Below are 72089 nucleotides of genomic sequence, written 5' to 3' on the forward strand. Positions count from 1 at the left end.
ACATCTGCCTCTATATCTGATTCATGAAACTGGAGAATTTTCTTCTGAATTTCATGGAATGCCTTCACGTGTTTTGATGAATTGTGGAGATGAGATGAAGAATCACAGTTGAAACATACAAACCTGGAGTGAAGAGAATTTTTGTTTTGTTTTGTTTTTTGAGTTGTTTTGAATCACTGAATGTAGGTTAGAGCATCAGTTCTACTCATATAGTTTTCTTATGCAGGAGCCCTGGCTTCCTCCTTTAGAAAAAAAATGTATCCACCAGTAGATTTAGTATTTTCTTCCTTGTTTGACAAACAATAAGGAATTAAACATGCAAATGTGAGTCTGTTGTAAACAGAGATCTCTGGAAGCTTTCAGAAATCAAGCATGCCCAGTAGAGGCAAGGTTCAAGACCGAAACATGCAGGCTAAAGATCTGCAGCCAAGATAGCTGGCAGTCCAAATTCTCGACTGAATGGAACACAGTGAGAGGAAATCTTGCCTACGGTAGGCAGCGGGAGAGTTGGCAGATAAACCAGAACACCACTATGTGACATGATGGGGAAAGTATGTTGGCTATGAGGACAGAAATTCTTTCTTTCCTTCTGTTTCAAAATTTCTTATAATATTGAGTGTTTTTATTCCCTATACATAAAGGGGACTAGGAATGGAGATTTATTTCTAAAATATCCACATTTTAACAATCTCCAAAATCTGAATATTTGTATACTTCTTATACTTTTTTTTTCAGTAATTGAGGTTTGCTTTATAGTCCTAGGAATGTATTAAGTTGCTTATGAAAAATACTTTTTTTTCCTTTTAAACTTTTACATAGTAACATCAATGCTTATACTTTTCTTCTGATTTTCTTCATTTCAAAAATTGTTATTTGGGCTCCTGGGAATAAGTTAGATTTTAATATGTTCACTTTTTCTACAACTTTATTTGTGTATAGCAAGCAAAGAAGCTATTTCTACAATGTGAGGAAAAGTTTCTCCTATGAGGTTTCTGACAGATGAACACCAGCAGAAAAGTTGTTGTTCCTGAAATGTCCTACAGAATAAAGGGATATATATCAGTATTTTATACATATCTTTTCTCATTGTTGAGAAACCTAGAAGGATGAGAAAAAAATTTGAAAAAATAAGTGTGAATCCAGATACACAGACATAATAGGTCAAAATAAAAGCCCAACTGAACAAACCAGCAAAGATTATACACGTAGTCTTTTCTACAAACGTCTATAGCAATATGTAAATATGTTTCTATCTGAATAGATATAGAGACTGATACTTTCCTATGTGAATATTTCTTGTTCTTTATGGGTAACCATACTCATTTTCAAGTTATACAATAAAAATTTAAATATGAATATGCAGTTTTTATATGACCTCTTGGTTAACTTTAGATCTCATCTAATGGTACCTTAGCTTACCTGGTGTGAACTACCTTAGTTCTTTCCTTTTCTTTTATATCCACATCTTCTGATATGACTCTCAGAAAGGACTTTCACTCTCCTGACCCTTTTCTTGCTTCAGTGACAACAGCTCAGAGAATGAAGTGAGAGATGCAGATCTTCATTTCAGTTCAACTGTTACTAATTTCATATCCCTAAAACTGGTAGTATTGTGCAAAGAAGATGCAGATTCAGTTAGAATGCCTGCAGCTCTGGGTCAGGTAGGGTTACTACATTAATATTAATACAGATTGGAGAAGTGGATATAAAGCTTGGAGCTGAATGTCAAAGAAAATCTATCTGAGCATAATTCTAATCATCACTTTTTACTCATTGCAAGGAGAACATGGTTTCTTTAGAATTACAGGCACAGTCAGTAATGGAATTCTGAATGTCACATATATCTCCATAATGCTAGCTTTGTGTAATCTCTGTAATAGATAGATGGATGGATGGAGAGAGGATAGGTACATAGATAGATAGGTATTAGTGATGGCTAGATAAACTAGAAGTCAGGCATTTTATGATACAAGCATAATTTTATGTATTCTTTGGCTTCCCTTGTGGTTCAGTGGTAAAAGAATCTGCCTGCAATGTAGGAGACACAGGAGATGTGGGTTTGATCCCTGGGTTGGGAAGATCCCCTAGAGGAGGGCCTGATAACCTACTCCAGTATTCTTGCCTGGAGAATCCCATGGAAAGAGGAGCCTGGTGGTTTTCAGTTCATGGGGATGCAAAGGGTTTGACACAACTTAGCGACTGAGCACACACACACACAGCTTTTATGGTTAGTTGGGTTACAAATTTTTCTTTATCCTATTCGACATATAATGATGATTTTATATTATCAGTTATCAGAAAAAGACCAATCTTAATTTCATTGCTCTCTTAATCAAGGGCTTCCCTAGTAGCTCAGACAGTAAAGAATCTGCCTGCAATAATGCAAGAGACCCGGGTTTGATCCCTGGGTGGGAAAGATCCTCCGGTGAAAGGAATGGCTACCCACTCCAGTATTCTTGCCTGGAGAATCTCATGGACAGAGAAACCTGATGGGCTAGAGTCAGAAAGGACTGAGTGACTAACACATTCACTTTTTTGTTTTTGTTTTTTTTTTTTTTTTCATCTTCTCTTAGTCAAATAACACGAGACTTTGAAGAAATACAGATTTATCTGTAGCTAAGTTCTCCAATCGTCAGAAAGCTTAAGATGGCTGGAATTCACACCCGATGAATTGATTGTTACAAGTAGAATGTTAGGGCATCATCCTCTCCTCCTCCTGAGGTGTGAGCATCTTTCATTTGTGTCTCTTTTATCTGGCCCACACCACTTCTGGAATGCCACAGGTACCCTGAGAGATAGGGAGCAGGTCTGACTTCTTAGGAATTCTCTTATATCAGCCAATGTGCCTTTGTCTGGAGAAGATTCCCTCACTTCTCCATGACACCTTGAATAATGCCATTATCAAGGGGGGAGCAAAGCTTGTAAAATTTCATTAATATAATGCTTACAGTTTTCTAGGAAAAAAAAAAGACAATTATTCTCCTACTTTTTTGTAGTCCAACCTAATAATTCAACCCTAACCATGTCTAAAATTTTGCCATTTTATCCTATGTGTTTAAGAGTGAATTCTGATAGACAAGAAAATGATATATATTTTCTTATATAATCATGGCATACCATTTATATTTGATGCAGTTTTCTAAAGTTCTTGGTTCTCAGTTTAAAGGTGTTTATAGCCTGGTTGTGAAAAATTGACTTTAATAAGAACATAGTAAATATCTTTTAAGCTTGTGTTTTCTTTCAAATTATATTCTGATCTAAAATTTTAAGATGCACTTCTGTTAGATTCTGAAATTTACTAGAATAGAAGATGATACTTCTTGAATTGTTTATGTAAGAACATTCTCTGAGTGGCTTGGGAGACATAAAACAAAGTCAGCTTGCTTAATAGGAAAAATCACTTTTGTATCTTCAATAAACTCATTTGTCAAGAAAACACTCAATGTTTGTGGCCCTACATGCCAGGAACATTACAGCAATGTCTAAGAATTTGAAATATCATATTTTCAGATTTAATTAGAAGCCAGTCTTTTCCCTTCTTTACCATATATATAAAGTGTTCTCAATTTTGGACTATTTTTAGTTCTCATATCACATGCGTAATCTTCCAATATGTCTTACAATTTTTGAAAATACTTTTAGCCCTAATATTTTTATTTCATTTTAGTTATTTGTCAATTAATCTTTTAAATATTTCTGGAATCATCACCCTTAAGGAAAGCATTGTCATCAATAAGCAACAAGTATGTTCTAATAGCCTGGGAATTCCATGTCACAAAAGTATATCAACCGGAAATTTTCATGAATGCTGGGAGAAATTGTGATTGGGAAAAATAGCACCATTAAGAAGATAAATATCAATCATCCAGCTTAACAAATAAATGTAATTAAATGTCTGTTTAATTCCACATTTGGTGAAGAAGAAACATACATTTAAATGTCACCAAGTACTTTTAGGCCCAGATCTTTTTAACAGAAAAATTTCCTTGGCTAATGTTTGTCATCTGAAGTCAAACAAATATTTCATTAGTCAATATCATTATTCACAATCAGAAGATGTATAAGCAGAAACTATATTTTACTGAAAGTGGATGATAATTTTATCTTTATAGGTCAACTCAACATTCAGAAAACTAAGATCATGGCATTTGGTCCCATCACTTCATGGCAAATAGTTGGGGAAACAATGGAAACAGTGACAGACTTTATTTTGTGGGGCTCCAAAATCACTGCAGATGGTGCCTGCAGCCATGAAATTAAAAGACACTTGCTCCGAGGAGGGAGGGAAAGATGGCGGAGGAATAGGACGGGAAGATCACTTTCTCCTTCACAAATTCCTCAAAAGAACATTTCAACGCTGAGCAAACTTCACAAAACAAATTATGTAGGCTGGCAGAGGACATCAGGCAACCAGAAAAGCAGACTTTTGTCTTCAAAAACAGGTAGGATAAAATATAAAAGACGAAAAAGGAGACAAAGGAGGTGGGGAGGGAGCTCCGTCCCGGGAAGGGAAGCCCGTCCTGGGAAGGGAATTTTAAGAAGAGAGGTTTCCAAACACCAGGAAACACTCTCCCTGCCGAGTCTGTGGCGAGCCTTGGAAACACAGAGGGCAACATAACAGGAAGGAAAAATAGATAAATAATTAAAACCAACAGATTACAAGCCCAACAGTAACTCCCCCAGCGGAAAAGCAGCACAGACGCCTGCATCCGCCATTGGGAAGTGGGGGCAGGGCAGGGACGCGCGGGAGGCGCGGGCTGCAGAGCTTTGTAAGAATCGGGCAGGAACGCCCCACGCGCAACCAGAATGACGTAACTTGGGCTAGCAAATCAGACTGTGGGATAGCTACCACGCGAAAAGCTCGAACATAAGACCCCGCCAGGACCGAGCACAGAACAAAGGACGGAACGGAAAAAGCCGGCTGCAGACCATCCCCCGCCGGGGACAGGCAGCCAGAGCCGTAAGGTCTGGAAAGGGGCAACTGCAGACCCGGAGAGACTTTGCTTACCTAACTGTAAGCAGGCTCCTTTGCTAAGACTTCTGGGGGAGCTGGACAGTCACAATCTGCCTCACGGGGTGCGCCAGTGGTCCGCCCAGAAAGCTGAGCAGCAGCGGCAGAAAAGGTGACAAGCCGCGGTGACCGCGCTCGCCAAACTCCTGAGCTACTCGGACCTGGGAAGGGCACAAAGCGCAGTTCCAGCCGAATCTGTGCCTCTGAGGGCTGCCTGAGCGCCGAACCTGAGCGGCTTGGACCGGGGAAGTGCACGCAGCCTAGGGCCGGCCCCAGACGGTTCCCAGCTGAGCATCGTAGAACCGGAGCGGTTTGTGCGCTGCGAGAAAGGACAGGTCAAGCGGAGCAGAGATACTGTGTGCACACGACAGTGCTATTTGTTTGCAGCATCCCCCCTCCCCACAGCGCCACTGAACTAGTGATCCTAAAAAACCAGCAAACAGAAGAAGTTAATCAGAGGGAACCACCTTGGAAGTGATCCCACACGGCCCATAATACCAGAAAGGGCAAGATATATATATATTTTTTAATATGTTTAAAAGCACTCCTTTTTTTTTTTTGCTTTTTTTCTAACTTTTTTTTAAATTGTTGTCTTCTATTTCTCCTCAAATTTTTATTTCTATAACCTATTATTACTAATTTTTTTTAAAGACCTTTTTTTTTTTTTTTAAGGCAAACACCATATATAGTCTTTGGATGGTTGTTGATGGTTTTTTTTTTTTTTTGATTGTCTGTTTGTTTGTTTTTTAATAATTCTTTTTTTTTTCTTTCTTCCTTTTTCCTTCTGCTTCTCTTTAATATTGTATCTTTGAAAATCCAAACTCTACTCTAGATTTTTAATCTTTGCTCCTAGGTGTTTATTGCCAATTTTGTACATTTAAAAACCCAAACTTCACTACCCCAGTTTACCTGAGAGCGAGATTACTGGCTTGACCACTCTCTCCTCCTCTGGACTCTCCTTTTTCTCCACCAGGTGGCCTCTGTCTCTTTTCCCCCCCATCTCTCCTCTATCCAACTCTGTGAATCTCTGTGTGTTCCAGACGGTGGGGAACACCTAAGGAACAGGTTACTGGCAGGATTTGTCTCTCTCCCACTCATTCCTCTCTCTGATCCTCCTGGTCACCTCTGTCCACTTCCTCCCTCTCCTCTTCCCCGTATAACTCTGTAAATACCCCTGAGCGGGCCAAACTATAGAGCGCACATAAGGAAGTGACTACTGGCTAGTTTGCTCTCTTCTCTTTTGATCTCACCACATCTCATTCCAGTTACCTCTAACTACCTCCTCCATCTTCTCTTCTCCTTATAACCCAGTGAACCTCTCTGAGTGTCCCTCAATGTGGAGAAACTTTTCATCTTTAACCTAGATGTTTTATCATCGGTGCTGTATAGATGGAGAAGTCTAGAGGCTACTGTAAAAATAAAACTGAAAGCCAGAAGCAGGAGGCTTAAATCCAAAGCCTGAAAACATTAGAGAACTCATGAATTCAGGGAATATTAAGTAATAGGAGCCCATCTAATGCCTTCATACCTACACCAAAACCAAGCTCCACCCAAGGGCCAACAAGTTCCAAAACAAGACATACCACGCAAATTCTCCAGCAACACAGGAACACTCCCCTGAGCTTCAATATACAGGCAGCTCAAAATTATCCCAAAACCTTAGATGTCTTGTAACCCATTACGGTTTACTCCACTGCACTCCAGAGAGAAGAAACCCAGCTCCACCCACCAAAACTCCAACACAAGCCTCCCTAACCAGGAAACCTTGACAAGCCACTGATAGAACCCCACCCAAAGTGAGGAAGCTCCATAATAAAGAGAACTCCACAAATTACCAGAATATAAAAAGGCCACCCCAAACGCAGCAATATAACCAAGATGAAGAGACAGAGGAATACTCAGCAGGTAAAGGAACAGGAGAGCTGCCCACCAAACCAAACAAAAGAGGAAGAAGTAGGGAATCTACCGGAGAAGGAATTCCGAATATTGATAGTGAAAATGATCCAAAATCTTGAAATCAAAATGGAATCACAGATAAATAGGCTAGAGACAAAGATTGAGAAGATGCAAGAAAGGTTTAACAAGGACCTAGAAGAAATAAAAAAGAGTCAAAATATAATGAATAACGCAATAAATGAGATCAGAAACACTCTGGAGGCAACAAATAGTAGAATAAATAGTAGAGGCAGAAGATAGGATTAGTGAAATAGAAGATAGAATGGTAGAAATAAATGAATCAGAGAGGAAACAAGAAAAACGAATTAAAAGAAATGAGGACAATCTCAGAGACCTCCAGGACAATATGAAACGCTCCAACATTCGAATTATAGGAGTCCCAGAAGAAGAAGACAGAAAGAAAGATCATGAGAAAATCCTTGAGGAGATAATAGTTGAAAACTTCCCTAAAATGGGGAAGGAAATAATCACTCAAGTCCAAGAAACACAGAGAGTTCCAAATAGGATTAACCCAAGGCGAAACACCCCAAGACACATATTAATCAAATTAACAAAGATCAAACACAAAGAACAAATATTAAAAGCAGCAAGGGAAAAACAACAAATAACACACAAGGGGATTCCCATAAGGATAACAGCTGATCTTTCAATAGAAACTCTTCAGGCCAGGAGAGAATGGCAAGACATACTTAAAGTGATGAAAGACAATAACCTACAGCCCAGATTACTGTACCCAGCAAGGATCTCATTCAAATACGAAGGAGAAATCAAAAGCTTTACAGACAAGCAAAAGCTGAGAGAATTCAGCACCACCAAACCAGCTCTCCAACAAATTCTAAAGGATATTCTCTAGAAAGGAAACAAAAAGGGTGTATAAACCCGAACCCAAAACAACAAAGTAAATGGTAACAGGATCATACTTATCAATAATCACCTTAAACGTAAATGGGTTGAACGTCCCAACCAAAAGACAAAGACTGACCGAATGGATACAAAAACAAGACCCCTCTATTTGCTGCTTACAAGAGACCCACCTCAAAACAAGGGACACATACAGACTGAAAGTGAAGGGCTGGAAAAAGATATACCACGCAAATAGAGACCAAAAGAAAGCAGGAGTGGCAATACTCATATCCGATAAAATAGACTTTAAAACAAAGGCTGTGAAAAGAGACAAAGAAGGCCACTACATAATAATCAAAGGAACAATCCAAGAAGAAGATATAACAATTATAAATATATATGCACCTAATATAGGAGCACCGCAATATGTAAGACAAATGCTAACAAGTATGAAAGGGGAAATCAACAATAACACAATAATAGTGGGAGACTTTAATACCCCACTCACACCTATGGACAGATCAACTAAACAGAAAATTAACAAAGAAACGCAAACTTTAAATGATACATTAGATCTAGATCAGTTAGATCTAATTGATATCTACAGGACATTTCACCCCAAAACAATGAATTTCACCTTTTTTTCAAGTGCTCATGGAACCTTCTCCAGGATAGATCACATCCTGGGCCATAAATCTAAACTTGATAAATTCAAAAAAATCGAAATCATTCCAAGCATCTTTTCTGACCATAATGCATTAAGGTTAGATCTCAATTACAGGAGAAAAACTATTAAAAATTCCAACATATGGAGGTTGAACAACACACTTCTGAATAACCAACAAATCACAGAAGAAATCAAAAAAGAAATCAAAATATGCATAGAAACGAATGAAGATGAAAACACAACAACCCAAAACCTGTGGGACACTATAAAAGCAGTGCTAAGAGGAAAGTTCATAGCAATACAGGCATACCTCAAGAAACAAGAAAAAAGTCAAATAAACAACCTAACTCTACAACTAAAGCAACTAGAAAAGGAAGAGTTGGAGAACCCCAGAGTGAGTAGAAGGAAAGAAATCTTAAAAATTAGGGCAGAAATAAATGCAAAAGAAACAAAAGAGACCATAGCAAAAATCAACAAAGCCAAAAGCTGGTTCTTTGAAAGGATAAATAAAATTGACAAACCATTAGCCAGACTCATCAAGAAGCAAAGAGAGAAAAATCAAATCAATAAAATTAGAAATGAAAATGGAGAGATCACAACAGACAACACAGAAATACAAAGGATCATAAGAGACTACTATCAGCAGTTGTATGCCAATAAAATGGACAACGTGGAAGAAATGGACCAATTCTTAGAAAAGTACAATTTTCCAAAACTGAACCAGGAAGAAATAGAAAACCTTAACAGACCCATCACAAGCACGGAAATTGAAACTGTAATCAGAAATCTTCCAGCAAACAAAAGCCCAGGTCCAGACGGCTTCACAGCTGAATTCTACCAAAAATTTCGAGAAGAGCTAACACCTATCCTCCTCAAACTCTTCCAGAAAATTTCAGAGGAAGGTAAACTTCCAAACTCATTCTATGAGGCCACCATCACCCTAATACCAAAACCTGACAAAGATGTCACAAAAAAAGAAAACTACAGGCCAATATCACTGATGAACATAGATGCAAAAATCCTCAACAAAATTCTAGCAATCAGAATCCAACAACACATTAAAAAGATCATACACCATGACCAAGTGGGCTTTATCCCAGGGATGCAAGGATTCTTCAATATCCGCAAATCAATCAATGTAATTCACCACATTAACAAATTGAAAAATAAAAACCATATGATTATCTCAATAGATGCAGAGAAGGCCTTTGACAAAATTCAACATCCATTTATGATAAAAACTCTCCAGAAAGCAGGAATAGAAGGAACATACCTCAACATAATAAAAGCTATATATGACAAACCCACAGCAACCATTATCCTCAATGGTGAAAAATTGAAAGCATTTCCCTTAAAGTCAGGAACAAGACAAGGGTGTCCACTTTCACCGCTACTATTCAACATAGTTCTGGAAGTTTTGGCCACAGCAATCAGAGCAGAAAAAGAAATAAAAGGAATCCAAATTGGAAAAGAAGAAGTAAAACTCTCACTGTTTGCAGATGACATGATCCTCTACATGGAAAACCCTAAAGACTCCACCAGAAAATTACTAGAGATCATCAATGAATATAGTAAAGTTGCAGGATATAAAATCAACACACAGAAATCCCTTGCATTCCTATACACGAATAATGAGAAAGTAGAAAAAGAAATTAAGGAAACAATTCCATTCACCATTGCAACGAAAAGAATAAAATACTTAGGAATATATCTACCTAAAGAAACTAAAGACCTATATATAGAAAACTATAAAACACTACTGAAAGTAATCAAAGAGGACACTAATAGATGGAGAAATATACCATGTTCATGGATCGGAAGAATCAATATAGTGAAAATGAGTATACTACCCAAAGCAATTTACAAATTCAATGCAATCCCTGTCAAGCTACCAGCCACATTTTTCACAGAACTAGAACAAATAATTTCAAGATTTGTATGGAAATACAAAAAGCCTCGAATAGCCAAAGCAATCTTGAGAAAGAAGAATGGAACGGGAGGAATCAACGTGCCTGACTTCAGGCTCTACTACAAAGCCACAGTCATCAAGACAGTATGGTACTGGCACAAAGACAGACATATAGATCAATGGAACAAAATAGAAAGCCCAGAGATAAATCCACACACATATGGACACCTTATCTTTGACAAAGGAGGCAAGAATATACAATGGAGTAAAGACAATCTCTTTAACAAGTGGTGCTGGGAAAACTGGTCAACCACTTGTAAAAGAATGAAACTAGATCACTTTCTAACACCGTACACAAAAATAAACTCAAAATGGATTAAAGATCTAAATGTAAGATCAGAAACTATAAAACTCCTAGAGGAGAATATAGGCAAAACACTCTCAGAAATAAATCACAGCAGGATCCTCTATGATCCACCTCCCAGAATTCTGGAAATAAAAGCAAAAATAAACAAATGGGATCTAATTAAAATTAAAAGCTTTTGCACAACAAAGGAAAATATAAGCAAGGTGAAAAGACAGCCTTCGGAATGGGAGAAAATAATAGCAAATGAAGCAACTGACAAACAACTAATCTCAAAAATATACAACCAACTTATGCAGCTCAACTCCAGAAAAATAAACGACCCAATCAAAAAATGGGCCAAAGAACTAAATAGACATTTCTCCAAAGAAGACATACGGATGGCTAACAAACACATGAAAAGATGCTCAACATCACTCATTATTAGAGAAATGCAAATCAAAACCACAATGAGGTACCACTTCACACCAGTCAGAATGGCTGCGATCCAAAAATCTGCAAGCAATAAATGCTGGAGAGGGTGTGGAGAAAAGGGAACCCTCCTACACTGTTGGTGGGAATGCAAACTAGTACAGCCACTATGGAGAACAGTGTGGAGATTCCTTAAAAAATTGCAAATAGAACTCCCTTATGACCCAGCAATCCCACTTCTGGGCATACACACCGAGGAAACCAGAATGGAAAGAGACACATGTACCCCAATGTTCATCGCAGCACTGTTTATAATAGCCAGGACATGGAAACAACCTAGATGTCCATCAGCAGATGAATGGATAAGAAAGCTGTGGTACATATACACAATGGAGTATTACTCAGCCGTAAAAAAGAATTCATTTGAATCAGTTCTGATGAGATGGATGAAACTGGAGCCAATTATACAGAGTGAAGTAAGCCAGAAAGAAAAACACCAATACAGTATACTAACACATATATATGGAATTTAGGAAGATGGCAATGACGACCCTGTATGCAAGTCAGGAAAAAAGACACAGATGTGTATAACGGACTTTTGGTCTCAGAGGGAGAGGGAGAGGGTGGGATGATTTGGGAGAATGGGAATTCTAACATGTATACTATCGTGTAAGAATTGAATCGCCAGTCCATGTCTGACGTAGGGTGCAGCATGCTTGGGGCTGGTACATGGGGATGACCCAGAGAGATGTTGTGGGGAGGGAGGTGGGAGGGGGGGGTCATGTTTGGGAACGCATGTAAGAATTAAAGATTTTAAAATTAAAAAAAAATTTTAAAAAATAAATTAATTAAAAAAAATTAAAAAAAAAAAAAAAAAGACACTTGCTCCTTGGAAGAAAAGCTATGACCAACCTAGACAGCATATTGAAACGCAGAGACGCTACTTTGCCAACAAAGGTCCATCTAGTCAAAGCTGTGGTTTTTCCAGTAGTCATGTATGGATGTGAGAGTTGGACTATAAAGAAAGCTGAGCACTGAAAAATTGATGCTTTTGAACTGTGGTGTTGGAAAAGACTCTTGAGAGTCCCTTGGACTGCAAGGAGATCCAACCAGTCCATCCTAAAGGAAATCGTTCTTCAATATTCATTGGAAGGACTGATGCTGAAGCTGAAACTCTGATACTTTGGCCACCTGATGCGAAGAACTGACTCATTGGAACAGACCCTGATGCTGGGAAAGACTGAAGGTGGGAAGAGAAGGGGATGACAGACAATGAGCTGGTTGGATGGCATCACTGACTTGATGGACATGACTTTGAGTAAGCTCCAGGAGTTGGTGATGGACAGGGAAGCCTGGCGTGCTGCAGTCCATGAGGTCATAGAGAGTCAGACATGACTGAACAACTGAACCGAAAGGTTATTATATTTATGTATCACTTTATGTGCCATAGTAGCATGTGTTGCAGGGCTAGAATTCCAAGCAAAAGGTTTATTTTAATGTGATTATTCCAGAGGATTTACTATATTATGCTTAAGAATTTTTATTATCTGACTTAATACTAAAGGGAATGCAATTGTCACCTGTGCTTTTCAAGCTTGCAGAAAAATTCAAGGTTTAGGTAATTATTTAATCACTGGGTATTTTAAAGAAATTCTCATCAGAAATAGCTGACCAATACTTGCTTACCTAGTTTTTATTTCTCTGAGGAGGCATCTTTGAACAGCAGTGTGTTCATTCTATCATGCACACTGAGATTTATAAATGTGAATACATCTCACCAGTATTGCTATTTCTCAACAAAATATATTTTAATGGCAAATCTATGCTGCAAAATGTCAATGGCCTCATCATATATTCTTTGATAACACTTAAAGTGAAGAAAAGGAGCCTTATTTGTTTTGTTTAAGGAAAAATGCATCAATTCATGTCATATATATTTATAGGACGTTCAGCATGCCAGGTGTCATGCTAGTTGCTGTGGTAATGATTTATTTCATCAAAAACCTTGAAATCAAGTAGAGGTCTTAAGATGTATATTCAAATAATTATAGAGTAATATGATTAAAATAATGTATTCATTATACTGAAATAACTTCATAAGCAGCTAAAAGAAAACAATCTATGAACCCTTCAGAGTGGGGAGGCACCCTGTCTGGACTTTGAAAAATGTGTGGGATTTATATTCAGAGTATTGTGTGGGGAGTGTAGTGTTGAAGAAGTTAAAGAAAAGGAAGAAAAGTAGTATGAAGAAAGACATGGAGGTTTTAAACAAAAAACAACACAAACCATGTTTGAGGTTGGCAAATAGCTTGTTTGGAATGAGAAACTGTCAGAAAAATAGGCTAAAAATTAGATCTGCCATGTTTGCCCTTGAATGTCAACTATAAGAGTTCTATTTTTCCTGAAAGTTACAGTGAGTCACAAAAGATTTTGAGGAGGAGAATAAGAAAATCAAAAGTATGCTTTAGAAAACCAAACAGCATGTAGTATTAATTGGATGGGATGAAGCCTTCAGTCAGAGAGGTCAGCCAGGGCCATACTGTAGTAGCCCAGATATTAAGCAATACCAGAGAAAGCTAAGCTGGAGTAAGGAAGAATAAAAAGAAATTAATCATAAAATGTTTGTGAGTGTAGAAGCTCAATTTCCATTCTGTTTTTGTGTTTTGTCTGAAAAAGAAGGGGTGGGAAAGGAGCATAAATGATTCATAATCTGGTTGTAGAATTAGATTAGAAAGCACTCTATACCTCATTGAGTTAAAATCTCTAATTTTCCCGTTCAAATCACTAAAAAGGAAGAAATTGAACTGCATTCCAGAATCACACAACTTATGCTAAAGGTAGATTTGAACACAGTCTTATTTTTTAACACAATCTTTTTTTTTTTTTTTAAGATTTACTTACTTATTTATTCAGCTTCTCTGCTTCCTCATTGCCGCACGCGGGCTATCTCTCGTGGCATTGTTGTTGTGTACGGGCTTCTTAGCGCAGTGGCTTCTTTTGTGGAGCACTGGCTCTAAGTGCCTGGGCCTCAGTAGTAGTGGCATGCAGGGTTAGTTTATCTGTGGCATGTGGGGTCTTCCTGGATCAGGGATGGAACACATGTACCCTGTATCGCAAGGTAGATTCTTAACCACGAGACCATCAGGGAAGCCCTCACACAATCTTTTGATTCTGTCTTAGAGTTAGTTTCATTACACTGAAATATTTCCCAAGGGCAAGAGTAGGTTAAAAGCCAAAAGATTTGAGTGGAACTATGCTGGAGAAGGAAATGGCAATCCACTCCAGTGTTCTTGCCTGGAGAATCCCAGGGATGGGAGAGCCTGGTAGGCTGCCATCTATGGGGTCGCACAGAGTCGGACACGACTGAAGCGACTTAGTAGTAGTAGTAGTAGTATGAAGGAGACAGGTGGAAATATTGAACCAGAACTTAGAAGACATCAGAGATGAGAATGAAAGTTTTGTGATGACTCAGAAGAGGTGAAATTGACAGTATAAAGGTTAATGTTAACTCAAAAAGAATGAGCATAGCAATACCATAATAATAGCTAGCTTTGTGTGCATGCTAAGTTGCTTCAGTCGTGTCTGACACTTTGCGACTCTATATACTCTAACCCGCCAGGCTCCTCTGTCCAAGAAATTCTCCAGGCAAGAATGGGAGTGGGTTGCCATTTCCTTCTCCAGGGGATCTTCCTGAGCCAGGGATCGAACCCACATCTCTTAGGTCTCCTGCATTGACAGGCAGGTTCTTTACCACTACCGCCAGCTGGGAAGCTCAGTTAGCATTTATGAAACAACTAATATGAGTCTGTTACTATCACAGACCATTTATGTACATTATTTCTCAGTTCAGAACAACACTGTAAATTATCAGCATATGCATTTTACAATAAGCAAATGTAGATTTTGAATTAGTAAAGAGTCTGGGTTCTGGAGTTGACTGGAAATTTAATTTGACATGTAAAAATATTTTACTTTATAAAGTAATATATAAATACATTTTAAATGATAAGTAATAAAAAAGCATATTGAGAAAAAAGTAAAAGTCCAATTTTACCCATTTTTCTTGCATCTGAAACACATGCTTTTCTTTCTCTCTGCCCTCTGATGAAGACAGGTAAGAGGCTTATGGAAGCTTCCTGATGGGAGAGACTGACTGAGGGGGAAACTGGGTCTTGTTCTGATGGGTGGGGTGGGGCCATGCTCAGTAAATCTTTAATCCAATATTCTGTTGATGGGTGGGGCTGTGTTCCCTGCTGTTATTTACCTGGGGCCAAACTGTGGTGGCAATGGCACCCCACTCCAGTACTCTTGCCTGGAAAATCCCATGGATGGAAGAGTCTGGTAGGCTACAGTCCATGGGGTCCCTAAGAGTTGGACACGACTGAATGACTTCACTTTCACTTTTCACTTTCATGCATTGGAGAAGGCAATGGAAACCCACTCTAGTATTCTTGCCTGGATAATCCCAGGGACAGGGGAGCCTGGTGGGCTGCTGTCTATGGGGTCGAACAGAGTCAGACATGACTGAAGCGACATAGCAGCAGCAAACTATGGTGGACTTCCCTTGTGGCTCAGCTGGTAAAGAATCTGCCTGCAATGTGGGAGACCTGGGTTCAATCCCTGGGTTGGGAAGATCCCCTGGAGAAAAGAAAGGCTACCCACTCCAGTGTTCTGGCCTGGAGAATCCCGTGGACTACAGTCCATGGGGTCACAAAGAGTCGGAAACAACTGAGCAAGTTTCAAACTATGGTGGAGGTAGAGAAGCTAATAGTAACCTTCAAAAGGTCCCATGCAGGCACTACTACATTCAGTGCAGCTGCCAACCCTGCAGCAGGCCACCACCCACGCCTCACCTGAGACTCCTGGGCACTCACAGGTAAGTCTGGATCAGTCTCTTGTGGGGTCACTGCTCCTTTCTCCTGGGTCCTGGTGCACACAAGGTTCAGTTTGCGCCCTCCCAGAGTCTATTTCCCCAGTCCTGTGTAAGTGATGGCAGCTCTATGGTGGGGTTAATGGTGACCTCTTCCAAGAGAGCTTATGCTATACCCAAGTCTGCTGCACCCAGAGCCTCTGCCCCTGAAGCAGTCGACTGCTGACCCATACCTACACAGGAGACACTCAAACACAGTTCTGTCTCAGTCTCTGTGGGGTCTCTGGGTCCTGGTGTGCACAAGCCTTGTTTGTGTACTCTGAGCATCTCTGGCTGGTATGGGTTTTGATTGTAAACATGATTTCGCCCCTCCTACCATCTTGCTGGTCTTCTCTGCCCCTAGTCTTGGATATGCGTAATCTCTTCACATTCCCTCCAGTGCCATGCACAGCTGCAAACACACTGGGCATAACAAGCACCCTATTACAACAACACAAGAGAAAAGTCCACACATGAACATCACCAGATGGTCAACACCAAAATCAGACTGTCTATATTCTTTGCAGCCAAAGATGGAGAAGCTTTATACAGTCAGCAAAAACAAGACAGGTGCTGACTGTGGCACAGATCATGAACTCCTTATTGCCAAATTCAGACTTAAATTGAAGAAAGTAGGGAAAACCACTAGACCATTCAGGTACGACCTAAAACAAATCCTTTAGGATTATACAGTGGAAGTGAGAAATAGATTCAAGGGACTAGATCTGATAGAGTGCATGAAGAACTATGGAGAGGTTTGTGACATTGTACAGGAGGCAGGGATCAAAACCATCACCAAGAAAAAATGCAAAAAAGCAAAATGGTTGTCTGAGGAGGCCTTACAAATAGCTGAGAAAAGAAGAGAAATGAAAGACAAAGGAGAAAAGGAAAGGTATACCCAAGTGAATCTAGAGATCCAAAGAATAGCAAGGCAAGATAAGAAAGGCTTCCTCAGTGATCAATGCAAAGAAATAGAAGAAAATAATAGAATGGGAAAGACTAGAGATTTCTTCAAGAAAATTAGAGATACCCTGGGAATATTTCATGCAAAGATGGGCACAATAAAGGACAGAAATGGTGTGAACCTACCAGAAACAGAAGATATTAAGAAGAGGTTGCAAGAATACACAGAAGAACTATACAAAAATGATCTCATGACCCAGATAATCATGATGGTATGATCACTCACCTAGGGCCAAACATCCTGGAATGTGAAGTCAAGTGGGCCTTTGGAAACATCACTATGAACAAAGCTAGTGGAGGTGATGGAATTCCAGTTGAGCTATTTCAAATCCCAAAAGATGATGCTGTGAAAGTGCTGCACGCAGTATGCCAGTAAATTTGGAAAACTCAGCAGTGGCCAAAAGACTGGAAAAGATCAGTTGTCATTACAGTTCCAAAGAAAGGCAATGCCAAAGAATGTTCAAACTACCACACAGTTGTACTCATCTAACATGGTAGCAAAGTAATGCTCAAAATTCTTCAAGCCAGGCTTCCACAGTATGTGAACCAGGAACTTCCAGAAGTTCAAGCTGGTTTTAGAAAAGGCAGAGGAACCAGAGATCAAATTGCTTAAGTGTCTGCCTCCAATGCAGGAGACCCAGGTTCCATCCCTGGGTCAGGAAGATCCTCTGGAGAAGGAAATGGTAACCCACTCCAATATTCTTACCTGGAGAATCCCATGGACAGAGGAGCCTGGCAGGCTACAGTCCACGGTGTCGCAAAGAGTCGGACACGACTGAGTGACTTCATTTCACTTCACTTCACTTCACTTTGGATCATCGAAAAAGCAAGAGAGTTCCAGGAAACATCTATTTCTGCTTTATTGACTATGCCAAAGCCTTTGACTGTGTAGATCACAACAAACTGTGGAAAAATTTGAAAGAGATGGGGATACCAGACCACCTGACATGCCTTTTAAGAAATCTGTATGCAGGTCAGGAAATAACACTTAGAACTGAACATGGAACAACAGATTAACTTCAAATCGGGAACAGAGTATGTCAAGGCTGTATATTGTCACTCTGCTCACTTAACTTATGTACAGAGTATATCACGAGAAACTCTGGGCTGGCAGAAGTGCATGCTGGAATCAAGATTGCCAGGAGAAATATCAATAATCTCAGATATGCAGATGATACCCCTCTTATGGCAGAAAGCAAAGAAGAACTAAAGAGCTTCTTGAAGAAAGGGAAAGAAGGGAGTGAAAAAGTTTGCTTAAAACTCTACATCCAGAAAACTAAGATCATGGCATCTGGTCCCATCACTTCATTGCAAATAGATGGGGAAACAGTGACAGACTTTATTTTGGGGGGCTCCAAAATCACTGCAGATGGTGACTGCAGCCATGAAATTAAAAGACACTTGATTGTTGGAAGAAAGTTATGACCAACCTAGACAGAAGATTGGAGAAGGCAATGGCACCCTACTTAGTACCCTTGCCTAGAAAATCCCGTGGATGGAAGAGCCTGGTAGGCTGTAGTCCATGGGGTCGTGAAGAGTCAAACACGACTGAGCGACTTCACTTTCACTTTTCACTTTCATGCACTGGAGAAGGAAATGGCAACTCACTCCAGTGTTCTTGCCTGGAGAATCCCAAGGACAGAGGAACCTGGTAGACTACTATCTATGGGGTCACACAGAGTTGGACACGACTGAAGTGACTTAGCAGCAGCAGCAGCAGACAGCAGATTAAAAAGCAGACAAATTACTTTACCAACACAGGTACATCTAGTCAAAGCTATGGTTTTTCCAATAGTCATGTGTGAATGTGAGAGTTGGACTATGAAGAAAGGTGAGGGCTGAAGCATTGATGCTTTCAAACTGTGTTGTTGGAGAAGACTCTTGAGAGTCCCTTGGACTGCAAGGAGATTCAACCAGTCCATCCTAAATGAAATCAGTCCTGAATATTCATTGGAAGGACTCATGTTGAAGCTGAAACTCCAGTACTTTGGCACCCTGATTTGAAGAACTGACTCATTTGTAAAAATCCTGATGCTGGGAAAGATTGAAGGCAGGAGGACAAGGGCATGACAGAAGATGAGATGGTTGGATGGCATCACCGATGTAATGGACATGAGTTTAAATAAACTCCAGGAATAGGTAATGGACAGGGAGGCCTGGTATGCTGCAGTCCATGGGGTCACAAAGAGTCGGACATGACTGAGTGAACAGAAAACACATGAAAATATATATACATACACACGTATATATAACCTTCCCTTCTCTTCCCATAAGTGCACATTCTAAAGGCAATAACATTGTTGCTTTGATATGTACTTTTTTCTGTGCTTTTACATGCATTTACATGATGGAAAGGGAGAAATCACAGATGATTCTTAGACTGCTGTGATATGAGCAAGATTGAGTGTGTGATGTGAATGCAGTAGTTCTATTTAAACATATTATGCTTGGAATGCCTTTTAGAAATCTGTGTTGAAATTGAAAGAAAGTATTTGGGTATAAACTTTTAGCTTTCAAGGTAGAGATGAGGAGCAGTGATATAAATATTTACATTATTAGCATTTGGATGCTATATAAAGCCCTGGTCTCAGATGCGTTTACTCTGAGAAGGAATGTAGATACAGACAAGAGTGAGATGCATGACAGAGCTCCAGTGAACTTCAGTATAAATAGATCAGGCAGTGAAGTAAAACCTACTAAAGGGGGCCTAAAGGGACTGGCCACTGGGAAAAGAGGGCAATCAGAAGTTGGGCATGTAACAGAAATCTGTGATATAAAGTTTCCAGAAGCAGATAGTGTTCAACTAGTTTTGCAAGCTCTTGAAATACTGACTGTAGAGGAGACTGAGAATTAGAGATTTGATTTGGCAATATAACAGTCACTAGTGACCTTAGACACATTATTAACCTCTCTGTGTCTCATTGACCCACTGTAGTATAGAAGCAATAATGTTCTGTTATTGACACAAAATATTGCGGACATCTAAGCACCTCATGGGTTTCACATGGGTTAATTCATGTAAAGCACGGAGAATAGTTCCTGGCACATAGCACTCACTAAACCTTAGCGAAGAGAAGGGTAGGGAGAGTCCAGGGATGTTGTGACATGCATATCCCTACCCACAAAAGGAATTATGAAGAAAGAAGATTAAGTGTTTGCAAATATTTCCAGCTTTGTATTGTCTTATCAACTTGAACTTCACCACTAAGTTGAGGACAATGACAACTGTGTGTCTTCATTCTGAAAGGAGAAATTCAACAAAGTGCAGGGGGAGCCATTTTCCCACTTCCACAAAGTGCTTCCCCAATGCCAACTATTTCTTGTTCAGTGATATTGAGGCTGTATAGATCTTGGCCTTAGGAGGCTCCGCTATGGGTCAAAAATATAGTGTTAATTAAATTACCCAAGGCTGAAAATCCATTCCCTATTATATGCCTCATCACAAATTGTACCCAGTCATGTTAACTGATAGAACCTCTCAGAGATACTAAAGTGAAATTAAATGACAACATTAATACAGTCCAAATGTATAAAGATTCTTCAATAATAAAGTGCTAACAAAGTAGATTGCTTCAAATTCAAATGTAATGTCCTCAAATTAATTCCAGAAAGAAAATAAAGTTCAGAAATTAAATTTTGAACATCCAAAAACCTTAAAATCAAAGGTATTAAAGTCTGAAATCATACACTGTTGTTCTTATGAGTTAAAGTTCAAAGAAATTAAAGTGCAAAATTCTTTTTCCCAATTTCTTATTCTATTTTTAAGCAAAGGTATTTGGGGTGTCTGGGTCAAGTTACCCGCCACAGATGCGTGCATGATTCTTTCAGGGTGCTTAGGTTGGCATTGATTCAATATCAAGTCACCAGTGAAGAAGGTATATCCAAGACCACAAGAAAAGAAAGTAAGTGGTTTGATGTCATGGCCTTTGAAAATTTGAAGGGTTTTTTGAGGAAGTGAAGTCGCTCAGTCATGTCTGACTCTTTGTGACCCCATGGACTATAGCCCACCAGGCTCCTCCCTCCATGGGATTCTGCAGGCAAGAATACTGGAGTGGGGTGCCATTTTCCTTCTCCAGGGGATCTTCCCAACTCAAGGATCGAACCCAGGTCTCCCGGATTCCAGGTGGATGCTTTAACCTCTAAGCCACTAGGGAAGCCTTTTGAGGAAAGTTGCTGGAAAAATGGTTTGAAAGAAGTAAAAGACAGTACTCTCCACTGCAGATTTTGAATTTCTCTGTTTGGGAAAGGAGGAGCAAACGAGCCTTACTCTGGGAGATTTCAAGGGAAATAATCTCACTGGGAAGCAGCCAGGTTTACGTCATGGCAACAATATGCAATAAACAGGGAAGGGTTTAAGTATTAACTGTGCGTTTCAAAGAGCACAGGACAATAGTTTTGGAGAATGAAGATGTGTGGAAGATGGGAAAAAAATTTCAGGGGCCAGTGATCGCAGGTGACTAGGAAAGCAGAATGGAGGTCATATTAGATAGAACGTGTCTTAGAGGAAGATCAATATTTACTTAAACCCTAAGCTTCATCAGCATTGATAAACATAGGTCTTATTTTCCCAGGGCAGTCTCATTTTGTGTTTATTGTTAAGGTTCCCTATCTTTTTTATCTTTGGTCTAGATTTTTCATGTTTTTAAATTTATTAATAGCTTTATGGAAGTGTATCATAATTGGTCTGGTATTTTATAATTTCAGTTTCTGATGTGGTCATTTTTATTAATATACGCAAACACGTGCAAAAATTGAATGCTTACTCTGACGCATGATTAAATCTGAAAGACAATTAGCATTAGCCAGTTTCTCTCCAGTACTTTCCAAATGTAGTATATCTAACTTTTCCCTTCAGTGACAGCACTGTAAAGTGTACGCTGATAAAATGAGTGGCCCTTGAACAGCAGTGGTTACGGAGAGTCAACTCTAATGCAGATGATGATGGGAGAAGCATTAGACATGCTGTCCCTGTCAGTCACTTGAAATACTGACCGATAATGCTATGACCCATGCCGTGCTGGAGAGATGCAAGAGGCTGCCAGGACGCTGAGTTGTAAAACAACCACTGGTTGAAGGCATGTGTGAAGTAGAAGCTGATCAGGCTTCTAGCAAGTTCATGTTGATATTGCTGAGCACAGCATATTCAGAATACAAAAATTTTATAAAAATAGAAGCAACCCTACCCTAAAAGTTAGTAGTTACTATAGTTGTTGTTGTTCAGTTGCTAAGTCATGTCTGATTCTTTGTGACCCCTGAACTGCATCATGCCAGGCTTTCCCGTCCTTCACTATCTCCCTGAGTTTGCTCAAATTCATGACCATTGAGTCAGTGATGACATCCAACTATCTCATCTGCTGTAGCCCCCTTCTCCTACTTCCCTTAATCTTTCCCAGCATCAGGGTATGTTCCTAATGATGCAACTTTTCACATCAGGTGGTCAAAGTATTAGAGCTTCAAATTTAGCATCAATCATTCCAATGAATATTCAGGGTTAATTTCCTATAGGATTGACTGGTTTGATATCTTTGCAGTCCAAGGGACTCAGGAGTCTTCTCTAGCTGCTGCTGCTGCGGCTAAGTCGCTTCAGTCGTGTCCGACTCTGTGCGACTCCATAGACAGCAGCCCACCAGGCTCTGCTGTCCCTGGGATTCTCCAGGCAAGAACACTGGAGTGGGTTGCCATTTCCTTCTCCAATGCATGAAAGTGAAAAGTGAAAGTGAAGTTGCTCAGTCGTGTCCGACTCTTAGCGACCCCGTGGACTGCAGCCTATCAGCCTCTTCCATCCATGGGATTTTCCAGGCAAGAATACTGGAGTGGGGTGCCAAGCACTACAGTTCAAAAGTATCATTCTTTGGTGCTCAGCCTTCTTTATGGTCCAACTCTCACATTCATACATGACTACCGGAAAACCATAGCTTTGACTATATATCATATAGACATATACAGACATCAAAGTGATGTCTCTGCTTTTTAATACACTGTCTAGGTTTGTCATAGCTTTTCTTCCAAGGGGTAAGCATCTGTTAATTTCATGGCTGCAGTCACCATCTGCAGTGAATTTGGAGCCCAAGAAAATGAAATCTGTCACTGTTTCCATTTTTTCTCATGTATTTTCCATGAAGTGATGGGACCAGATGCCAAGATCTTAGTTTTTTGAATGTTGAATTTTAAGCCAGTTGTTTTCATTGTCCTCTTTCACCCTCATCAAAAGGCTCTTTAGTTCTTTAGTTTCTTTTTGCTTTCTGCCATTAATGTGGTATCCTCTGTAGTTAATTTAGGATCAGGCTAAATCACGATCAAAAATATGCAGCTGCAGAAAATGTGGTGTATTTCACTCTATGAAGCATGACGTTTCATTTAGATCAAACTACTTCATCTGTATCAAATTACTCAGATATGCAGATGACACCACCCTTATGGCAGAAAATGAATAGGAACTAGAGAACCTCTTGATGAAGATGAAAGATGAGAGTGGAAAGCCTGGCTTAAAATTCAACATTCAGAAAACTAAGATCATGGAATCCAGTCCCATCACTTCATGGCAAATATAGGGGAAACAATGGAAACAGTGACAGACTTTATTTTCTCAGGCTCCAAAATCTCTGCAGATGGTGATTGCAGCCATGAAATTAAAAGATATTTGCTCCTTGGAAGGAAAGTTATGACAAACATATACAACATATTTAAAAGCAGAGACATCACTTTCATGATAAAGGTCCATATAGTCATAGCTATGGTTTTTCCAGTAGTCATGCACGGATGTTAGAGTTGGACCATAACAAAGGATGAGCACCAAAGAGTTGATGCTTTTGAACTGTGGTGTTGGAAAAGACTCTTGAGAGTCCCTTGGACTGCAAGGAGATCCAACCAGTCAATCCTAAAGAAAATCAACCCTGGATATTCATTGGAAGGACTGATGCTGAATTTGAAGCTCCAATGCTTTGGTCACCTGATGTGAAGAGCTGACTTATTAGGAAAAGATCATGATACTGGGAAGGATTGAGGGAAGGAAGAGAAGGAGACAAGAGAGAATGAGATGGTTGAATGGCATCACTGACTGAATGGACACTGCATTTGAGCAAACTCAGGGAGATGGTGAAGGACAGGAAAGCCTGGTGAGCTGCAGTCCATGGTGTCTCAAAGAGTCAGACACAACTGCGCAACTGAACAACTTCATCCAAATTAATTTTGTCCATTTTCAATTACTAAATTTTCTTATACCTTTATGAAACATGAGGCAGTAACTGTGAATATATTGTCTATCTCAGGAGCATAAAATATGTAGTTAAATACACCAGCAATTCTGTGGCATCAGATGCTCCAAATAGAGAAACCACTTATATTAATTATATTTAATTCAAATTAGAGTATCATAGCAAAGCTTTTTGAAATTATTCTGTTGAAAGTGAAAGTTGAAATATTTTTCCTAATATTTCTTTATATGGAATGATGCTCTGGATGAAATCAATTATTATATGTTTTTTAAAAATTTTATTTTATCATTTTCTTTCCTTCTTTATATGAAAACATATCTGTCTTACAACAAACTCTATGGTATTATGCAAATTAAAAAAAAGATTTTAATTTAAGAAATTTTTTGCCTTTCATTTGTTCCTAAAAAGAATAAAAAATAAACATACAGGAGTTGCTCAATTCCCTCATTTCATTTGTAATTTGAAGTTAAATACACAGATGTAGTTTAAATAGCTTGAGCAGTGTTGGGTTCTCCGTGAGAATTCTCTTCATGGTCAAGGATCTCCTTTCCTAATAATTGCTTTTTCCTTTTTCTCTTGTCGGAGGTTTCTTTGACTGTGGGAAATGTGAGACAGTATTGGAGGTATTTATCATGGGTACAGATAATGTGAACATTCCTGGAAGGAGAGATTTGAGAGGACTGCTCATCACAATGTTTGCTATACTACAATGTCCCATTTTATCTTCACTATTAAAATATTTGATTGGTCTCAAATTAAGACTATATCTCTAAAGAACAGATACTTTATTAAGACTGAATAAAATGTTATGTTATAAAGATATGTTATTTGTGCTTATCATAAATTGATGTGGAATATCATGCTATTGTTTTAGAACTAGCAGATATGTTACTTGCTTTTTTCAGTATCAAAAATTGAATTGCTTATCCCTGTGCAAGATAGATAAATTGGTCCAGGATCATAAGTCCATCAATTTTGGTTGAGTTACATTGATCTCCTTGACAGCTACATGAATAGACCCTGAAATACCAATTTCCTCTGCAGTGATATAGTTAAATATTATTCTTCCTCCCAATTCCTCACCATCGTGTTCAGCAAAACTCACGTTGCAAATACAATGGTAACCTAGTTGTAACTTAAAAGAGTTTGGTTCACATTGTTGTATGGCAGAAGCCAGCACAATATTGTAAAGCAATTATCTTCCAATTAAAAATTTTAAAAAATAGAGTTCTCAATAGTAAGCAGAATATATTTGTCCTATTGTCAATGGAAATAAATGTGCAAACAGTAGGATTTACAGATGTGCATAAACAACAAAATGAGTTTTAATATCATCCAGGGCAAGCCTTTTAAGTGCCCTAAATCTGAGGAGCATATTGAATATTTCGTTTCTACAAAAAAAATCAATTGTATTCAATACTTCACCTTAATTATTTTCATGCTGAAGTATTTAGAGTTCAGGGAAGTATTCCAAAACAAAGTATAGCAACAGATTTCAAACAATTATGTTACACTTATTGAGCAATCAGCAAGTGTGAGATATAAAAGAACATAACCAAATTAGACACAGACTGGAAAACACAAGGTAATACACTTGGGGAAAACTAATCTCAAGAAAGAGCTCAACTGGGGCTTGAATCTGGAGATACATGATAATATAGACGAAACAGTGAAAATAGTAGATACCAAATTTGATACAAACATGATACACGGTGACAATAAAGGCAATACAATTTGGAGCTACAAAAGCAGGCACATCCTACCAAGATTCAAAGATAATAGCTTTCTGTACACAGCATCTGAAGTGTTGACCTGAAGTAGGTCTCAGCCAGCAACCCTAGACAAATATGGAAAAAGTGTGTAGAATCCAAGAGGTAGAACAATAATTTAGGGCTTGATCTAGCAACGGGCAATGTGGCTGTGATGATGGGCCTTAATCACATGACACTCATTAAAGGTTCACTTTTTTCCCCTTTCAAATATCCTATTCTCTTCCACTAAGTATGTTTTACCTATTCATGGTGAAATTTGATCATAGCCCTCCCTGATAACTTTGAATTATTGTGAACATCCAGATATTCAATTCCCCTGTATGCCTAGGAGAGACTTGAATACTTTCTCAAGTAGTTAGTTTAGTATATATAGTTTAATAAATTATAAAATATAAAAATAATATGTATATTATATAAATATATTTATATAGTATAAAATATATTGTTTAGTAAATTAAATTTTGCTGCCTATTTTGTTTATATTTTTTGACCTAGGTTTCTCATGCTAAGGATTTTATAGTAAGGAATTAATTTAACAGTAGCAAAAAGCTTTATCTGGAATATGTTCACTGCAGTATTATCTGAAATTGCAAAAATAAATTGGAAACAATTTGAGAAACAAAAGATATAAAGAAAAGCTTAGTAAATTTATGTTACAACAATATGAAAACAGATTGAAAATTTGAAGGCATATGTTCATTTAAAGCAGAAAAAATAAGTGATGCTGAAGTGTTGTTGTAGATATTTGTGGATGCTTGCTTTGAACTTTTATTTTTGTATTGCTAGTTCGCTTTTTTGGAAATATACCTGATGTGTTCCATTATTAAATTAATGTATACTAACTTTAGAAACAGAAAATAAAAGAATACATGAAAAAATAATACATAAAATTAACTCCTTACTCAGAGAAAGAGGTGTTTACCTTCATATATAGTAAATGCATTCTTATATGAAGTATGATTTTAATCACTTTGTATACTGCTTTGTAACCAGTTTATCATTTAGTATTTTAAGGTTGTACTGGTCAGAAAATGCTGTATGAATATTTGAATTTAAATGGCTTTGAACCTGCCATCAAAATTCAAAATATCATGATATATGCATTTAATCCCTAAATAATTAGTTTGTTTCTAATGTCTAGATAAAGAAATATTGCTATGTGAAATACTCTTTCACATAAGGTTATTTTCATATCTCTGATTAGTTTTGTAGGAGAAAACCCTCGAAACTGCAATATTTGATAAAAAGATATCCTTTTTTATATGTGTGTGTTAGTCATTCAGTCACGTTCAACTCTTTGAGACGCAATGGACTATAACCCTCCAGGCTCCTCTATCCATGGGATGTTCCAGGCAAGAATACTTGATAGCTATTCCCTTCTTTGGAATTCCCTGTTGGCTCAGATGGTAAATGATCTGCCTGCAATGCAAGAGACCTGGGTTAGGTTTCTGGGTTGGGAAGATCCCCTGGAGGAGGGCATGGCAACCCACGCCAGTGTTCTTGCCTGGAGAATCTCCATGGAGAGAGGAGCCTGGTGGACTGCAGTCCATGGGGTCACAAAGAGTCAGACACGACTGAGCGACTAAGCACAGCACATTCCCTTCTCTAGAGGATCTTCTCAATCCAGGGGTCTAACCCAAATCTCCTGCATTGCAGGCATATTCTTTACCATCTGAGCCACCAGGGAAGATGCCCTGGAGAAGGGAATGGCTACCCACTCCAGTATTCTTGCCTATAGAATTCCATGAAAGAAGGAGTCTGACAGGCTACAGCCCATGGGGTCACAAAGAGTTGGATATGACTGAGTGACTTACATTTTCTTTCCTTTTTAAAGCTTTTTTATAGATATTATCCAATTGTTTCCAGAAAATTAGCATGAATTTCTGTTCCTTCAAGTGAAATTACAAAATATTTCTTTCCTCATTTCTAACTGCATATATTGTCCTAAAAAAAATTAAGTTGATAGCTAGAAAATTGTATTCCATTGAATGTTTTTCCTTTTTTAAATTTAAATGTTATATCATATGCTTATAACTCCATGGGTTTTATAAAGTGGATACACCTATGTAACCACTATCAATATCAAGAGTTAGAATATTGCTAGCATCCCGATGTCTCTTGCTGCCATTTCCTAGTTACTCCCCTGCAAGCTAATGGTTATTCTGACTTCTAACTCCTTTAGTTCCCACTGCTGTTGAATCAAAAGTCATATAAGATGAAATCATACAGTGTGTTTTCACTGATGTCTGGCTTCTTTCACCTAGCATTATAATTATGAAATTCATCCACATTGTTACATGTAGTCATAGAGAATTGCTTTGCATGAAAATACACAGTTTATCTGTTATTGGACATTTGTGTTGTTTCTAGATTCTGTCTATAAAGAATTGTGATTCTGTGAGTGCTCTCATATATGTCATTTGATGAACATATGTATACATTTCTGTTAGTATATATTTAGAGTAGGATTGCTGGGTGATGGTTTACATACATATTCAGATAAACTAAATAATGCCAAACAGTTTCCCAAAGAGCTGTAAGCAGTATGTGAGGATTCCACATGGTCTATATCTTTGTCATCAATTAATATTGTTATCGTGTTCAATATAAACATTCTGGCACACATGTGATGTGGCATCTCCTTGTGTTTTTTAATGCGGCTATCCTATAATTAATAAAAGTGAGCTACATTTCAATGTATTTATTGGACACTTGGATATTCTTTTGTATGAACCATCTGTTCAAACACATTTCTCTACTGGATTACCTATCTTTTAAAATCGATTTATAGGAACATATTAAATACTCTAGATACGAATCGGGTGAGTTATATTTTGCAAATATCTGTCACTTTTATGACTTGCTTTTTTTTTTGATCCCTTTTAAGAAACCTTAACCTATTTTGATACATTTGATAATGCATACAAATACATGCATTATGTTTTCTTCAAAAAATCATGATAGTTTTAAATGTAGTTTATATGTAATTTGTCAGATTTAATTTATATGTAACTTATGTTTTTGTACTGTGTGGAGTAGGTTAAGATTTATTTTTTTATATAAGGAAGGATATTGTGGGGATTAAAATGTTAAAGTTGGACTGGCATCATTTATAGAAAGTTCCGTTCGTTCCCTACTGCATCACAGCTGCACTCAATAAAAAAACAAAGAACAAAATAAAACTAAGGTGATTGTTTACATGGATCCTATTTTGTTTTATCTCTTTCATTAGCCTATTTTATCTCCTTGTACTAGTACTCTACTCTCCTAATTAATATATCCTGGAAATTATTCTGAATGCCTAGGGCATAGTTCTTCAAGTTTTGTTCTTTTTTCTTCACTATTGCCTTCGTAATTGTTGTCTCTATATATTTTAGGTGAGTTTTAGAATCAGCTTATTAACTTATGACTTTTATTGTTTATGTTGAGAAATCAGCTCTTACTGTTTTTGTTGCTACTTTCCAGTTAATATGCTGTCCCACCCCAGCCCCAATGCCTGAAGATCTTCATTTTCACTTTGGTTTTCAATTTTTTTTTCAAAAAAGATTTGCATTTATTTGATTACTAGAAAAGCAAGCATTTTATAATTTCTATGATCATTTGCATACCCTTTAAGTTTTTGTTATGTAGGAATATTTTATAATGATTAAAATTTATCATAAATATAGCAATATGTTGGAAATTTTCCATTTGTGTTTAATTTGTGCTTAAGTTTTGCCTAAGAAAAATATATATTTGTAAAATAATTTATGTTTTCATATAAAGCCACTCAGTTCTATAGGAAAATGTAAAGGAAAGAACAACAAAAACAACAAAAAATCCACAAACCCACCATCCAGAGATAATTATCATTAAGATTATGTGAATATTATTCCAAGCATCCCTTTGTATATAAAAACTTGGAGAGCAAAATATAGAAAGAGGTCCTGGGGCTGGATAGTGTTATCCATTAATTCCTACTGCGAGAGAAAACCAAAGACTCTACATACGTGACTGAGCATCTGTGCAGGGCTTTTGAATTTTCAAATTACTTTCAGAGCAGCCATTCCATTTAAATTTTACTATGACATGCAGAATATGTGGCAGCCTCAGTACTGTCATAAAAACAGAGATGATGAAACAGACATGAGAACTTGGTGGCCGGCCTATGGTCCTGCAGCAAGGCAAAGGGCTGATTTGGGATCAGACAGTATTCTGATAGATGGATCACGCTCCCACATGGAACGTGTCTTTAGAATATGAAGAGTAGCAGGCTATGCCACCCCACAATGTTTTAACTTATTAATTATTTGTAGCCACAGGCTCTTGAAAAACAATAAATAAGGGAAAAGGCCTTCTCTGAACTCTTTATTGTGCTGAAGACAGGTCCTCTGAAAAGAACTGGTTGTCTTTATTCCCCTCTTTGGGAGTTGTATCAACAGATTCTGATAAGGGAAGAGGAGATTGCAAGTTGATGCCACACCTAGACAAACTTCATTACAAACTGTCCTAACCTCTACCTTCTAAGGGCCCCTTCATCTTTCTTAAAAATCACTGATTTTCCTAAAAGGCATGCACTCACCCCAATATTTCCTCTTAAACTGGTACTTAATCCTGAATTCTTAAGTCCCTCAAAGATTTATTCATTTTTCTCTCCCATGTACAGATCAGGGTATTTGTTAATAAAGTTCTGTTTGTTTTCATCTTATTGAGGATGGGATGGTTGGATGGCATCACCGACTCAATGGACATGGGTTTGGGTAAACTCCGGGGGTTGGTGATGGACTGGGAGGCCTGGCGTGCTGTGTTTCCATGAAGGGATTGCAAAGAGTCGGACATGACTGAGCAACTAAACTGAATGTCCTTAATTACGGTGGTCTCAGCTAAGAACTCAGTGGAATTAAGGGAAATGTACAGGATTCTTCTTCCTATACCTTACCTGTTCCACCTGGGTCACTAACTGAGATGTCCACATTCACTCTCCTGGCAATTACTTTTACAAAATTAAAATAAAAACTAGACATCTGCATATTTAACCACTTTATTTGTATTTATATTTTGTTTGTTTCATTTATTAAGTTTAGAGGGGGAAAGCAAAGCCAATAGTTTTCTCTTCACTTCGAGCTTACAAACAAAAGGAAAACACACTCTGGACACATACCTGTGTACCTGTGTGTGTTTAGTCACTAGGTTGAGTCTGACACTTTTGCAACCCCATGGACTGTAGCCCATCAGGCTCTTCTGTCCATGGAATTTCCCAAGCAAGAATACTGGAGTGAGTTGTCATTTGTTTCTTCAGGGGATCTTCCCGACCCCGGGATTGAACCCATGTTTCCTGCATTGCAGGTGGATTCTTTACAACTAACGCTACCAAGGAAGCCCCCAACACATGCATATTTCCTTAATATCCATGTTAAAGAATGAAATGTAAATTGTAAAAAGAAAGGAGTGGTTTCTAGTTGCCAACAGTAACATAAATGAGTTTTCTTTGTTCCTGACTCACAATGCATCACTAAGCATCACTGATTTCAGAATTATTTTTGTTATTTCGTTTCAAATCTGGAGACGCCTAGTAGATATTTGACTCTTAAGTGTTCATAGGTATAATAGAAAATTAAGCTAAAACTTGAAAAGTTAAGGAACTGAAATCATTCTGATTCATGTCTATATTAAGAAGCACTGAGATTATTTTTCTTGAATTTTGGCCTTTCCCCCTTCACATTTATTTAAAAAAACACTTGGGAGTAAGGTATCTGTAAATATAAAATGGAATGCTCCAGTGTCATTTTTGTGACACACATTTTAAATTGGTGTACTACGCATTTAAACACAGGAAAATGTGGACTTTTCTTCCCTGAGGTAAGCAGATGGTGCCAGAAACACTAAGAGTACTTTGGAAATAAATAATTGTTGAAAGTATCAAATTTTATATTGTAAATCAACCATATTTATGCCATTTTGAATTTAAGCGATTGCAGTTTTAGTGCTTTCTATTTTTCTTCTTGTGTTAATTAAGATTTTTGTAAAATCCTTATGGTAAAAGGAAGCCTTTATAACAGACTACTTTCATAGTTAAGTTGGGAGTTTTATAGGTTAGAGCAGCCTGAAATTTAGAAGACTAAAAAGATAATCTTTTAAAATAATCTTCCTCCTTAGGGATTGCCCCAGAGCTTGTAGCAGAATCTGAGTGTTGGTAGAACAGAGATTATATTCATTGAAATTTACCCCCCCTTTTTTTTTCTTTTCTTTTTCTTTTTAAAAATTTTATTTTATTATTTATTTATTTATTTGTTTAATTTTAAAATCTTTAATTCTTACATGCGTTCCCAAACATGCCCCCCCCCCCCACCTCCCTCCCCACAACATCTCTCTGGGTCATCCCCATGCACCAGCCCCAAGCATGCTGCATCCTGCGTCAGACATGGACTGGCGATTCAATTCTTACATGATAGTATACATGTTAGAATTCCCATTCTCCCAAATCATCCCACCCTCTCCCTCTCCCTCTGAATCCAAAAGTCCGTTATACACATCTGTGTCTTTTTTCCTGTCTTGCATACAGGGTCGTCATTGCCATCTTCCTAAATTCCATATATATGTGTTAGTATACTGTATTGGTGTTTTTCTTTCTGGCTTACTTCACTCTGTATAATCGGCTCCAGTTTCATCCATCTCATCAGAACTGATTCAAATGAATTCTTTTTAACAGCTGAGTAATACTCCATTGTGTATATGTACCACAGCTTTCTTATCCATTCATCTGCTGATGGACATCTAGGTTGTTTCCATGTCCTGGCTATTATAAACAGTGCTGCGATGAACATTGGGGTACAAGTGTCTCTTTCAATTCTGGTTTCCTTGGTGTGTATGCCCAGCAGTGGGATTGCTGGGTCATAAGGTAGTTCTATTTGCAATTTTTTAAGGAATCTCCACACTGTTCTCCATAGTGGCTGAAATTTACCCCTAAAGGAAAGACCCAATTTTCAGCAGAAGTATGAGGAACACACTTGAGGCCCAATGGAACAGAGCAGTGGATACTGGAAAGTAAAACACACACACACACATAAAACCTAGTGCTTCCATCCCCTACCCCAAATGCAAAGCAAAATGTCGAAATATGAAGAGATGTCAGAATACAGAATGAACTTCATCCAATGAAGATATGGTTGAGGCAACTTCAACAAAAAAGCTGGCAGTAAGCATTAATAATATTTAGTTGAGAATCTAAGGCTAAAATAAACATGGGTATGGGGCTGGGAGAGTAATATGTTATTTGTTGTGTAAAGTGTTAGTCACTCAGTTGTGTCTGACTCTTTGTGACCCCATGGACTGTAGCCCACCAGGCTTCTCTGTCCGTGGAATTCTCCATGCAAGAATACTGGATTGAGTTGCCATTTCCTTCTTCAGGGTATCTTCCTGACCCAGGGACTGAACCCAGGTCTACCACAATGCAGGCAGACTCTTTACCTACTGAGCCACCAGGGAAGACCATTAGTTGTATAATCTAAGAAAAATATTATAACTAAAAAATAAAGGAAGAGGAGAGAGAAGAAATGGAAAGCAGAATTAGCTATATTGTCTCTGAGATAAAAGATGAAAATTAAAGGAAATAGTTTAAAGTTGAGCAAGAAGTAGAAGCCTAAGTAAAGAGGTCAACAAGCTCTATGTAATGACATTATGTAAAGGTAACATTAAAATCAAAATATTAACTTCCTTAAAATCAGAAGAAATGCAAAGAAAACTAAAGGCATTTATCAAAAAGAAAAAAAAAAAAAAAAAAAAAAAAAACAGAAAATAAGCCCATATTCAGAGAACCAAAGTAAATATTGTGTGAAAGAGCAAAATAAAACTTGAGGCCAAGCATATACATTATATAAACAAGTATATAACATAACTGACTTAACACACCTAATAAGTAAAGGATTTCAGATTGGGTCAAAAAGCAGAATGCAGCTGTATGATTTATACCATAAATACATCTAACAGTGATTTCTAAAGCCTAGAAATCAATCAATGAGTCGAAGTCAACTCACAATGAGGCAAAATGAAACCAAGGCTTGTGATCTTCACATCTGACATAGCAGAATGCAGCACCAAGAGCAATAAAAAAGATAAAGGATTATTTATCATGCGAAAAAAGCTTCATTTCAACATGAAGACGTAAGACTTATCCATGCAACAAATAACATAGATTTTTGGTGTCACATTAATAATAATGAAACCAAAGAAGAGAAAAGGAAAAATGGGAAAAACTAAGACAGAACTTTGAAATACTTCTCTCCATCTAAGATAAAAGTGAAAGTGAAAGTCACGCAGTAGTGTCTGACTCTTTCTGATTCCATAGACTAGTCCATGGAATTCTCTAGGCCAGAATACTGGAGTGGGTAGCCCACCCCTTCTCCAGGGTATCTTCCCAACCCAGGGATAGAACCCAGGTCTCCCACATTGCAGGCAGATTCTTCACCAGCTAATCCACCAGGGAAGCCCAATCTAAGGTAAAGCAAGTGTGTAAAAGTGATGGGACATATAGGAGACCTAGTAGCATAATGACCTAAATAACACAATGAGTGAGAAAGATTTTTATGAACATATATATACTACTACTATTGGAGAACACATCTTCTTTCAAGTTTTCATGAAATATTTGTGAAAATCAATCCTATTTAATGTTCTATATACCTACATCTATGTCATAACAAAAAAAATAGTTCAATAAGGTCTACAGTACAAAAGTCATACAAGCAACACTAATGGCAATTCAAACTAGAAATTGATAGCAATAAAATTTAAAAAAAGATATTTTCATCTGACAATTTAAAAAAACTAGTGTCTATTAAACATTGGTAGGTCAAGGAAGAATACAAGTCAAACTTCCAAAATTGCTAGGAAATAATTATCATACACTCATTTACATGTGCACTCCTTCATGGAACAGCTAGAGCAATGCTCACAGGAAAATGTATAGAATTTTTAGTAATTAATAAAGACATAAGACTGAAATAAACAGATTAAACATATAACTCAAAAAGATAGGAAAAAAGCCAAGTAAGTAGGAGTCAGGATTTAAAGTCTGAGATTAAACAGGTTGAAAACAGAAATGATGCAATAAATAAATTAAAAAGCTGAGTTTTTGAAAAACAAGCAAAATAAGAAAACCACTGATTAATTGATAAGAAATAAGAGAACAAATACACAAACAACAACAACAAAAAAAGAGAAATAAAGGGAGATAGTGACGGAGCAGGCAATGGCAACCCACTCCAGCACTCTTGCTTGGAGAATCCCACGGATGGAGGAGCCTGGTAGGCTGCAGTCCATGGGGTCGTGAAGAGTTGGACACAACTGAGCGACTTCACTTTCACTTTTCACTTTCATGCATTGGAGAAGGAAATGGCAACCCACTTCAGTGTTCTTGCCTGGAGAATCCCAGGGACGTGGGAGCCTGGTGGGGTCACATAGAGTCAGACATGACTGAAGCGACTTAGCAGCAGCTGCAGCGGCAGCAGTGACCTTTGAAACACAACAAGTAACAAAAATCACAAAATCAAATTTATAGTTTTAGGAAAATAAATTTTGACCCAATCAAAAAATGGGCCAAAGAACTAAATAGACATTTCTCCAAAGAAGACATACGGATGGCTAACAAACACATGAAAAGATGCTCAACATCACTCATTATTAGAGAAATGCAAATCAAAACCACAATGAGGTACCACTTCACACCAGTCAGAATGGCTGCGATCCAAAAATCTGCAAGCAATAAATGCTGGAGAGGGTGTGGAGAAAAGGGAACCCTCCTACAATGTTGGTGGGAATGTAAACTAGTACAGCCACTTTGGAGAACAGTGTGGAGATTCCTTTAAAAATTGCAAATAGAACTGCCTTATGACCCAGCAATCCCACTGCTGGGCATACACACCGAGGAAACCAGAATAGAAAGAGACACATGTACCCCAATGTTCATCGCAGCACTGTTTATAATAGCCAGGACATGGAAACAACCTAGATGTCCATCAGCAGATAAATGGATAAGCAAGCTGTGGTACATATACACAATGGAGTATTACTCAGCCGTTAAAAAGAATACATTTGAATCAGTTCTGATGAGATGGATGAAACTGGAGCTGATTATACAGAGTGAAGTAAGCCAGAAAGAAAAACACCAATACAGTATACTAACACATATATATAGAATTTGGAAAGATGGCAATGACAACCCTGTATGCAAGACAGCAAAAAAGACACAGATGTGTATAACGGATTTTTGGACTCAGAGGGAGAGGGAGAGGGTGGGATGATTTGGGAGAATGGCACTGTAACATGTATACTATCATGTAAGAATCGAATCGCCAGTCTATGTCCGATGCAGGATACAGCATGCTTGGGGCTGGTGCACGGTGATGACCCAGAGAGATGTTATGGGGAAGGAGGTGGGAGGGGGTTTCGTGTTTGGGAACGCATGTATACCCGTGGTGGAGTCATGTCAATGTATGGCAAAACCAATACAGTACTGTAAAATAAATTAAAAATAAAAATTAAAAAAAAAAACCTGAATGAAATCGATGCCTCTTCTATAATAATAAACAATCATAGCTGACTCTAAAACATTAAATAAATAAAATTCTGTGAGTTTTGGGAGAGATTCCAAAAAGATAATTAGGATACAGTTATCCCTGAACATCTATGCTTGATGCCAAATACTCACTTCTGTACTTTTTAGTTATGTAAGGTGGTACTTTTCATTTTCAGGTTGAACAAATCTGAATTTTCTTTCTTTCAATGCACCTTAGAGTTTAGACAGACATGAAGGCTTTTTTTGGTAAATATAGAATTTTATTTGCATATATCATCTTCATGTATCCTGTTTACATACAGAAAACAATGATTATCATGAAAATTTACTGTCATAGTGAACTAAATGCTTGAATGAGGAATGTTAAAGTGTGTATGCATGTACACAGACATGTATAAGACAGTTCTGGGACATTGTATTTTTGCATCCAGCTTTTCACAGGGGAGAGATTTTCACCAGTACCATGCAATTCCCTGCGATTTCAACCTATCCCTTCTCTGAATAGCTCAAAGTGTTTGAAAATATTTCATAAGAGACATATAAAAGCAGCTAATAGCGTAAAAGACATCTGCAGACATGTGGTCAATACCTGTAGATTTTTCAGAAGATATATTTCCCCAAGGTATGCCTTGTGATTTTCGTGTCATATCAAAAACCAACTCTAGATCCAATTGCTATTTCTATAGAAGTGCCTGGACAGCTAACACTAAGTTAGTCCAGGGATCCTGCTAAGGAAATAGAGTTTGAAGTTTCAGCAATAAATGTTGTAACATATGTGATTGCTTGAGCAGGGAGAAACCAGCTGTGTACCTCAGAGCAGTTCACACTAATCGGTCTGGGTAGAGGTATGAACAAAATGTGATAAAAAAGTTCAGATACTTACTTCTTGCCACCTCCACCCCTACTCTTCCAGATAGAATTCAATAATAGGTAGTAAACAACATGCCCCTCCCCCCTCCGCACCACACCCCCACCCCCTGTCCCACCTTCCTTCTCATGTCTTAAAATCAATTAATTTATTTAGGCAATGGAACTGTTTTTGCTTCATTTCCCTCTCAATGAATGCTTTGCCTGCAATACTCCAGGCAATTCCTGCCCTGAATTCCTCCTGAAAATACAGCTCAGGCTGAGAAATGCTGCATTGTCGGCATGTTCAGTAATATGGAAAAATACATACCAGAGTCAGACAGCATCACTGGATCAATATGTAATATGAATTTAAATTGCAGAAGATACTGGACTTTAATCTGAAGCTGCCTATCATAAATACAAAATAGAATAGTGCAAGTAAAACTCAAAATACTCTTGATAGCTTTTTTTGTTGTTGTTCTTACAGGGTAGCAGTGTCATTAAGGGCATTATCTAATGAACATTGTTCCCATAATAGAAAGGAATGAACACAAAATTGAAGAAGGAAGGAAGGAAGGTTAGTGGCAGGATTAAAGAAGAAAATGAGGTGGAAAGAAAAGAATATTGAAGTTCTTGAGTTTCCTCTCTCCCTCCCTCTGGCCCTCCCTTCCTTTGTCTCTTGCTTGCTTCCTTCCAAGGCAAAGGATATCATAGTAGTATCCACATTCTGCAATTATTGTGATGCTTATATGAGTATCTATTTAGTACAGGACTTCCCTGGTGGCTCAGGTGGTGAAGAATCTAACTGCAGTGCAGGAAACCCAGGTTCGATCCCTGGATCAGGAAGATCCCTTGGAGAAGGAATGGCTACCCACTTGAGAATTCTTGCCTGGAGAAACCCACAGACAGAGGAACCTGGCAGGCTACCGTCCAGAGGGCTGCAAAGAGTCAGACACAGCTAACACAACTGAGGGCATGTCCATTTAGTACAATGTGTGGCACATGTTAAATGTTTGGAAAACGTCATTGCTTACTTCATAATATCCTCATCTCTAAATGTGTGATTACAAAAAGCCTTTAGGCAAATCTTTCTCTGAGCTCATGATTCTTTGTTTACCATATCCTTCCTTCCTTCCTTCCTTCCTTTCTTTCCCTCCTTTTATCTGCTCTAGGCTGCTTCAGTTCTTCAGCTTTGGAGTTTATTCTTTCTTTACCTGAAAAATAAACTAAGTGAAGTGGTTGAACAATCTCACTTTACATTTAAAACAAGATTATTTTAAATTTAAAATTAAATTATTTAGAAAATAAAAGCACATAAATTAGAACATGTTATTTTGTGGCAACAGAATTTTACTGAGTTGTTTAGTTTCTATAATACATGATTTTCATAGTATTATCTGCTGGAAGTTTAAGAGTAAAGTCATCACTTAACTTGTAAAATTTAAGACTGTAATGAAAATTCCCTATCAAATGATCTTTATTATGTGGGTAGGGCTGAATTGCCTTTAAAGATCCTGGAACTCATAATCCAAGGGAGATCTGAATAACCAAGAAACATTCAAATATAGGCACTCTATGCTTTTTAGAAATAATTTTGGTTTTTTTTTTAAATGTGATTCTGTGAATCCTGAAGTTAGTTTTGATGACAGCAAGACTTCCTTTTGAAGAAGAAGATTCCCTGGTTTATTCTTAAAGAACAAATGGTATCATTGTGAACACAGCTACAAAAATCATTCGATTTTATTCCTCATGTTACTGCAACCAGTTTGAGGATAAGACATAAATTAGTGACATACAGTTCCTTTGCAGTTGACTGGCTGAAAGATGATAGTTGTATTTGTGATTTAATTTATGAAGAATAAGGTGCATTTTGCAAAGACATAAAAGATTATTTACTATTCAGATAACACCCTCAGTAATGCATTTTTGCAAAGTTTCCCAGTAAATTGATAAATTGCTCATGTCAGATTTACAACATTGTTAATGTCAAATATTTGAGTATTTGATGTTGTAGAATTCTCTAGCATCGTTTGACTGTCTAAGAGACTTCTATTTGAAACTATTACACTCCAAATTAGTGACGTTCCCCGGAATGGTGAACAGCAACAGAGTATTAACCTGATTAAACATTTAAAAGCACTTGACTGTTTTCTTACTCTATAGAGTCATCTTCTCTGAGCAACCAAGCTGTAACAACTACTTTGTGCAGAAAAATTCTATGATGTTCCTAATAGAGTATATTCGTACACTTGAAAATGTCATTATTACCCGTCCATCAACCCTAGTGAAGTTATGAAACTTCATTTCACTAGAGGCCCTGACATTACATTGCTCACTGTTTGTTCTGCTTGTCAGCACTTTATGTCACTAATGGACAGGCAGTCGAATCCAAAATCTCAATTTTTTCCTTAATGGAGATATTTTTTTCCCATTCAATCATCTGCTCATGTGGTTCATAATATGTCTGAGGGTACACAGCCAGATCTAGGTAATAAGGTCGGTTGAGCTTGACTGAAGAATGGTATTGGCTGATGGGACTAAGTTCTGTGGCCCTGATAATGAATTTTTCTGTTATATGTATGCTAGGCAGTTAATTAAAAAAAAAGAGTTTGGATATGTGATAGTGTATTTTAATTTATTTTACTGTACATTAAGTAGTTATAAAAGCAGAATTATGGATTTATTTTGTGTAAAGAATGTAGATACAATTGAAGGAGAGTAATTTTATTAATGCAAGTAAATGGATATTTAGAAAGATAAAAATCTCTGAAACTCCTGCTGTAAAGACAATTGAAATACAATAAAGTCTTTCTTAAATATTTTTTAACATTTGAAGTATTTTATGGCAAAGTAACATTTGCATTATAATTTAAGAAATCGGGAGTGAGTATGGTATACACACACACACATACACACACACACTCATGAGGCTTTCCATCTATCTGAATATATTTTGATTTTAAAAAACTAAAATTCTACATCCATTCATATTTTCATTTAAGACTAGTTCTCAAGTGTTTTCTTTTTTATTTTCAGTTAAGAGATAGATAGGATTTGAATTTGGGAGTTGAATTTGAAAAGCCTAGAAGGAATCAGGTTTTAAAATGATATATTAACCATTGATAGCAATGACAGTTGTCTCTTAGGTTTAGGGATAATGGGTGATTAATTGTTGCTTTCTACATTTATGTATTTCTAGTTATCTGCAATGAACATGAATTACTTGGAATATTAAAAATAAAACATTAAATTCATTAAAAATAAAATAAATATTATATTAATGAACAGTTACTTAAATATTAATATATTATATTTTTACAAAAGTCTGTATTTTAAAGGGAAAAATAAAGTTTCTATAGGACATGGTGGTAGAAGTAGTATGAAAAAGATGCCTCATAAAGGTAAAAGGATTTAACTTCATATTATATTTTAATGCTTTATATTTGCATATGTATCTATGTGAAAGATAGAAACAATTTTTGTGTTTGAGAAATTATAGTTGGCATCACTATGTTGTCTTGTCCAACACACCCTACTCTTAGATACAGGAATCAGCCTCAATTTTTTAAACTTTTTAAGAACATTAAATCTGGATTATCTCTCTCTTTATAGGCATGTTTTCTTTCTGTATGTGCTTTTTGGAAAAGAGAAGAAAATGTTGAAGATGGTGAGGATGGTGGAGATGGCTTTTGCAGCTGGTGATGATAATGTTATTGAGCACCTTACATATCTGTATTCTAAATATATTAATTCACTTAATCCTCACTCAAACTTTGAGAAATAGGAGGTATTATTATACATCATTTTTTAAAGATGAGGACATTAAAGCATACAGGAATTAGATAAGTTATTTTCTTTTCAAAGAATCTTAGCATCACCACAAAATGAATCTTCCCTAAAGAGATTTTAGCCATATCTCATATACCGTAAGCATCTCTGATGCGTTCAGTTTCCTGCTTCCACAAAACTGAGATTTTCTCTTCTCTTTACAAGGTCACCTATCATTTGGCTTCATTCTGTATATTCATATTTTTTCCTTTACAACTTTCTAGCATGCATCCAGAGAAGGCAATGGCACCCCACTCCACTACTCTTGCCTGGAAAATCCCACGGATGGAGGAGCCTGGTAGGCTGCGGTTCATGGGGTTGGGAAGAGTCGGACACGACTGAGCGACTTCCCTTTCACTTTTCACTTTCATGCATTGGAGAAGGAAATGGCAACCCACTCCAGCGTTCTTGCCTGGAAAATCCCAGGGACAGGGGAGCCTGGTGGGCTGCCGTCTATGGGGTCACACAGTCAGACACGACTGAAGCGACTTAGCAGCAGCAGCATGCATCCTCTGCCCTTAAGTACCCTTTCCGTGTATTAAGTTAAAGTACGGACAATATGATTCTTTAGTTTCATGCTACATGCAGACACACATACATGCAAATTGGAAAGAAAAGCAGGTTGGGATGTTAGAAGAAAGTCTATTTGGAAAAATGATGTGAGACTTGTTTCTTGGGATTCAATGGGACAGTTGACCTCCTTTCTCAGTGTGGTACACCGTCAGGTCACACAACATGCAACTGGCCTCCCCTGCCATATGCACTACATGTACACACAGTCATTTACGCTAAGGCTCACACAAGATGGCTTTGTTGGGAGAAATTCCAAAGTGATTCAGTCTTAATAAAAAGGAGTTCTCATTTACAAAAGCCTGTACCCTGGAAGACATCAGGAAGACCATAACAGACTTTTATGGTAAGTTTTCTTGGCGAGTGGAGAACTCTTGTTCTGTTTCTCTGTTTTCCTTTAGAAATGGTCTAAAGCATTAAAGCTCAAAGGGAACTATTCTCCACCGTACTCTCAGAGACAACCAAGATAAATGTGCACATACAAGAAATATGCTGAGTAAAATGGAACTGTCTTCTTTTATCCACTTCTCATATGCTTTTTTCTAAAGCTTGTGCTTTATGCTCTCTTATCCAGAATATCCCTGTTTACCTCATTTTACATTTATGGAACTGAAAAGGGACAATAGAGATGTTTCCAGAATAAATAAGTTCTTCTTTAATGTGGTATCTCTATTGCTACAAAGAGAAAAAGCTCAAGTTATAAGTGGCCAGAAAGGTAGAGAAATAGGTGGATAATCAATAGAGATTATGCGTGCTTAATCGCTCAGTCATGTCTGACGCTTTGTGACCCCATGGACTGTAGTCCTCTAGGCTCAGGGATTCTCCAAGTAAGAATACAGGAATGCGTTGCCCTTTCTTTGGCCAGGGGATCTTCCTGTCCCAGGGATCGAACCCAGGTCTCCCGCATTGCAGGCAGATTCTTTACCACCTGAGCCACCAGGGAAGCCCAATTGATAGAGATTAGATATTATTAAATGATTAGATCAGAACAACATGTCATATTTCATTTTGGCACACTCACCTCTGTTTACTTGGTTCAAGATACCCACCTCCCAACGACTGCTCCAAAGGAATGGGCTAAAACGAGACAGCTGTGCTTGTAAATGTAACTTTGTTTATCACACTCAGAGTGGTGATTTTAAAGAAACTTTAAATGAAATTAAGAAATAAGGGTTTGGGTGCACAATCTGGTGAAGGTGTGAGCATGAAAGTAAATGAGAGGGGATCTCTTTAAAGAGTTTTCTTGGTGGGGGTTGTGATGCTGTAACTCTCTGACTTTCCCATTTCTAAGAATCTTTCCTTTGCGTTACCAAATCCTGTAGTGCCAGAGTCTGGGTTGAGTTTGTAGGTCCAAGCTGACAGGATTATTTCAACACAAAATGCTGTTTATATAGCTTTAAATCATCTAAGACCCTATATGTAAGCTAAGGTGCCTCTCAGTGTCCACTGAGATTTTGCAGCAAAAGGATCACTATTAACCTAAGCTTCACTTAAATCTCACTATGGGAGAGAGTGGTTGAACCAGAAATGAGCCAAAGAAAGGGAAAAATGGTTGCCGAAAGAAAGAAGCCAGGAAGTAAGTGACTATATCAGGCAAGAATTAAATACTGTCTTTTTAAAGGATATCTTAGAGGAACAGAATAACACTCTTAGCTAATCTTCCCTCATTTTTGCATGAGTGATGGGCAATGTTGGGAGAAATGACTAGAGATATTTTTCTTCTGAGAATGGAAATTGAGTTGAAGCTAATTTTCAAGATTTCTCTGAAAATTTGACTTGGGTAGTCTGGTGAAAAGCTATGACACTGCACCGTCTAATGACTCAACTAAATGACAACTCTCACTTGGTTCACGGTTCACGGGCTAAATTTACCACTTTGGTTCTTCTGAAGGAAATCAGAGAGAGTATTTCTGAATCAGATGGGCCAGAAATTGTACAATAATTAAGGGCCTGTGCACTGTGTGACTGAACTAGACTGACACCGTGTTAGGGCACTTGGCTGGATGCAAGGAGTGACATATTTTTATAATTCACTTTCATATGCTGAAATTTAGTCTTCTTGTTTCCATAATTTGTCAAAAAATTAATGTGATTGGAACTCAAAAATTAAATAATAAAAGGTGTTGAAAATGAGAGTTATATAAGAGTGTGTAGTGGGTTGAACTGTGACCCTCAAAAAGATATTCTCACATCCTAACTCCTGGAATCTACAAACATTACCTTATGTGGAAAAAAAGGGTCTTAGCAAACATAATTAAGGATATGGCGATGAGATCATCCTGGACTCTATGTGAAAGTCGCTCAGTTGTGTGCGACTCTTTGCGACCCCATGGACTATACAGTTCATGGAATTCTCCAGGCCAGAATACTGGAGTGGGTAGCCTATCCCTTCTCCAGTGGATTGTCCTGACCCAGGAGTCGAACTGGGATCTCCTGCATTGCAGGCAGATTCTTTACCAACTGAGCTATCAGGGAAGCCCTTGGACTATATGACCCTAAATTCAATGACAAGTGTCCATATAAGAGACACATAGCAAGAAGGTCATGCACAGATGGAGGAAGACTAAGAGTGATGCAGCCAGAAGCCACGGGATGCCCGGAGACATTAGAAGCAGGAAGGGCAAGAGAGGATTCTCCCTGAGAGTCTTCAGAGGGAAAGAGATCCTGTAACACCTTTCAAGACTTTCAGCATCCATATTGCCAAGGCTATAAACTTCTGTTGTTTTAAGACATCCAATCTGTGGTCATTTGTTACATCAGCCCTAGGGAATTAATACAGGGTGATAAGGTGATGACAATTTCTCTTCTCTGAAGTTTCAAAAGAGTCGATTGAGAGAAGCTTCAAGGCACATAAATACATGCACAATTGACAGTCTCCTAGGAAACACAGTATCGTTTAAATGCATAAAGTCTATACAAAATGCATTCACAATGACTGAGAGTTTAACATCTAGGCAGGTTCACATGGAGACATCTCTAACACAATTTTGTGACAAGCTCCTTAAGGCTTGGACAGATAATGGCCTATAGTAAAATGGAGATGTTGAGAATGTGAAAGAAGATTCTATATTTCCCTTTGTGAGTTGTTTGAATTGGAATGCATAGGTTTTGTCATATTTAGTGCAATTTTTGTCACTTTTCTGTTATTTCTGTTGTGATTTCATCTTCAAAATTACCCAGTTGGGGAAGTGTGATTTGTTTTGTTTCTTGGCTAAATTTTTGTTGTCAATTTTCAAGTGTCTTCTATTATGGTTGGAACATGTGTCCTATTAGTTGCTTTTGTTATATTTGTTGAGATGTCTATTAAGGCAAAATTATGATCAATTTGTTTTTGTATCCTCTAAAGGTACTTGAAAATAGCATGTTCTTTTTGTTGAGTGAATTCTATACTGCTGTTGCTTTGTTATTCAACTCTTCTGTATCCTAATTTTAGGAGGAGTTCCATTCCTTCACTTGGTTTCTGAGAGAAGTGTGTAAAATCTTCCCTTTTTAGGGTATACTTGCCAATTTCTTCTTGTGCTAGTATCAAACTTTTTGTCTTATAAGTTTTAACGTTATATTGATGATGTATTATCTAATTAATTGTTTTATATTCTTTTGAATTATATTCCTTTGATCAATATGAAATACCTTTCTTATTTCTTTCAAGAATTTTTCACTTTGTATTTTGTTTTTCTGGTACTGTATTATTATATCAACTTTTTTAGTATTTCACTGGTGTGTTTTGCCCCTTTAAGTGTGTCTCTTGTTACAAGTCTATGTCTAGAATCCTTTATTTTTAATTGTTTAATAGGCCAGCATCTTTATTTAAGCAATGGCTGGCTGAGGGCCAGCTGGGCAATGAAGGTTGTATTTGTGTGTGTGTATGTGTAGAGGGGAGGTGCTCAGGGTTGGGTGGGTGGCTGAAGAGAGGGCAGACCACTAGAGAGAGGAGCGCAGGGATGCAGGTATGCAGAGAGTGATGGCGCGGCTGCCATGCTGGTGCCTTAGCCCTGTTAACAGATGGGAGATCTCTCTGCCTCAAGCCCCAGCTGGTGGGAGGAAGGAGGGGGCTCCAACACTCAGGGATGCATTGGAGAGGAGGCCCACGTGAGCCATGGACTGCAGGCAGCCTACACCAACCCAAAGTCCCCAGGTTCTTACTTATGGCTCTACATTCCTAGCTTTCTTGATCTGTTGGTCCCTTCATGGATATGCTAAAGAACCGAATCCTGGAATCAGAGGCTAGGCCAGGGGAGCCCTCCAGGCCTCTTGACCCTGGGAAGGGTCATCAGGACCAGCTCTACCTGCCAGCTCCATTAGCAGCTTCGAGTCAGCTCCTGTTCCCCACTGGCCAGAACCTGTCCACCCATTCTTGCAGACCTCAAGCAGCTCCCCCACTGGCCTGCAGGCTGGAGGGAACCCGAGTCCTCAGAGAGGGACCAGGGAGGGAGAAAGGGAAGGGGATGGCACTTGGGGCCTGTGACCTGCGCCCTATTTCCGGTGCTGATCTCCCTTGGCCGGCAGATAGCAGCCTCCACCTCCACTGTGCTCCTGGCTGCTGTCCGCACTGCCCTGCTCTGGCACGTGGAGCCCGTGGACCGGAGCCTGTGGATGACGGTGCTGCCGGATGGCATGCACACGTCTCTCCGTAGCTGAGCCGGGTGCTGCCCCTTATGCAGAAGCCTTTTGGCTGTGCCCAGCAGGGTCTGGGCTGCAAGGCGATGGGCCAGGCCACTGGGCACGCGCATCTCGATGAAGGCTTCAGCCAACGCCAAGCCTCCAAAAACGCGCACCCAAAGCCTACGTCACTGCTGCTGTGGCCAGCGTGGACTTCCCCAAGGGGCTCGGGCATCTTCTCCCACGGCCTTAAGGCTTCCAGCAGGATCTGCAGGAACTCGGCCTCACCTTTCCTAGTGTGGCTGGCCCACCCCCTCACCACGGCCCCCTCCTTGACCACGCAGGGTTAGTTTGGAGGAAATCCCGGGGCTCTGAGAGACCCAGCGGCCATGGACATCAAAATGCGCTGTGACCACCAGAGCCACGTACACCAGGCCAGCTCCCAGGATGTGGGCTTGGCGGCAAAGAGAACAGCTCTGCAGCACTGCTCGGCTGGAGTGGGTGGTCTGGCAGCCCTGGGCCCGAAAACATTAGAGGTTCATGTAAGCTTGGGCGCTAGTCAGTACATGCTGAGCCTCAGCCTTGGCACCTCTGACGAGGCTCAGCGCAATGGTGTCCACTGTGTGGCCCGCACCCAGGAAGGAGGGACTCTTCTGCCATCACTTCACCCAGACAGAGACTCTTAAGCATCTGATCTGAAAGGTAAGTTCAAGGAAATTCTAGTCAATTATTTTTTATTTTTTTCAAATTTTGTCTCCTCTGCGTTCATACCTACGTCTTCCTTTTCTGTATCCCTGCTTAGAAGGATGTGGAAACTTCGCATGTGTTCTGCATTTCTCTTATTCTCTGTTTATTCGTGTATCCTTATAAAAATTCCTTGGTTCAGCGTCCAGCTTGCTAATGAGTTCTTCAAGAGGGTCTCTTCTGCTTTTCATGCCATCATTTGAGTGTTTATTCAATAGTGTGTTTCTCAAAACCTCTAACAGATTTATATTCATGGCTGTTCCCATTTCGTGTGACCTCCTTTATCTCAGTGATATTTGCAATGGTTATTTTAATGTATTTTTATGATTTTCTAGTAACCTTTTAGTGGGAGTCAATTTTTTTGTTTCCTGGCTTTTGAGATCTTTCTTTTATGTAATTTTGTTTCTGTAAATAGTTTTGATTCTGTTTTTATCTTCTATGAAGTAATTCCCTGATATTTTCCTAATTTTTACTTTCTGGCTTATACTTCTAATGTTGGCTTACAGTTATGGGTTTTCCTTTTGCTTCATTCTTTTAAGCACTGCTCAATTACTTATGCAGTGTTTTTGACATTGTTATGTGTTTATTAGTTTTAATATATTTTCTAATATTTCTATAGCTCCTATGGGAAGGCAGACATTTTATTATATGTTCAGTCCATTATCTTGAAATTTTAAATGGTATCAACATTTGAATCAAAGTTGTTTTCAATGAGATAAATAAAAATAAATAGTCTTAAATACTATTTTTAAATTATAATCCTTTAGAAATACTGATAAATTTATTACAGTCTAGTTGCTAGTTAATCAGACATTTTTAACGGTGCTTCAGAAAAATAAGTGGTGTGATTATTTGCTTTTTCAGTTTACTAAACCCAAAGGTTTGATCACATTTTGGCTTACAGTGTCTCCCAGTATTTATAATAAGACTCGGTCAGGTGCCAGGAGACTAGAATCTCCTGTTTCAGCATCTGCTACATTGCCAATGTGAATAAATATAAACTAGGAAGGTGATAGCATCAGGAAATGAATTAAAAAACAAATACATTATGTAAAAAGTAGAAAGAATGCCTCTGTATAGATGATGTAATTGTGAATCACAGTTATATTTCTGTTTATACTAATAGCAATCTCATTTTCTTGGCCATGAGATGAAGAATGCCAAACATGGCCATTGTAAATGACACAGGGGTTCTTGAGAGAATATTTATGCAGAATTATACACTATCCTGGAATTACCATGCTTTTCTTAACACATTTATTATCCTGAACAGACACTGGAACTAGGCTGAGCTTATAAATTACACTGGCATAAAGGGAAATGGGCTCTGAGAAATAGTGTAGAGCTACTACAAGAATATCAGCCAGAAAACCTTAGAGGATAGAAACACAAGCAAACAGGAAATGAATGCTTTTCATTTTGATAGTCTGCAGAATCCTGATGAGTAAAAGGCATTGCTTCTGATGTCTCTGAATACCATCCAAGAAAACCAAAATAAGTAAACCAAAAAGTTTATGATCAGAATAAGGTAAATGGTTCTGCCAAAATAATGATGAGAAAAGAAGGTGGCCAATGCAGTAGGAAGGTGAAGGAGATGAACTTTCACTCTCAGCTCCTGCTCTGGATGGCCACTGCTGAATGCCAGAGTCAAAAAGCTAAGCACAGATTCACCACTTGGGCAGTAAACAAAGGAAGCAAGCCAGTTGGTACTGAATAGGAAAGATTGAATGTATTGTTCACAGACCCGAAACAAAATTGATGGAGCCGAAAATGTAGGTGATATTTATACGTTGCAAGGATATAGCTGTTTAGTAGTTTTATTCTCACTTCACTTAGTACATGAGACTTAGAATTGTTTCTCTTTTAATAGAATATTTGGGAAGAAACTGGATGATTTCTGCCAAGCTGAATAATAATAGATTCAATAATAATAATAAATAAATTCTGCCTGTTGAATGATAGAAAGACCTCAGAAGGCCTGCGTGGGATCCCACATGTGCTTTCACTTGCTGTGGAAACTGGAATAACTAATTGAATCTCTCTAAGTCTCAATTTCCCCAGTTAGAAAAGAGAGTAGTAAAAATACCCTATAATGTTTTGAGGATTATGGAAATAGGCTTATTGCCATTCCTGGCCTGTTTCTTAAATCTTTCCCTGTAGTTTATCTCAAGTATATATTGCATGCGTAAATTCTCTGATAAGTGGCCATTTGAACATCCTATGACCTGCTTTCAAGACTTATACCTTATTAGTATTCATTTTCATGATATTAATTTAATACTCTTTGCTTATTTCCCTATTCATCCCAATTCCAAAAAGAGATTAATTCGCCTACTTTTTAAATAGACATTTTTCTGCTTCATCAATTAGCTGTAATTCTCTACTGTGTTCAGAATTGAAAGATTATACTGCCTTTGATATTGGAGAGACTTTTAAAGATTTTTAAAATGTTTTAAAAATAAATATTTAAGAAAGTTGGAGTTGTTTGGGGTTGAAATCCCAAATCCTGACTCCTATTTAGATCTCCAAAGTGAGTATTTTTTGTTTGTTTTCTTATCATTAGCTTTGGATGAAAACTCTTATTTCAGGAAAATGAATTTTGGTCAAGATTCAAACTATTGTGATTTGTATACTTTGGTTTTAAGCCAATAAGTTGTGAAATATTAAGTTAATGAGCACAATTCACTGAAGTAAACCTTGCAGTGAATTTTGCTTTTCCTTTTTCACAAAACTGTGCTATTACTTCTTAGTATTTTATGTTTTTCTTAGTTATTGCAAACCTGTATGATGATGGTTTCATATTACTACTAAGTACTGGGGTTAATTGACCGTTTTATAGTTAATGGATTCATCCTTGCTTTCCCCTATCCTGATGAACATCATTAACTTGTCATCTCCTTCTATTTATTCAGGTACATCTTTAGTTCACCAAAAAAGAAATTAAATTGCTCTTAAAGATATTGTAATACACTTTTCCCCAAAGAAGGGTATAAATAAAGAGGAGGCCAGATCTTTTAGTTATGTTTGATATTTTTTCAGGCATGTAGATACAATTTAATATGCACATTTAATGTACTATTTAATTATAAAAGTATGTGCATTAGGGTAATCTCTTTGCTCTAATAGAAAATACAGTATTTTAAATGAATTCATTTAAAAGGTTTAAATAGCTTCAGTTAAAATTTTGGTATAAAATTTTACTGAAGTTTAATGCTCTTTTATTAGCAAAAAGAACAAACTATATTTTATACATTACTCAATTAAACCAATGAAGTATTTCCATTGTTCATCTATTTAAATTGAAAAACTATCAAGTATGAATAATTATTCCATTTTTCTCCTCTATCAGTCTTTTAGGTATCATTTTTTATTATTCTTTTAATGGTTACCTTAGAGATTACAATATGCATCCTTGACTTATTACAGTCTACCTTAAATTAGTTCTTTACTTCCACAAAAGGCAAGTACCTTAGAAGAATTTAAGTACATTTTACCCTTTCTTATTTTGCTTCGTATATATTATAAACCCCTCAGGACATTATTATTTTTGTTTTAAACATCAGTATGTATTTATTTGGGCTTCCCAGGTAGTGCTAGTGATAAAGAATCTACCTGCCAATGAAGACACATAGAGACATGGGTTCAATCCCTGGGTAGGGAAGACCCTCTGGAGTAGCAAATGGCATCCCACTCCAGTATTCTTGCCTGGAAAATTCCATGGGCAGAGAAGCCTAGAGAGCTACAGTCCACGGGGCTGCAAAGAGGCAGACATGACTGAGCGCGTGCGTGCATGCACACACACATTGATTTTACCTGTATCATTACCTTTCTTGGTGTTCTTAATTCTTTTCAGTGATTCCTAGCTTCCGTTTACTATCATTTCTTCCAACTTGAAGAACTAGCTCTGATATTTACTGGATTGCAAGTTTGCTGGTAATAAATTTTGCTGGTTGTATGTTTCTGAAAATATCCTTATATTTCCTTCATTTCTGAAGGATGTTTGCAGGGAAGACTTTTAGATAAGAAGGACATTTTTATTTTTTCTTTAAAATATTTAAAAGATGCTGTTTCTTGTCTTATGGTTTCTATAGTTTTCATTGAACAGTCAAGGACTATTTTACTCCTGTTCCTTTGAAAGTAATGCGTTTTTTTTTTTCTCTTTTGACAAATGGTCTGACTTGTCTTCATTTCATTGTCTTTTTTTTTTTTCCAGAAGTTTATTATGAATTGCAAGATATGGTTGTTTTTTTGTATTTTCTGCTTGGAGTCAGAGTTTCTTAAATCAGTGCGTTTAAATTTTCATACACTGATGCATCTCATCAATGGAGGGAAACTTGTAGCTACTATCTCTTCAGATATTGCTTATTCCCATTCTTTCCTGCTCTTTCATGGGCCTAGGGTATTATTATTTTAGGACTATTAACTAGATTCCATGTATTCTTTTTATTATTACCATTCTCTTTTCCCTCTATATTTTAGTTTTGGTATATTTTTAGAGTTTTCCTTTTCATTAATCCTCTCTTTAACTGTGTTCAGTTTTTTGTTAAGCTCATCTAACTGATCATTAACTTCAGATATTTCATGTTTCATTTCTAGAATGTCTATTTGATTCATTTTTATAGAATTAAATATACCATTGAAATTTATTATCCTTTCATCAACATAATGTTTTCTATTTATTTTCTCAAACATGTTAATCATGGTTAAAATTGCTATGTGTCAACTCAAATATCTCTTTCCAGTTTCTGTTTTATTTCATTTTAGTCATTCTACTTCATTTTATTTAATTTAGTTCATTTTATTTCATTTAAGTTACGTATTTCTGATGTTTAGCACATCTGTCAAATTTCTATTGGCTGTTGGACATCATGGATAAAAGCTGAGGAGGTTCTTGATGATGGCTAATTTTCCTTTTGGCTGGCAGATATTATACAGGTAGTACAACTTGATTCTGTGAAGAGCTGGTTTTAGGCTTTGTTAGAACTGATCTATTTCAGTTTTGTCTGTATGCCTAAGGCATGATGTCTCTTACTCTGGATTCTTATTCTTCGTCCTAGGGTGTAACCTTTATTCCTAACTCCTAGCCCTTTAAGATTTCAACTGAAATCCTCAGCTGTTTACCAAGGTCATTTCACCTTGTTGGAGTTCAAATTCCATAATCTTTGCTCAACATGCACAGCTGCTGAAATCACTGCTCAGCTCACTGATATTACAAATGTTTTCTGTTGGGTCCCATGAGTACAATTTAGACTCTCAGCAACAATTTTAGGGATATCTGTGGGATTCTTTTCTACTGGTATGTTTGTTGGGGGCATTTGCCTATCAAGTCCCGGACCCTTTGCCAGACCTGAACACTATGCTCTTTTTACTGAGACTGCTGGTTTTATTTGGGCTTTATTTTACTGATCTTATTTGGAAAATACCCTGAGATAAAAAGCTGTGATGAATGCAGAGCTCAAAATATGTGCTTCTGTTCTCTAAAAATGTATAACTTCCCTCTCTCTCTTTTATTTATTTTTTCTGAATAGCACTGTAGGAGAGTTAGTCTGATTCAAGCTACATCGTAATAGTAGATGGAACAAAAAGTTACGTGGATAAGTGATACACTAATAAATATTTACTTTCAATACATTTTATACAATTTCCCTCTGTACTTATTCTGATATTTTGTTTATAAATATTTTGCTCTTGTAGAGCTTAAATTGACTGTGAGAAGGACTTTTGCTTTTTACTCACAAACTTTGGTGCATATAGCAATTTATGCTTAATTTCATTTTAAAGGTGGTATCTTTTTAAATTTGTATACTTAGACCTAAAGATTGATATAAAGTTGATGAAATCATGGACAAAAACATACTTCTAAAGACATATAATTGGTAATCCTCTTGAACTAGAACAAAAATGAAGTACAATTCTGCTTTAGAATTCTTAACAACAACAAAAAGAATCAGTAATGCCTGCCATAGTAAGACTCTACCTAAGCCATGAAGCACAGCTACTGACAAATAAATTCACCTTTGAGATGGGTTGCTGTGCCCTCATTATTTGTAAATTAGGTTGTACATGGCATATCACTTACAAAATTACCTGTATGATGTTTGTTTATTGAAGTGATTTAAACTACACAGAGAATACCCACACTCAGGATTGTAGGTGGCATACTTTTTTTATCCCACATTAGATTTTATGAATTATTGGAACTGGTTAGCATAGTGAGCATTGTTAGTCATTGAAATGCTAACTGATTTTTAATAAAAAGACATTTTGGCTCATAATCCAAAAAGTCTTTGTACAGATATTTGTTTTTGAAGCTTCTCCCTTTACATACTCCTGTCTCATCAGTTCAGTTCAGTTCAGTTCAGTCACCCAGTTGTGTCTGACTCCTTGCAATCCCATGAATCGCAGCACGCCAGGCCTCCCTGTCCATCACCAACTCCTGGAGTTCACTCAGACTCACGTCCATCGAGTCAGTGATGTCATCCAGCCATCTCATCCTCTGTCGTCCCCTTTTCCTCCTGCCCCCAATCCCTCCCAGCATCAGAGTCTTTTCCAATGAGTCAGCTCTTCGCATGAGGTGGCCAAAGTACTGGAGTTTCAGTTTTAGCATCAGTCCTTCCAAAGAACACCCAGGACTGATCTTTAGAATGGACTGGTTGGATCTCCTTGCACTCCAAGGGACTCTCAAGACTCTTCTCCAAGACCACAGTTCAAAAGCATAATACTTTCATCCAAATAATAAGCAATATAGTGAAATGGAGAAAACGACTTGTATTAGAATCAAAATATTTGTATAGTATGGTGCTTGTGGTAAAGAACCCACTCGCCAGTGCAGGGGACATGAAAAGTGGGTTCAATCCCTGAGTTGGGAAGATACCCTGGAAAGGAAATGGCAACCCACTCCAGTATTCTTGCCTGGAGAGTCCCATAAACAAAGGGGCTATGCAGGCTACATTCTGTGGGGTCTAAAAGAGTTGGACACAACTCAAGCAACTTTGGATTTATATGCTGTGCTTACTTGCTCAGTCATGTCCAGATTCTTCGTGACCCCAGGTACTATACCCTGCCAAGCTCCTCTGTCCATGGGGATTCTCCGGGCAAGAATACTGGAGTGGATTTCCATGCCCTCCTCCAGGGGATCTTCCCAACCCAGTATCTAACTCAGGTCTCCACATTGCAGGCAGATTCTTAACCTTCTGAGCCATCAGGGAAGCCCAAGAATACTGGAGTGGGTACCCTCTGCCTTCTCCAGGAGAACTTCAAGACCCAGGAATTGAACTGGGGTCTCTTGCATTGTAGGTGAATTCTTTACCAACTGAGCCACCCAGGAAGCCTGAGTGTATATAATTACATATAAAATATGTCTATATATTCATCTATCTATGTAGGTATATGGAAGTATACATGTAGATTCACACATACACATGTAGATACACACACAAATATTTATACATCTGCCAGTATATAACTTCAATATGACCTTGTTTATTTGTTTGGAAGTTCAAAATATACTTCTGCTTTCTGATTTTTTCTTTACCTATATCAGCTTTCTTCTCTCTAAAGATCTTTTACATTTCTTGAAGGTCAAGTCTAATAGCAATAAATGATTTTAAAGTTTATCTCCCTAACTTTACTTCTCTTGTTTTGAAGACTAACTTCATAGGGTACACAATTTTAGGTTAATAGTTTTTTTTTTCTCACACATTTTAAATATTTCAGTTTGCTCTCTTCTTACTTACATGTTCTCTGACCTTCTTAAGCCTGTAGTTTGGTGTCATTAACTTTGGAAAAATTTTCAGTCATTATTGCTTTACATATTGCTTCCCTTCCTTTCTCTTTCTCTCCTGATATTCTCCTTATATGTATGTTAGAAATTTTGTATTTATCCTGCAGTTCTTGGATATTCTGGGGGTTTTGGTGGTGATAGGGGGTTGAATCTTCCTTTTCTCTGTTTTCCCATTTTGGAAGCTTCTATTGAGATAGTCTCAAGATAGACATTCTTTTTCAGCCACATCTCTTCTAATAAGGAGCCCATCAAAAGAATTCTTTGTTTCTACTACAGTCTTTTTTATCTTTAACATTGCTTCTCATTATGTCTTAGAATTTCCATCTCTATGCTTCCATTATCAATGCGTTCTTTGTGCTGTCTATCTTATCCATATTAAACAGTGTTTTCTTATATCCCTAGTCTGGTAATTCCAACATCTCGACTATATCAGAGTCTGATATATAAAAATCTGCACACAGATGTTTATAGCAGCTTTATTCATTATTACCAATAGCTGGAAGCTTCCAAGATGTCCTCAAGAAGGTGAATCAAAAGCTACGGTACATTCAGATAATGTAATACCATTCAGAGCTAAAATAAAATGAGCTATGAATCCATGAAAAGACTTGGAAGAAACTTAAATGTACATTAAATGTGAAAGAAGCCAGTTTAAAATGACTACATGTTGTATGATTCCAACAAAATGACATCCTGGAAAAGAAAACACTAGAGGTGGTAAGAATACATAGAAGAACTATCCAAAAAAAGGTCTTCAGTTCAGTTCAGTTTCTCAGTCGTGTCCAACTCTTTGCGACCCCATGAATCGCAGCATGCCAGGCCTCCCTGTCCATCACCAACTCCCGGAGTTCACTCAGATTCACATCCATGGACTCAGTGATGCCATCCAGCCATCTCATCCTCGGTCGTCCCCTTCTCTTCCTGCCCCCAATCCCTCACAGCATCAGGGTCTTTTCCAATGAGTCAACTCTACGCATGAGGTGGCCAAAGTACTGGAGTTTCAGCTTTAGCATCATTCCTTCCAAAGAAATCCCAAGGCTGATCTCCTTCAGAATGGATTGGTTGGATCTCCTTGCAGTCCCAGGGACTCTCAAGAGTCTTCTTCAACACCACAGTTCAAAAGCATCAATTCTTTGGCACTCAGCTTTCTTCACAGTCCACTTCTCACATCCATACATGACTACTGGAAAAACCATAGCCTTGACTAGATGGACCTTTGTTGGCAAAGTAATGTCTCTGCTTTTGAATATGCTATCTAGGTTGGTCATAACTTTTCTTCCAAGGAGTAAGCGTCTTTTAATTTCATGGCTGCAGTCACCATCTGCAGTGATTTTGGAGCCCCCCCCAAAATAAAGTCTGACACTGTTTCCACTGTGTCATTTCCATTAAGACCTAAAAAAAAAGATCTTAATGACCCAGATAACCACAATGGTGTGATCATTCACCTAGAGCCAGACATCCTGGAATGAGAAGTCAAGTGGGCATCAGGAAGCATCACTATGAACAAAGCTAGTGGATGTGATGGAATTCCAGCTGATCTGTTTCAAATCCTGAAAGATGATGCTATGAAAGTGCTGCACTCAGTATACCAGCAAATCGAAATCTCGGTAGTGACCAAAGGACTGGAAAAGATCAGTTTTCATTCCACCCCAAATCAAGGTAGTGCCAAAGAATGTTCAAACTGCTGCACAGTTGCACTCATTTCACACACTAGCAAAGTAATGCTCAAAATTCTCCAAGCCAGGCTTCAGCAATACATGAACCATGAACTTCCAGATGTTCAAGCTGGATTTAGAAAAGGCAGAGGAACCAGAAATCAAATTGCCAACATCTATAGATCATCAAAAAAGCAAGAAAGTTCCAGAAAGACCTATTCCTGCTTTATTGACTACATTAAAACCTTTGACTGTGTGGATCAAAAAAAAGTGTGGAAAATTCTTAAAGAGATGGCAGTGCCAGATCACCTACCTGCCTCCTGAGAAATCTGTATGTAGGTCAAGAAGCAGCGATTAGAACTGGACATAGAACAACAGACTGGTTCCATATTGGGAAAGGAGTATGTCAAGGCTGTTACATTGTCACCTTGCCTATTTAACTTACATGTGGAGTATCTCACGTGAAATGCTGGGCTGGTTGAAGCTCAAGCTGGAATTAAGATTGCTGGGAGAACTATCAATAACCTCAGATATATAGAGACTACCACCCTTATGGCACAAAGCAAAGAGGAACCAAAGAACCGCTTGATGAAACTTAAAGAGGAGAGTGAAAAAGTTGGCTTAAAACTCAGCATTCAGAAAACTAAGATCATGGCATCCAGTCCCATCACTTCATGGCAATTAAATGGGGGAAACAATGGAAACTTTATTTTCTTGGGCGCCAAAATCAGTGCAGATGGTGACTGCAGTCATGAAATTGAAATATGCTTGCTCCTTGTAATAAAAGCTATGACTAATGTAGACAGGATATTAAAAAGCAGAGACATTACTTTGCTAACAAAGGTCCATATAGTCAAAACTATGGTTTTTCCAGTGGTCATGTATGGATGTGAGTTGTTCCATAAAGGAAGATGTGTGCTGAAGAATTGATGCTTTTGAACTGTGGTGTTGGAGAAGACTCTTGAGAGTCCCTTGGACTGCAAAGAGATCCAATGAGTCAGTCCTAAAGGAAATCAGTCCTGAATATTCATTGGAAGAACTGATACTGAAGCTGAAGTTCCATATTTTTGCAACCTGATGCGAAGAACTTACTCACTGGAAATACCCTGATGCTGGGAAAGAATGAAGGCAGGAGGAGAAAGAGACAACAGAGGATGAGATGGTTGGATGGCAACACTGACTTGATAGACATGAATTTGAGGAAACTCTGGGAATTGGTGATGGACAGGGAAGCCTGGAGTGCTGCAGTCCATGGGGTCTCAAAGAGTCAGACATGACTGAGTGAACCGAACTGATGGAGACCAAAAAAAAGACTAGTGGTTATCAAGGATTAGAGAGAAGGGAGCCATAAATAGTCAGAACACTGATAATATTTAGGGCAGTATAGTATTCTTTATGATACTACAATATTTGATACATGTCATTATATATTTGTTAAAAAGCAGAATATACAACACCAAAAGTTAATCCTAATATCAATTATGACCTGTGGGCAATAATGATGCATCACTGTAGACTGAGGGTAATAAATGTACTTCTGTAGTATCAGATGGTAAGATTTGGGGAGATTATTTATGAGGGCTTAAGTCATATATAACTTTATCTGACTTTATCTGACATAATAATCTTCCCAACTATTACCTATGCCAATGCCTTTTACTGTGTGGATCACAATAAACTGTAGAAAATTCTGAAAGAGATGGGAATACCAGACCACCTGACTGGCATCTTGAGAAACCTGTATGCAGGTCAGGAAGTAACAGTTAGAACTGGACATGGAACAACAGATTCGTTCCAAATAGGAAAAGGAGTACGTCAAGGCTGTATATTGTCACCCTGCTTATTTAATTTATATGCAGAGTACATCATGAGAAATGCTGGGCTGGAAAAAGCACAAGCTGGAATCAAGATTGCAGGGAGAAATACCAATCACCTCAAATATGCAAATGATACCACCCTTATGGCAGAAAGTGAAGAGGAACTAAAAAGCCTCTTGATGTAAGTGAAAGAGGAGCGTGTGAAAAAGTTTGCTTAAAGCTCAACATTCAGAAAACTAAGATCATGGCATCTGGTCCCACCACTTCATGGGAATTAGTTGGGGAAACAGTAGAAACAGTGTCAGACTTTTTTTTGGGCGGGGGGTTTCCAAAATCACTGCAGATGGTGACTGCAGCCATGAAATTAAAAGACGGTTACTTCTTGGAAGAAAAGTTATGACCAACCTAGATAGCATATTCAAAAGCAGAGACATTACTTTGCCAACAAAGATCCATCTAGTCAAGGCTATGGTTTTTCCGGTGGTCATATATGGATGTGAGAGTTGGACTGTGAAGAAAGGTGAGCGCCTAGGAATTGATGTTTTTGAACTGTGGTGTTGGAGAAGAATCTTTAGAGTCCCTTGGACTGCAAAGAGATCCAACCAGTCCATTCTAAAGGAGATCAGCCCTGGGATTTCTTTGGAAGGAATGATGCTAAAGCTGAAACTCCAGTACTTTGGCCACGACATGCGAAGAGCTGACTCATTGGAAAAGACTCTGATGCTGGGAGGGATTGGGGGCAGGAGGAGAAGGGGACGACAGAGGATGAGATGGCTGGATGGCATCACCGACTTGATGGATGTGAGTTTGATTGAACTCCGGGAGTTGGTAATGGACAGGGAGGACTGGTGTGCTGCAATTCATGGGGTCACAAGGAGTCGGACACGACTGAGCGACTGAACTGAACTGCAAGTTATACATGAGAGCTCTGTACTTTCTTCTCAATGGCTCTGACAAACCTAATTAATTTTTTAAAAGAATATTTATGTTTAATATATTATGTAGTTTATTGTAGCAGCCAAGATTACGCTTCATAATCAGATTGTAGAGCATATCATGTAAAAATAATGTCAAAATCTCACAAAAACATCATCAGTCAAACAAATCAGTAATATGAACCCCTTTAAATAAAGGAAGGTGCTATCATTTTACTGTTCTATCTCTTAAGAAAACTGAGATATAGTAAATAATTTATGTGAAGAAGTTTCATAATGGATGCATGATGTATTACCTTCTTATACTGCCCTGTAGAATAATTGAACATGGGAAAATTACCTTTTCTTTTAAACACTGGTAATTTCATTGTAAATAAAACTGAGGCTTTATAAGTCAAATACAGTTGACCCTCTGCATCTGTGGCTTCAAACAACTAAGGGTCAAAACATTAAAAAAGAAATTCCAGAAATCTCCAAAGAATTAAACTTGAATTTGCTACATGGCAACAAATATTTACACTGTATTTCAGTTCAGTTCAGTTCAGTCGCTCAGTCGTGTCCAACTCTTTGCAAGCCCATGAATGCAGCACACCAGGCCTCCCTGTCCATCACTAACTCCCGGAGTTCACTCAGATTCACGTCCATCGAGTCAGTAATGCCATCCAGCCATCTCATCCTCTGTCTTTCCCCTCTCCTCCTGCCCCCAATCCCTCCCAGCATAAGAGTCTTTTCCAATGAGTCAACTCTTTGCATAAGGTGGCCAAAGTACTGGAGTTTCAGCTTTAGCATCATTCCTTCCAAAGAAATCCCAGGGCTGATCTCCTTCAGGACGGACTGATTGGATGTCCTTGCAGTCCAAGGGACTCTCAAGAGTCTTCTCCAACATCACAGTTCAAAAGCATATTTACAGCATAGTATTTACATTGTATTAGGTATTATAAGTAATCTAGAGTATTTAATTTATACAGGAGAACATGCACAATTTACAGGCAAATGCTATGTCATTTATATGAGGACCTTGAGTACCCATAGCTTTAGGTATCTGCTGGGAGAGAGGGCCTGGAACCAGTTCCCTACGTATACCATAAAGAAAAACGAGTCTCATTGTGTTTGTTAGCTTTGTAAAAGTTTAAGAAAAAGATTATGATTGACCTAATCCTCAAAATTTGGATTTGAATTTGTACTTGTTTCTCAAAATGAAATTTAGAAATTTCTAATCTGTTTGTTGTAAAGTGACAATGGAAAAATCAGTAGAAATTGATCAACAAAATATGAATATTAAAAGCTTGTCATCCTTTATCACATATTTTGGCCATGAGGCATGCCTGAGAAACACTTGACTTTTTCAGGGTTCATGAGACAGTTATACATGGCATCTCTCATTTGGAAAATGTTAAGTTCAGTTTGATGCTAAAGTTTGGTGGCAAAGAATTTTGCTATTTTTAATGTATTCAGTTAAAATTTGCTCAATATTCATTAAAGGTTTGCTCATTTAAAATTTACCTAAAAATCAATATTTTTAAGTATTTAATAATTTGTGTTTGAGGGATTTGTATAGACTTTTTTAGTATAAGAGTTACTAGTTTTCAGCATAAATAAAGAACTTGGATGTGCTATACCAAATTTTTAAAAATGAATGTTGCTTTTCTCATGAAAATAATTAAAACCAGGGTGCAGCATGCTTGGGGCTGGTGCATGGGGATGACCCAGAGAGATGTTGTGGGGAGGGAGGTGGGGGGGGGGTCATGTTTGGGAACGCATGTAAGAATTAAAGATTTTAAAATTTAAAAAAAAAATAAAGCCTTCTCCAAAAAATAAAAAAAATAAAGTGAGTCAGAGAAACAACAACAACAAAAAAAAGAAAATAATTAAAACCAGACATATTTAGTGATATAACTGGTAGTTGAATATAAAATACACTACCAGAAAACAAAAGAAAAATTCTGATGCTTATTTGTTGTAAGCATAATTACTTTTGTTCAGACAAATGATGAACAAAAGCGGTGGAATTGATGCATTGCCAAATACTGCTTTTCCCCAAGATGAAAATATTTTTTACAAAAAGAAATTGCATATTCTAGACTGCTCAGCTCTAGCTGTGATAATATCAGTTGCCCATATGGAGTAGACCGAAAGAAATATTTTCTTTTAGTTGTTGTTGTTTCTAATTTGAAAGATAAAAGTTCACTCATAACATAGGAAGGCATATGTTGCTTTCGAAAATCCTAGGCTATGACTTTTCAATGCCAAAACAATTGGATGAAAATGAATGATATAGTCAATTAACTAGTTGTTTCATCTGTGTGAACTCAAAACTACCTGTCGAATTGGTTGACTCAATTCACTGCTTTTATTTCCACTATATAAGTAAAGGTTTTGAAAAAAAAAAAAATCACTGGATACCATAATGAAGATATTTCAACAACCTCTGGCATAACTAAATTAAAAAAAGAAGGCACAGTGGGTTTTTTCATATAGTCAGCCAGGCTCCCCAGAAGCAACAGTTTTGTGAAACCATGCCTAAGTTTCCATAAGATGGAGACCTTAGTGAGTTCATTCCCAGTTCTAACATGTTGTAACATGGGCTAAGTTTCATCAGAAACTTAGACACTAAAATTAAGAGAGAAAATAGAAATCTTGAGGTAAAATACAAAGCTGTTAGTTTATTCTCTCTAGTCTTTCCTCTAATACTCTGATTTCTAAGTATGGTTGAAGAATATCTTTAAATTAAAATAAAACAGTAATCAAAAGTAGGGTTTGAGAGGTGGGAACTGATGAAATAGTATGTGAGTCACGTACATATGTCTGAGAGAAAGGCCCTCTTAAATTTAAAATTTTAAAAGTATCTTTAAAGTATAAAATTAGAAAAAAAATATATTTCATTGAGATTACTTACTCATAAGAAGCTACCACAGAAAATGTACCTGTACAGTTAAAAAAAAAAACAAAGAGTCAGTGAATTGGGAGTCGTCCCTTGAATATGAGTAAAATCTAAGGTAGATTCTTTGGTGTCAGACTGCCTGGGTTTCAGTCCTTACTTTGTCATGAAATGTGAAACTTTGGGAGTCTGAGCTTCCTCAATTTGGCTATTAAGAGAGTTATGGTAGAAATACCTAACACATAGGATTGGTAAGAAGCTTAAATGAGATATTATCTATGAAGATACTAAATCAATGCCAGGCAAATGAAAAACATAAAGATCAGTAACTGTTGCTATATTACATGGTCTGAAACTATAGTGTAGTCTTGTGTATTCCCGTGTAGTCCTTTAACCATTGATATCTGAATTGCATTCTGTTTCATGATGGTTTGTAGTGAGCAGATGTTTTTTGCATTTTAAGCATGAGCTTAGATGATTCTTAAATACAATATAGTGACATTACATTTTCATTTATTCATTCCTTCATTTATTCAAGTACTTACTGAATGACTACTATGAGACTTTTATTTGTTAACTATAAAATTGCAAAGCAAAATACAGTGCACTAAGAAGATCACTCATGAGAAAAAAAGAATCACCCAAAATTCAACTGTTCATTGAAAAGCCCTAATATCATGGTGGTACACATACACACAAGCTTTAATCATGGAAATAATGGCATATTATAGGTTTTTATCACATATATTTATATAAGAATTTTGCATGATTTTAAATAAAGACCATATAGGCCTATAAAGATGTAATTTACTTAATCTATTACTATCAATATTATTTAATATATCCATAAGTAAAAGTGTTAGTCTCTCAGTGGTGTCCAGCTCTTTTGCAACCCCATGGAATATAGCCCACCAGGCTTCTCTGTCTATGGAGTTCTCCAGGCAAGAGTATTGGAATGGGTAACCATTTTCTTTTCTAGGGAATCTTCCTGACCCAAGGATCAAACCCAGGATTTCTTCATTACACAGATTCTTTACTGTCTGAGCCATGAGGGAAGACCCCATATATCCATAAATTGTGATGAATTTTTTTTTTATCTGACCTGTCTGTGTAATAGTTTCGAATAAACTTCTAAGAAAATGTGTACTAGGGGAAGAGACAAAGTCACTGGAAGGACTTTAGTCTGTATTGATAACTAAACTTCTATAAAGTCTGCTTTTATTTACATTCTTACTAGTGTGGGAAATTACATGACTACCCCAAATTATTTGGTCTCTTAGGTAAGGGATTCTATAGTCTTTGGCAGGTCTTATGCAGTGAGGTGTCCCATGATCTCCATTATTAGAACTGTGTGTATGTGTGCTTCTGTTTTGAATATTATCATGATTTTTGTACTTACCAATGGATATTTATATTTTGGTTAATTTTTTTTTTTTTTTTATGTGCAGCATCCCCTTCAGTGGGAAGTATGTAATTTCCAACCCATTGACCTCAGACTTAGATGTATAACTTGCTTTGGTCAGTGAAATGTGAACATTAAGTGCTGAGCAAAAGCTTTACGAGTTATTACTTTGCTTTTTTGTCACCTGTTCCCTCTAGCACATGAACAAGTACCCAACAATGTCTGCTACTTCATCTTGTATTGCAGAATGAAGAAGTTAAGTGGAGAAGAAGAGAAGCCTAGTTCACAAATAATATGAATTTTGTTATCTGTTGACATTTTGATGTTGTTGCCAAAACCCAGACAAGAAAAACCTAACCAATACACAAAGATTACATGACAGTGTTCACTTTTGAGCACTTTTGCCAATATTAGACGTGACCATTTTAAAACAAAATATTTACTTGTCTTGTTGTTAGCCATCTTTCTGCTGTTAAACCTCTCTAGTTTATTTCTCTTTTCAATTTACTTTTTTTTTTTAACCAAGTCTGAGACTGTGTTTTTTAAACTTGAATATAATTTATGGAATTTCATTTTCATTTATATATTTTGATTTTTATGACTCTATGCAATTTTCATTATTATTATTACATGGTATTAGTTCTCAATCTCCTTTCCTTTTTTAAAATTTTTTTCTAGTGATTAAGGAGGTATACATGCTTACCTGTTTAATTCAATTATTGTCTTCCTTAACAGAGGTTTAAAACACATATACTTACATCTATACTTTTTAAAATATCAACTTCAAAACCTTAAGTAATATCAAGTTATTTTCTGCTAGCAAATCTAAGAATGTAGTTGTCCTTTGGATACAACAGATTTTCTGGATTTCAGATGTTTTAGCCCAAATCTGGGAATGTATAATTTAATTCTAATTATATGCATTTATTTATTCAATAAATACACTTTTGACAAATGAAATCCTACTTTCATCTCTTTTTTTAAATAAACTACCTTTAATTTTACCTTAAATTATTTCAGTCCTCACTATTGATCCTATGTGCAGTGACTCACCTGTTCCTAATGCCTTTATTTTAGTTCTGACTAAAAAACACTCCTCCAGGAAATCTCTGTGATTAAAGGTAACTTTTTTCAACTCTTGCCCATCTACTGTTATCTTTCTTTGCTTTCCTATGGGAATGACAATTAGTGTTTATTATATGACTGTTTGTCATATACCTCAAAAGTTTTTCATTTTTAAATGAAAGTCTAATTTTTGTACAATTCTGAATGCCTTGATTGAAGTATTTCATTACGGGATATCTAAATTCCTATCTCATTTAATTTCATTTGATGGTATATAGTGAAGAATGTGTATCTGATCACTTAATTTTCTTTCATTTCAGGAGAGAACCCTCCTATAATGTTCTTGATTATCATTTCTGTTCTGTTTGCTCTTGTCGAGTGTAGAAATTATACTAGTGTTGATTAATCTGTGTACTTTCTTTTCTTCATCTTTGATTTTTTCCAACTTTTCCCTATTTTCCACACCCTGGGATATTCTCCCAGCTCTCTTCAGCATATATTTAAGTTTATGCATGCCAGTTCTGATTTAACAATCCCTTCCATGTCCATCACCAACTCCACTCAAACTCACGTTCATCGAGTTGGTGATGCCATCCAGCCATCTCATTCTCTGTCGTCCCCTTCTCCTCCTGCCCCCAATCCCTCCCAGCATCAGAGTCTTTTCCAATCAGTCAACTCTTCATGTGAGGTGGCCAGAGTACTGGAGTTTCAGCTTTAGCATCATTCCTTTCAAAGGACACCCAGGGCTGATATCCTTTAGAATGGACTGGTTGGATTTCCTTGCAGTCCAAGGGACTCTCAAGAGTCTTCTCCAACACCACAGTTCAAAAGCATCAATTCTTCGGCGCTCAGCCTTCTTCACAGTCCAACTCTCACATCCGTACATGACCAATGGAAGAACCATAGCCTTGACTAGATGGACCTTAGTCGGCAAAATAATGTCTCTGCTTTTGAATATGCTATCTAGGTTGGTCATAACTTTTCTTCCAAGAAGTAACTGTCTTCTAATTTCATGGCTGCAGTCACCATCTGCAGTGATATTGGAGCCTAGGTAAATAAAGTCTGACACTATTTCCACTGTTTCTCCATCTAATTCCCATGAAGTGGTGGGATGCCATGATCTTTGTTTTCTGAATGTTGAGCTTTAAGCCAAACTTTTCACTCTCTTCTTTCACTTTCATCAAAAGGCTTTTTAGTTCCTCTTCACTTTCTGCCATAAGGGTGGTGTCATCTGCATAGCTGAGGTTATTGATATTTCTCCTGGCAATCTTGATTCCATCTTGTGCTTCTTCCAGCCCAGAATTGCTCATGATGTACTCTGCATATAAGTTAAATAAGCAGGGTGACAATATACAGCCTTGACGTACTCCTTTTCCTATTTGGAACCAGTCTGTTGTTTGAACTCCATGAGTTGGTGATGGACAGGGAGGCCTGGTGTGCTGCAATTCATGGGGTCGCAAATAGTCGGACATGACTGAGCGACTGAACTGAACGTATTCAACAAGTCAGTGATTGAGCTTTTTAAAAAAATTGTGTGTCCTGTACTTATATATTCTCTTCATTTTTTTTTCCTGCCTCTCCTTCAGCTCCCATTTTCTCTGTTTATTTGCTTTGTTTCCATAGCTTGGCTATTGTGAGTAGTGCTGCAATGAGCATGGGAGTACAGATATCTCTCCAATATCCTAATTTCAATTATTTTGGATAGGCCCCGAAATGGAATAGCTAGATCGTATGGTAGTTCTGCATTTAATTGTTGGGAGAAATTTCATACTGTTTTCCAAAGTATCTATACCAATTTGAATTGCTGCTAATGGTGTACAAAGGGCTTTTTTTCCCTCCACATCCTCTGTAAAATTTGCTGTCTTTTGACTTTTTGATGGTAATTGTTCTAGCCAGTGTGAGGTGATAATTCATTGTGGTTTTGATTTGTATTCTCCTAATCATTAATAAGAGAAGACAATGGCACCCCACTCCAGTATTTTTGCCTGGGAAATCCCATTAATGGAGGAGCCTGGTACGCTGCAATCCATGGGGTCACTAAGAGCTGGACACAACTGAAGCACGGATCACAATAAACTGTGGAAAATTCTGAAAGAGATGGAAATACCAGACCACCTAACCTGCCTCTTGAGAAACCTATATGCAGGTCAGGAAGCAACAGTTAGAACTGGGCATGGAACAACAGACTGGTTCTAAATAGGAAAAGGAGTGCGTCAAGGCTGTATATTGTCACCTTGCTTAATCAACTTATATGCAGAGTACATCATGAGAAATGCTGGGCTGGAAGAAGCACAAGCTGGAATCAAGATTGCCAGGAGAAATATCAATAACCTCAGCTATCCAGATGACACCACCCTTATGGCAGAAAGTGAAGAGGAACTAAAAAGCCTCTTGATGAAAGTGAAAGCGGAGAGTGAAAAAGTTGGCCTAAAGCTCAACATTCAGAAAACGAAGATCATGGCATCTGGTCCCACGACTTCATGGCAAATAGATGGGGAAAGAGTGGAAACAGTGTAAACAGTGTCAGACTTTATTTACCTGGGCTCCAAAATCACTGCAGATGGTGACTGCAGCCATGAAATTAGAAGACAGTTACTTCTTGGAAGAAAAGTTATAACCAACCTAGATAGCATATTGAAAAGTAGAGATATTACTTTGCCAACAAAGGTCCATCTAGTCAAGGCTATGGTTTTTCCAGTGGTCATGTATGGATGTAAGAGTTGGACTATGAAGAAAGCTGAGTGCTGAAGAATTGATGCTTTTGAACTGTGGTGTTGGAGAAGACTCTTGAGAGTCCCTTGGACTGCAAGGAAATCCAACCAGTCCATTCTGAAGGAGATCAGCCCTGGGTGTTCTTTGGAGGGAATGATGCTGAAGCTTAAGCTTCAGACTTTGGCCACCTCATGCGAAGCGTTGACTCATTGGAAAAGACTCTGATGCTGGGAGGGATTGGGGGCAGGAGGAGAAGGGGACGACAGAGAATGAGATGGCTGGATGGCATCATTGACTCGATGGACATGAGTCTGAGTGAACTCCGGAGTTGGTGATAGACAGGGAGGCCTGGCATGCTGTGATTCATGGGGTTGCAAAGAGTCGGACATGACTGAGCAACTGAACTGAACTGAACTGAACTGAAGCAACTTAGCAGCAGCGTCAATCATTAATAATGTTGAACCTATTTTCATATAGTATGTTTTTGCTATTTGTTATCTTCTTTGGAGAAACATGTAAGACTTTTACCCATTTTTTGATTGGGCTGTTCATTTTGCTGTTGAATTGAAGGAGTTACTTACACATTTTGGAAATTAACCTAAGTTCAGATACATGATTTGCAAATATCCTCATATACTGTAGGTTGCCTTTTCATTATGTTGATATTTTCCTTTGTTTTGCAGAAACTTTTTAGTTTGATATAGTCCCTTTTGTCTATTTTGGAGTTTGTTTCCTGTGCTTTTGGTATCATATCCATGAAATCATTACCAAGACCAATGTCAGACATTTTTCTTTATGTTTTCTTCTAGGAGGTACACAGTTTAAGGGTTTATCCACTTTGAGTTGATTCTCTGTATGATCTCAGTTAATAGTTTAAATTTACTATTTTGCAGGTGGTTATCCAGGTTTCCCAGCACCATAATGCCTGTGGTTAACAATAAGATGTTGTGTACTTCTGGGTTTGTTAAGAGAATAAATCTCATGTTAAGTGTGCTTACCACACACACACAATAAGAGACACAGGAAACTTTTGGAAATGTTGGATATGTCTTTTTCCTTGATAGTGGTGATGATATCACACGTGTTTTCATATGTCCAGACTCATCTGGCTGTAGGCAAGAAAATAGTGTAGTTTTCTGAATTGAATTGTATAAATTATTAATATACCTCAGTAAAGCTATTTAATAAGTTTGACTTCCAAAGTCAGACTGTTTATTTTCAAACCTTGGCTTTAACATTTGCTAATTATGTAACACTGAACTTTTCACTTGTCTATTTATACATAAGATACTACATAATTGCTTTAGGTATCATAAGTCAAAGTGTTGGAGCCAAACCAAGCAGATGTAGGTACCCCATAATGTTTACTCATGTGATATTGATGGTAACACTAATGATGAGGGTGCTCTTCTACACCCTTCTCTGTGCTTTGTTTGTATTCCTGTGTCCCAGTGTCTCTCAGTAACCTTAATGCTTCTGGATTTTTTCTTGTTGATTTTTTTTTTTCTGTTTACTCATTCTTAAACATTGAAAATCTAGCTCCCCAAACTTCCAACACCACTTCCTGAGAAAAACAATGATGGTAATGGAAAATAAATAGAACAGAACTTGAACCTGCTAAACTGATTGAAAAATTCATAAAAAGTGAGGGCCAGAAGGAGATAAATGGGAGTATTCAACTTGAAGCAATGTAGCTACTGCAGATTGAAAAAAACAATGGAAAAATATTGGATTGGGAATTCAAATGTCAGAGTTACTACCCCAAATATTAATAAATGGATGACAGGTATAGCTATTGATAGTAATATGGACCTGGAAGATTCCATTAAGCTCCTATAGTTAGATTGATGGCTCTCAGAGTAGGTGGAACACATAAACATTTATCATATTTAATTAGTGCATTCCCTGCATATGAGATAAAATCTTCCATAAAATGTTATTTGCCTTCAGCCTAAGGTTTCAGCTTTGAATCTATTTTCTATTTCCCAAACTATTTTCATCTGTCTTGTCTAATTACTCATTATAGTCCCCTTTGCTTTGAGACTGAATTTTGATACTTCTCTGATCCCAAGGTCTTGAAAATATTAGACTCCTTATATTTTTTAGGGACTGCTTTAATCAGAACCCAAACTTCATCTAGATTTCATTATATGATGCTTTTTTTTTTTTTTGCTCATGACTGCAACCAAAGGGCAAGGAGATCAAAGCAGAGGCCAGTATGTACTTCATTCCCCTAGATGGGAAATGTAAACACTTTTAGCCAAGTTTATATTTGCCCAGATTGATACAGATCCATATTGTCTTCAAATGTCTGAAAGGTTATTATATAAAATAATCATCAAAGAGAACAAGAATTAGATAATGGGAAATTTTACTTGGAGGTTTAATATAGGGGATACTATTATTTCATAATGATTGATACATTTCCAGAAATTATATCATGTCCCTAGAAGTGTTACAGAAGTGACACTATGCTTATCTAACAAAAAATGTTTTAAAAAAGTCTCTTGAGTCCATTGGGCAAATTACCCAGATCAGTGGTTCTCAAACTGTGGTTTGAGGGACCTCAGAGCTCTGCTGCAGGGAATGAGGCCAAGAATACCTCTCTTAAACCAGAGCTGCTACACTTTGTATCTGTTTCAAATTTTGGGGTTCCATATACAATGCTGTTTGGAAAAAAGAGTTCTATTGGTAAAATAAAACTATAACTCACTGGGCTAGATGACTTTTAAATGTCCTTTCATCATAATTCTGTGATATGATTTTGAATGTTTATGTGTGTGTGTGCTCAGTTGTGTCTGACTCTTTGCCAGCTCCATGGACAGCCTGCCCAGCTCACTGTCCATGAAATTTTCCAAGCAAAATACTGCAGTGGGTTGCCGTTTCCTACTCTGTTGAGTGTTTATGAATCAATGTATAATGAGAAAATATAAAGTTACAAGACAATTACAAAGGTAAGCTTGCTATTCTTTATTATTACTTCCTCACTTCAGTAGTATAAATAGTTAATAGAGTTTTGAGACAGTGTGGCAAATATGCTATCCAGGATAAAGGAATATCCTAAGTTTGCTTACATGTCAAGAGATAAATTAAGAATATTAGATATGAAATCCACAGAGTACAAAAATTATTCCCTAAATATGTATTTATATGCAATATATCCTCTAGGCACTCAGTATATTACTTAAGATATTCTTTATAAATATTCAGATCCATCATGATTCAACTTTAAAATAATGTACTTATTTTCAAAGGAACCATCATCATATTTATGGTAAATAAATTTTCCTTATAATCTGATAAATGCTCATAAACTATGTACTATACATTATGTAATAGCAAGATTTGGTTTTCCATTACAAAGTTTGAAGTAGTAAAAGCTAGATTTTTATCCTGGTGTACTTGAGGAATACTCATTTCCATATGAAATTCCATGATTGTGAATTTCAGTATGAGTAAAATCCCCAGTTCTATAAGATGGAAACATCCAATTACTTAAGTATATTTGTCATAAGGAAAAAATAAAATAAGAATTCAAGTCAGCATTTATTGATTACAGATGATATAGAGGAAGTATGGATGCTGGTTTCCATCTTCCTATTTTCTGTTGGTAACATGAAGCATTCTCAGCATTTCAGCTTCTGTGTGTTACAGAATTGATACCACTCTGTGACTTCAGATAACTATGAGAATCATGGTTCTTGGATTCTTGCATCATATTCTTTTATTAACATTATCTCTTTATGGTCTGGTATTTTCTTTGATTACTTGGTAAAAATAGAGAATGGCTTAAAGCAGTAGCCGTGTGTGTGTGTGTGTGTGTGTGTGTGTGTGTGCATGTGTGTGCGCTCCTGTGTGTTCAGTCGTGCCCGACTCTTGCAGCCCCATGGACTGTACCCCACCAGACTCCTCTGCCCATGGGATTTCCCATACAAGCATACTGGAGTTGGTTGCCATTTCCCCACAGAAATATAGTTATATTCTGTGACTATATATAATTAAACTAGTGCTGTAGCAATGAGAGACTATGTCCAAAGAAGGAATCTAAATATCTCATTTCAGTGTAATTGATGAAGGCTTGATGTAGAAATTTCCAAAGTTTTATATAAGTTTAAAGTGGGTTTTCCTTGATTCATAACTCTCAGTAAGTATGGTTGTGTACAAGTATTAATTTTAAAAATTTTGGTACATCACATGCTTCCCTCGTGGCTTAGATGGGGGAGAATCCACCTGCAGTATGGGAGATCTGGGTTTGATCCCTGGTTTGGGAAGATCTCCTGGAGAGTGGAGAGGCTATCCACTCCAGAATTCTGGCCTGGAGAATTCAATGGGCTGTATAGGGGTTGCAAAGAATCACACATGACTGAGTGACTTTCTCCTGCATTCTTTTTTGTTTTACTTTTCCCACTTCTATTTATGTGAAACCTTTGCAAATTTTGGGTCAGGCCCCATATTATAAGACCAAAAATAACGTTCTTCTTGATGACTGTTTAGTTATCATAGATTGTTTGGTAACATCTTTCTGATGTTCAGTAACTTGGCAAGACTGGATTTTATTATTGATCATGTTTGTCCTTCTTAAACAAACTCGATCATTATGCAAACTATTCATATTAGTATGAATAAAATGACCAAATAGTGGCAATTAGTAATTTTATCAGTTGCAGTGACCAAAGTAAAT

This window comes from Ovis canadensis, chromosome 8 (assembly GCF_042477335.2).
Source record: "Ovis canadensis isolate MfBH-ARS-UI-01 breed Bighorn chromosome 8, ARS-UI_OviCan_v2, whole genome shotgun sequence".
Classification (NCBI taxonomy): Eukaryota; Metazoa; Chordata; class Mammalia; order Artiodactyla; family Bovidae; genus Ovis; species Ovis canadensis.